The following is a 55,528-nucleotide window of genomic DNA, read 5'->3' on the forward strand; positions in this document are numbered from 1 at the left end:
CTCAAATGCTCTTCATACATTGGCTTTTTAGGGTCATGTCAGTTAAAGCTGGCATAGGCTCTGCCTCATGCCCGTTCTGCAGACTATTATTCTGAGTTGTCATCCCTCTTCTTCCCCTGGGTTTCAAGGAGGATTTTCTAGTTGTGTGTGGCTTTGGGAACTTGAGGAAACTTGCTAACCATGTGCTGAGATCTCCCTGTACTGTAGTCTTATGTGTAAGTTGTGAAACAGAAATGCCTACTTTAATGCCAGGAATGATGGCTCTCGCCAGTAATCCAAGCACTTTGGGAGGTTGAGGTGGAAGGATCACTTGAGTCCAGCCTGGGCAACACAGCGAGACTTCATCTCTACCAAACCAAACAGAACAAAACAAAAATGGCTGGGTTATGGTGGCATGCACCTGTAGTCCCAGCTACTCAGGAGGCTGAGGTAGGAGGATTGCTTGAGCCCAGGAGATTGAGGCTACAGTGAGCTCTGATGGCGCCACTGTACTCCAGCCTGGGAGACAGCATGAAACCCTGTCTTAAAACTATTTCAAGAGGTTTGGTGAGGCTGGAGGCCCCTAATGTATACGATCTTTGTTCTAGTCATCTTTTTATTTGCATTCTGTCTCCAATGTGTAGAATGTAGTAGCATTCAGATATTCCCTCCTTTAAGAAAGAGAATTGGCTGAGAATGGCGTCTCCAATCCCATCTTAAGTGAGCACAGCTTGGAAGACTGTGGCCATTTATGCCCAGCCTTGCACAGTGGAGGCAGTGAGCAGGAGTCCCCAAGACATCCAGGACCAAATGACTGACTGGGGGCGTTAAAGACACTGACCCGGCTCCCTTCTCTGTGGGTGTTGGAAATACTGCTCCAAGGGAATGGGAGTCAAGGTTAAAGGAGCTTCCAAATTGCTGTGAGTTCTTGAAATGTCTGAGATGTGCCCGTTGTACTCGGCCATTTGTTTTGTGTGACTTGCCAGCAGGATTTCATTTTCTGCAGTCACTTCTTCTGCCACACCCTGCTATCCATGAGGAATGCAGTGGCCACATTGCTCCCCAGAACTTTGGGGGATCCTGCCAAAAGGCAGAGCTTCTCCACAGGGTCAGGGCAGAAGAGTACTTACCGCAATTCCTGTGAAGCTTTAAAAATTAGGATACTGGGACTCACTTGAGATGTGTTGAACTAGAATTTGGGGGAGGAGGAGTCCCTGCTATGTTGTTGTTGTCTTTTTAAAGCTCCACAAGAGGTGATAGTGTATATCATGAAGTAAGATAGCCACATATGGGCCAGGCACGGTGGCTCACACCTGTAATCCTAGCACTTTGAGAGGCTGAGGCGGGCAGATTGCCTGAGCTCAGGAGTTTAAGACCAGCTGGGCAACATGGTGAAACCCTGTCTGTACTAAAAATACAAAAAAATTAGTCAGGCATAGTGGCACATGCCTGTAGTCCCAGCTACTCGGGAGGCTGAGGCATGAGAATTGCCTGAACTCGGGAGGCGGAGATTGTAGTGTGCTGAGATTGTACCACTGCACTCCAACCTGGGCAACAGAGTGAGATTCTGTCTCATAAATAAATAAAATTAAGATAGCCACATATGATAAAGAGTTTAAAGGATACATAAAATTAGTTACCAGAAGATCTGAAGAAATTGCCGGCTTAAATTCAGTGATGCATACAAAGAGTGAGTAGTAGTTTTAGAGGAACATATTTCAGAAGCCTCAGATCTTCGAATTTTTTTGCTGTATATTAATGACAATTCTATAATAGTCATTAATATTTGAGATATTTAACTTTTGAAAAATATTTGTGTGCGGAGTAAATTTAAAAACCTCTTTCTTAGCCAAGCAGATGTTTAGGGGAACTTTTTTGAATTCCACTGACCTGTTTAACCAGTTGACACTGGCAAACCAAACATTCTGTTGTGCCATAATTCATATTGTAAAATCATTTTATATTTTTCACTTAAAATTGCATGCGATAGCGTTTTCTATTCTAACATGACAAAGAACAAGAAAAATGACATGGAAGAGGAATTTACTAAATTCAACCAGAGTTTAGGCTTACTGAGAAATCCAGGTGGAAATCTGCTTAAATGGAATTTTACAAGAGATTTGCATATTGAAACCAAGCCTTTCTTCCTGTGGTAACACGTTTCTCAAAGTAACATTGAAATAGCAATTTAAGTGTATTGGCCATAGAGATTTATCAGAAAGGAAATTTATTTAGAAAGTTGTTTCCCCCCACCTTTAGTTTTTGTTTGGCAGAGAATTCACTAATTTTTCTCCTTACCTGGGACCAACTTTAGAAAGTAGATAGGAACTTAATGGCAAAGATCATGTTAAATGGTTTTGTGGTTTTAGACTGCATCTTTCTTTTGCAAACTCCTTTTCTGTGAAAGAAAACCTTGCAACCCATTTCTATTTGACATTTTATTAATTTGGTGGGTTTGAGGGAGAATGGTGAGTTTCAGTTTTGAAGTTAAAGAATTTTACAATTTAGGAGGGACTGACCCTACAGATGGTCTATCTCCTGGTTTCCTTGGCCTCAATGGAAACTGCCCTTGTTGATGTTCCAGATGGCCTCTGATCATTGAACCCTGTTGTCACTTGTTAGTCCTTGACATGACTTTTCCCGTAGTATTGGATTCTACTGATCACTCCTCATCAAAGCTTTCTCTTCTGGGTTCCTATGCACCATTCTTTTCTCTTTTTCTTGAGATAGGGTCTGGCTTTGTCACCCAGGCTGGAGTGCAGCAGCACAATCTCGGCTCACTGCAACCTCTGCCTCCTTGGGCTCAAGCGACGCTCCCACCTCAGCTAGTCAAATAGCTAGGAGTACAGGCATTAGCCACCAGACCTGGCTAATTTTTTTTTTTGTATTTTTTATGGAAACAGGTTTTCATCATGTTACTCAGGCTGGTCTCAAAACTCCTGAGTTCCAGCGATCCACCTGCCTCGGCCTCCCCAAAATGCTGAGATTACAGGCATGAGCCATGGTGCCCGGCCCCTTTGCACCGTACTCAACTGCTTTGTTTTTGCTTCTTTAATTTCCTGTTAGGTCCTGCTGTATCTGCTCTTATGTTCCTGGTTCATCCTTGGTGGTTTTCTTTTAGTCTGCTCAGCCTTTCTGGGGGAGACCTCAATAATTCTGTGGCTTCAGCCACCACCCACACTTCAATGGACCCCCCAGGTCTCTCTGAATTCATCCTCCTCTTAGACAATCTTTTGGACATTTCTGCTTGGATGACTCATAGGTACTTTTAACTCAGGATATCCAAACTGAACTCATTTCCCCCCCAGTTATTGCCTGCTTCCTGCTCCCCACTCCAAACCACTCACCCCATGCTTGTCTGCTTTTCCCATTTTGGTCATTGGCACTACTTTCTACCCTGTCACTCAAGCCAGAAAATTTGTGACTCATCTTTCAGCCCTCCCTCAGCCCCATTTTAAAATTGCTGATTACATTTTATCTTAATTTCCTAAATAAAGAAGGAAAAGGCAAACTTAAGTCATTCCACTGTGAAGGGAAAATATCTTGGGCCCCCAAATCACTAAAGCTAAAAGAAAATTCAAGTTGGGAACTACTTAGGGCAAACCTGCCTCTCATTCTATTCAAAGTAATCCCTCTGCTCACTGAGATAAATGCACATCTGATTGCCTCCTTTGGAAAAGCTAATCAGAAACTCAAAAGAATGCAACCATTGGTCTCCCACCTACCCGTGACCTGGCAGCCCCCTCCCCATTTCCAGTCATCCTGCCTTTCCAGACCGAACCAATGTTCATTTTACATATACTGATTGATGTCTCCTGTCTCCCTGAAATGTATAAAACCAAGCTGTGCTCTGACCACTTTGGGCACATGTCATCAGGACCTCCTGAGGCTGTTTGAAGGGTGTGCATCCTCAACCTTGGCAGAATAAACTTTCTAAATTAACTGAGACCTGTCTCCAATTTTGGGACTTCACTCCACTAACATTTAATTGTAAATGTTTAAAACTTATCACTGGGCCTATATAAACAGGTGTAATAATACAACACATTAGTGACCATTTCTATAATACACATTTCATGCTAGATATAGTCCTACAAACTTGTCATGTTTTATTATTTTTCACAGCTATTCTGAGGTATGTCATCTCTGTTACAAGTGAGGAATCTAGGGTCAGAGAGCTTACATCTAGGCCGAGGGGCACAGGGCCAGGAAAGCATGGTATAGTTGGGATTTAGACCACACGGGCTGGTGTTGGTTGACCTGACCCCAACACCTTTGCTTTTGGTATCATGCCACCTTGTTTTGAGTTGTTTCCATAACGCCACAGCACTGTTGTAGATATCTGGCAAGCAGATTGACTTTGGGTAGCAGTAACTGGTCTTGTTCATATCTGAATCTGTTAACGTATATTTTTTCTTATAATCAGTGGTAAAGACATGACTCTTGATGGTCCATGTCATCTGTGGCTTCATCTAGATACCAGTCCTGGCTCTTCCATGAACTGTCTATTAGCTGGGTTGCCTGAGACAAGGACAGTAGGATCATACTGCTTGCCCTCTCAGAGTTTTTATGAGAAGGAAATGGATTGCTGTACAGGAAAGTGCTTTCAAATTCAGGGCATTTTTGAAAAGTTGTGTTCAATTGTGGGACTTGATCATTTGCTGGCTTACACAAGCCCTCTTTTTTAATAAACGATAATGTGAACATAGAAATTCTCCTGGATTTCTGATGTTGATGCTGATCGTTCTTGCACAGGCAGAAAAGGCAAGAAACAACCTTGTTTTTATAGCACATATAGACCTAAATTTTATTAGTCCTTAGTAAAACTAGTTTAGAACAGGTAAGGATATGATCTACAAAAATCATACAGAACCTTTTTGGGTATAGGCGGGTGAAGGAAAGCAGAGTCTACTGAAGTTGTTTTTTGTAGAGATGGGCTCTTGCTATGTTGCCCAGGCTGGTCTTGAACTCTTGGCCTCAAGTCATTCTCCCACCTTGGCCTCCCAAAGTGCCGGGATTACAGGCATGAGCCACCACAATTGGCCCTGTTTATTCTGTTAAATTGCTCTTGGGAGCATGGATGGACTTTTGTGCTGTACCACAGTGAACTGTAAATTGAGACCTGGCTATTCTGTATTTTGTTTCCTCATAGGTCCCTCCTTTGGCCCTGTTCTGAAAAGGAAATGCTCCTTTTTCTTCATAGGTCTCCCTCTTCCATCATATTTGGTTTTTAAAGTGTGTCTAAGGAGAGGGCCCTTTTAATACATATATAAACCCAATCTACTGTGGAATTTAGAAATTGTGTAACTTTCAAAGTCTTGGGTTTTTTTTTGTTTGTTTGTTTGTTTTTTTTAACGAAATTGCCCTGTAAATTTGGGGACAGTGCTGTGTATTTTGCAGAGTTGTTTTGACTGAACTTGACAGACTATGGAGCACAGTAGGTCCTTGGCAGGTGGTAGCCCTTCCCATCCAAACTTACTTATCAGAGGCCTAAATGTTCAGATTTTAAAAGGGTTACACTGGTTTATGTTAAGATTCAAGAAGAATTTATGTAAGTGTTGAGAAAGGGAGGGAGGAGAGTATATGATAGCAGTGGTTCCTGGGAGTGTGCACCATCAGGGACCGCTTCATCAGCAGCAGGAGAGCTGTACCCCAGACCTAAAGAACCGAATTCCAGGGTGGGGTCCAGCAGCCTGCCTCTTAACAAGTCCCCTGGGTAACTCTGTTACACTTAACTGGCCTAACGTTACAGATTTCAGCCTGAAGTCCACCGGAGGGATAGTGAGGACCTCCCCAGAATGGTGGAAGCAAATGGAGAGGAGCTGGGACTGGTGAGACAGAGCCCTCTTTGGCTGTCTACCAGACAAGGAAGGGAGGCCATGAGAAGGAGGAGGGGCTTTAAGTTTGGTGAACTAAAAAGGATGGTGCTTTATCAGCAGGAACCTGGACCCAGACTAGTGAGTGGGTTTTGGAAGTAGGGAGAGGAAGATGGGTTTAGTTTTGGACATGTTGAGGTATGTGTAGCCAGGGTTGATGACAGCAAGTTGGAAATAAAGTTGTGTAACTGTAGCACAGATAAAGAATGGAGAAACAGATATGTGACTTGCCTACATAGAGGCAGCAGTTGAAGTGAGTATTCTGGCCATTTTTCCAAGGGTGATAGCACAGAGAAACGAGAGCCAAGAATAGACTGATGTGGGATTGGCTGCTTGGGAGTACAGCATTTGTTTCTCTTTCAGAAGAATAAGTGAAAATGCTTAGGAATACATAGTGACATATTTTTTTGTTTAAGAGCCTCACTCTGTTGCCTAGGTGCAAGTGTAGTGGCATGATGAGAGCTCATTGCAGCCTCGAACACCTGGGCTCAGATGATGGTCCCACCTCAGTCCCCCAAAGTGCTGTGACTACAGGCATATGCCACCTCACCCAGCTAATTAAATTTTTTTTTTTTTTTTGGTAGAAACAAAGTCGCACTGCTGGTCTCAAATTCCTGGACTCAAGTGATCCTCCTACCTTGGCCTCCCAAAGTGTTGATTACAGGTGTGAGCCACCACACCCAGCCTGTGATACCGTTTTAAATTAAACCAGGTTATCAGAACAGCATTGCAGTTTTGCCATTTACCTTTAGGCCCCATGCTGTGTAACAGAGACTTGTTCTTGGATGTTATTTTATCTGGAAATCCAAGGCTTAGGGTGCCAAGGCATGGTTTTAGTGCCTGTCTTTCCTCCAGAGGAAGAAGTGGAATGAGGTGTTAAGAGCTAAGGTGTGACCTTAGAGCAGGCTACTGAGATTCTCTAGGTCTCAATTTCCTTATCTGTCGAAAGAGGATAATTATAGTTCCCACCTGGTGGTTGTGAGGACTAAACAGGAGGATGTCTGAAATAAGTATCTCTACTTCTGCCATTGCTTTTGTGGTTGGTTGCTGGATTTGTGAAGTAAAGGCCGTCCGTTTGTATTAATAAATCTTCCATTTGTATTGATTTACAATATCAATGAGAATTATAAAAAGTGATGTCAATTGGAGATGAATGCAGTTTTATTTTTAGTGAATTATCAGTACATTGAAATATGGGCTTTATTAGGTTTGTGAGAAGGCAAAAGAGTTGGCTTGAGAAGTTTTACAGCATAAAAACAAGAATCAGATATTTTAAAAATTATTTTATATCCAGCTTTGTTGCAGACTCACATATTTTGCTGTACCAGGAAGATGTTTTGCTGAGACCATGAAAACTTAGTACATCTGTGCAACATCTTCATTATATCTAGAACAATTTTACATTCACTGTCTCTAATTCAAAGCCATTCAAGAAACATGTGTCTTGTTTTCCACTGGGTTCTAATTGGGCTGTTTTTCCTTAGTGGGAGACATTTGGAACACACACTTACATTTAGGAAATAACTTGGTAACTGGGCTACATGTGCAAGAGTGTATAAAGAATGGTCTTAGTGTGGAAAAAGCAGCTTCTGCAACTCCCTTTTCCTCCCCAAGAAAAGTAAGCTGTGTGTATGTGTGTGTGCATGTGTTTTCTGTGCTGCTTCACAATAGTGAGTTTTGTTCTTTAGGTCTGAGAGATGTTTCATACTGTCTGTGTTAATAGAAGTGGTGACAGAATCAGTGATCAGAGGTTTCATTGCAGAGTTACTAAGAGCTTTAATTGAACCTTTCACTGGGTTTTAGAGGAAAAACATCTGATGTTCATACATGGCACGTAACATACCTTCAAGTATAAGGCTTGAAAACTTCATAGGTTTGATTAGTTTTATGGGATCCCTACAAGTAACATGTCATCTCCACCCATAGGAATTAACTCTAATTCCAAATTTAGTTGAAGTGGTGTTCTCTCTCTCTCTCTCTCTTTCTCTGTATGTGTGTGTGTGTGTTAGCTTGCTGTTGGGTTGGGTTTGAATGCTTTCAGTTTAGTTGAGAACTACCACCCCAGCTCTTCCAGAACTGCACGAGGCTTGCACCATTCTGGGAAGTTTGGCTGCTGCCACAGCTGAAATACTGAGCCAGACTTAGGTTATTTTATTAGTCTAGGAAGAGTATTGCGCTCTTGCAGCTGTTCCTAACCATGAAAACAAAAACCATCTCGGTTACCCAGGATCCATGAGAAATTGGCAATGGCCCAGTTTACGTCCATGTATTTTGGACTCTGAATTATATTTATCTTCCTATGGGCATCCCCTGATTTAGGGCATGCAGCTGGGGAATGACCTGTGACTGTATGAGGCAGTGGGGGCGGGAGAGGCCAAGCCTTGGGTACCACATTCACTAGGAAGCCTGATCCAGTTAACCAAAACACTGCAGTTTCCAGAGTACAAGTACTTTCAGAAAGAGTGAGGAGAGCACCAAGAAAACAGTACAACCAACAGCATGTATTACAAACACCTGTCTCAAATATGAAGTGTGGCGTTTTGTTTTTGTACATGGTCTCTCACAGTAAATTTCTGGAGTCTTTTTCCTGTCATGCCAGGCCTGGTTTTTGTAGATAGTAATTTGGTGGCGATGGACTTTCTTGATAAATAGGGCTTTTACAGACTATCTGAAAATGAATCATGGGACTTGCCTTTAATTGCTAGCAGTGACGTGTATGTGACATACTCCCTCCTGCTAATGTGTGCCAGTCAGTAGGTTACTGTTTAATTTTCTGAATTTTAATGGGATGATGCAGTAAGAAGGCGCTCCCCAGAAGTGGGCCCCTCAATCTTGGACTTCCCAGCTTCCAGAACTGTGAGCCAAACAGAAGTTTATAAACACATTTCTATTGTTTATAAATTACCCTCTCCATGATATTCTGTGACAACAGTACAGTACAAAATGGACTCAGACAAGGGATCTGTAAACTTGGATGGGTGGAGAAAAACTTAACTGTATTTTCACTAACCTCTAGCCAAAATATAGCCATTGCTCCAATCATGAAAGTGGGCGACCAACCACGTAAGATCAACAGGACATGTAACTTTGTCACGTGGAAATTAACTGATTTTTGTATCACGTTGTGGAAATAATTTACAATACATTTATGCCCATCACTACTTTAAAAACTGCAGTAGTTATAAAACCTGCTGCTGTGTCTTCTTTATGCGTTAAGCACGCTTTGGTATATCAGGTTTGCTTTTTAAACATTTTGCTATCTGTGTTTCAATATAATTAGTTTTCTTTGTAATAAGACTTTCTACTTAAAAATCATTCAAAAACACTCTGAAGGTACAGATTGCTAAAGCCATCCATGGCACTTAAAAAGTTATAGATTCATGCCTTGGATATGGCACCCTTGTGTCTTTCTCATCCTTGTTTGAGACTAGATTTGTTAACCTTTTTTTTTTTTTTTAAAGTCTTAACATACTTGGCCTTTGTTTTCTAGCATGACTTGTCTGTGACTTTTATCATCTGGAGCTCTGGTATTCCCCTTTTGGGGCTGTTGGAGTTAATTAAAAAATTAAGCCTTCAAGTCCAACAGAGCTTAAAGGAAAAAAAAAAAGAGAGAGAGAGAAAAAAATAAAGCCATTGTCCATGCCCATATGCCCTTTCTCACAGGCTTCTGTGAGACTGCTTACTGCAACGAAATGTTTATGGCCAAGAATGGTTTCCTTTACAAATTCCAGAGGAGAGCACAGTGATGCATATGCTGATGTCATTGCTTTAGCTATGGGAAGAGATGATGCTGTGTGGTTTGTATGAATTTGATCAGCTCTCCACTGCAGTATCACTGCAGGCGTATCTTGGTTAATTTTGAACTTGATATCCAAGGTTAAAACCTCACTAAATTTATTAGACTGTGTAAAATTGCCCAGAGAAAGACATTGAGATCATTAGGCCGTTTCTCACTGCATCCTGTCACTGTGTAACAAGCTTTATGCAATTTATTCACAAGAAATGAGGTAGTTTTCTGAGTTTTTCTTGAATACCATGGTTGCTGAGTTCTGGGTAAGTGTTAGGAATAGGAGCAGCCTTACTTGTATGACACAAAGGTGTCTGTCTCCCCAAATCCTCCACATTGGCATTCTAGCCAACTCCCAGGGTTCTCCCCCTGGGGGCTAATGAACTCAAGAGCTTGCCCATTTTGGCGTGTGTTCTGTTGCATGGTACCTCCAGGTCACACGTGGACGACATTGTAGTTTGAAATAACTGATTACTCGGGGACTGTACTGTAGAGGTCTCTCAATGGAGGCAGTTTTTTTTTCCAGGATAGATTTGCAGCATGGGATGCTGCTCTAGGAGTGAAGTGTGTGTGAGCATGTGTATGTTTGGCCAAAGCCAATTTATTTTTTCCACCTGTTGAGCAGCTTTGCCTTTGTTTGACTCTCACCACTCCCTGGGGGCTGGTCTCTCTTCTTTTCAACTGAAAGGGGAGGCCTACTAGACTGACTGCATGGTCAGTCTGGGGGTCCAGACTGCCTGGATGCACCCTGAGCTGTGTGACCTTGGGCAGGTCACTAGCTTGTCTGTGCCTCTGTGGAATGGAGATTAACAGTACCTTCCTCAGATGGTGGTTGTGAGGATTTAATGAGTACATGCATGCTAAGTGCTTAGAACAGGGCCAGGCATATGGTTAGTGGTAAATAAGGGTTGCTGGCTGCACATTAGAATCACCTGGTGGAGTTTTAAAACCCTGCATGGGTATTGAGAACTCCAATCCAAATGAAATTAGGGCCTGGGGAGGTTATAACCTTGTTCAGCAAGTCATTGCATGTCACTAATGAGTGGAGGAGTTTTTTTTGATGTCTTATGTTCTGGGCATTAAGTGAAAGATCCATCTGTCAGCTACATGAGCAAGAGATCGTTCTGTGATGAATAGCTGCCTTTCACAGGCATCTTTGAGGCTGTCTGACCCTTCACTTTGAGGCCAGATCTAGTGCAATTTAAAAATTTTAATTTCCTTAGGTTTATAATACCAGATTTCATTCAGCTGGCACTGATTGATTGAGTGCCTTTTAATACTTTTTGAAAATGTCTTCAAGGTCTCTTCTCTTTCTGTAGTAAAAGCTTATCACCCATATAGTGACCTCCTCTGAGGGGTTCCTTTTTCATCTGTGATGATGGTTTATTATGTACTGTGATTACAGTGGTCTTAGGAACAAGAAAGTTTACCCCTTAAAAATTATAATGCCTACAGGTGGAAGAGACCTGAAATGATCCAGTCCAACAGGAAAGGGAACAGTATTCTTGGTGAAATAACAACGTGTCCAGAATCACTTTGTATACATAATGCCTCTACCTGTATTCTGAGAGTTGTAATTGCACATCAGGAAGGTGGGCAGTGTAAGTTGGGGATTGTAGCTCTGTTGTATTGACACGAGTGGGAAACAACAGGAAGGAGAAAGCAAAAAAGAAGAGAATGTAATTCTGAGTGTGGTAGTTGTGGAGCTAACTGCCATAAGGATTGGGACTTGGGTTTCCAGTTACACAAGAAAATACCCTATGGCCCTAGCCACGCCTTCCACAGAGTTATGTGAGAGGAGGAGACCACACTCAGACCATGGTTCATACTCAAACCCCAGGTGGTTCTCCAGGAGCTTTTTAGCTGTGTGGCTACTGGGGCCCTGAGGTGATGCTGGTGTCCATAACTGCTACACTTTCATCCTCGTGCAAAGCATCCCTTTCTTTGAGGCATGTATTCTGTGCTGTCCTCATCACCTCCCTATTCCCCCTACCCCCAAGTTCATTGAGGACTTTGGAGGGAGCTGTTCAGTGCCTGAGATTTCAAGTCAGGCCTGATTCACATCACAGATTTGCCTTTACTAATCCTGTGGGCTTTATCATTGTCCGGAATTGTTCCACATCCAAAATTTAAAAATTGATTAAAAAGAACCAGACTCTTTTCAACTTCCCCATTCATTTATTCTGGCTGTGTTTGTTCTTTGATCTCTTTGAGACACCATACTTTTTCTCTCTGGCTATCCTGCCTCTCAGGGCTTCATCCCCTTCCTGACCAGCCTTGATTCCACAGCACACCACTCTGAGCACTCCTGTACTGGCCCCTGCACTGTGAACTCCTGACCATTGATCAGATCCTGCATTCACTGGACCATTCCTGGATAGTTCTTGGGGCTGAGCATCAGAGGAGGGAATTGCACAGCACAGCTTATTTATTTATTTAATTATTTTAGCCCAAGTGCTATTTATTTAAAAGAGCAAAAAACAGTGGAGGCCTCCTAGGGACAGGATGAAACAAAACAAGCAGTGCAAGTCTGCCTCTAGCTCAGCATAAAAGCTTGTTGCCCCACTGGGCCATCTTGTTGATGGGCATCTTGGAGAAGCAGTCAGGCAGCAGTTTTCTCCAAAGCCTCGAAAGGGCACATGAAAGCCTTCAGATGTGGGAACTCATTCAGGCACTTGGGGTCAAACATGCGGTTCTGATCCAGGACGTCATAGATGGGAAAATCCACAAAGGTGAGCTTTCCCTTGCAAACCGTGAGAATTTCTCCCAGGAACATGGAGAATTGTTTCAGTTGTTCAGGTAGCTGTTCCAAGTACTGAGGTTTCAGGGTTTTTTCTGTGTGTGTTTTTTGTTTTTGAGACAGAGTCTCGTTCTGTCACCCAGGCTGGAGTGCAGTGGTGTGATCTCAGCTCACTGCAACGTCTGCTTCCCGGGTTCAAGCAATTCTCCTGCCTCAGCCTCCCAAGTAGCTGAGACTACAGGCATGTACCACCATGCCCAGCTAACTTTTTGTATTTTTAGTAGAGACGGGGTTTCGCCGTGTTAGTCAGGATGGTCTTGATCCTGACCTTGTGATCCGCGAGAAAAGAGAAGCCTCCCAAAGTTCTGGGATTACAGGCGTGAGCCCAGCCAGGTTTCAGTTTCTCATGGTCAGAGTTGTAACAGTGCTGTATCCGTTGTGTGTGGAAATTGGTTGCTTCGTTCTCTAAAATGTCCACTTAAATCTTTTCAGTCTCACCACACATGTGCTTGCCAGCAGTGTAGCACAAGATGGCATTGCTCTGGGTGACCTTGTTCTTCCCATCCATTAAGTTAGGCAGATTAGGAAAGTCCAGGTCTAGCTTGAATATCACATCCAGCCATTGGCTTCAGTCATAGTCAGGAGTTTCCTGGCACGTGTGCCATTTCTCCTCATAGGACGTATCCGTGAACTACAGGAGCAGGCAGATGTTGTGTGCCAGCCCACAAATATTCCACTAACCCAGAACCATAGATGAGTTGCACGATGTGATTTTGATGATGTTACTTGTGAGCCTTTGAGGATAGGAGCAGTTTCATAATCGGGTGTTGTGGCCTGGTCTGCAGCCTAGTTTGGATGATCAGAGCTGTTTAGCTGTCCGTTTTATTGTTTTTGGTTTTTGTGAGACTCTCCCACTGTTGCCCAGGCTGGTTTCAAAGGCCTGGGCTCAAACGATCCTCCCAAAGTGCTGGGATTACACGTGTGAGCCACCATGCCCAGCCAGCTGTCCTTTTAATCTCTTACTTGCCTTCCTCTCATCTACAGGGCTATCCTACACCTTCACGGCACCTCTTACCTTGTTTTTACCTTGTAGAGAAAATGGAGGCATGAATGTTTTTAGCTTCCTGCTCATGTTTGTCCACATGTTGTCTTCCTCCTCTATCAGATTGCACTTGCCTTTGGGTCCCTTGTGGTTTGGCACAGGGTAGCTACGTATGAATGCTTGTAGAATGAAACGCTGCAATTGCTAACCCAACACTCATTCCTTAATTGGAAAATTAGGTTGTAACTCAATTTCTGCCACTTGCTGGTCCAGGAGAGCCAGGGCAAGTTTCTCCATTGCTCACAGCCTGTAGAAGGATATTAATTTTACTGAAAGTTATTAAAGGATAACAGTCTGTTTTTAGGTGCAATCATTCCCTTTGAGAATTATAGATTAAAATTATGTTTCTCCACAACCATTCATTGACGTTGAAATTGGAAAACAAATACTTTGCTGGGGTGGGGAGCAAGGCAGGGTCTGACCATTCAGAGGCCCACAGCCTAGTGAAGGAAGCAGGTATATAAACAATTAAAATAAGATGAAGAAGGCTTCTAAGATGAGTTGATTCTGTGGTGTGTTTTGAAGTGGGCTTATGAAATTCTTTTGCTTTCTCTAATAGATCTAAACATCTATGTAAATACCTGGATGATATACAGTACTAGTGACAATATTGGAGTTTTGTCTTCTAGTTAGCAGTGTTTTGCTGCTGTCGTAAGGAGGTAAGTCTCAGCTAGGGAGCACACAGGTGACAGGGAACTGAAGACAGCCTGTAAGTGAACAGGAGCTCACTGCAAGACTGAGCTCTGCCTTGCACAGTAGCCATTGGCCTGGGAAACATGATTATTGCTGGAAATGCTGCCCTTTCTCAGCTCTTCCTTTTTTAAAGGAGAATGTATTGATTTCAGATTTTTGGCTACTGTCTTTGCACTTATCCCTTCTGTGTGCCTATTTGAAATACCCAAATAAAACCTACAGCCAGTGCTTCTGAAAGCCTGATATTTGAGCAGATCTTACTATGTTAAATGTGCATTTTTTCATGTATACACCAAATTATTTTGACTATAAAGTTGGGAATTAGTACTTGGTACCAGAATTCTTTTTTTTTTTTTTTTTAATTTATTTATTATTATTATACTGTAAGTTGTAGGGTACATGTGCATAACGTGCAGGTTTGTTACATATGTATACTTGTGCCTTGTTGGTGTGCTGCACCCATCAACTCGTCATTTACATCAGGTATAACTCCCAATGCAATCCCTCCCCCGCCCCCCCTCCCCATGATAGGCCCCGGTGTGTGATGTTCCCCTTCCCGAGTCCAAGTGATCTCATTGTTCAGTTCCCACCTATGAGTGAGAACATGCGGTGTTTGGTTTTCTGTTCTTGTGATAGTTTGCTAAGAATGATGGATTCCAGCTGCATCCATGTCCCTACAAAGGACACAAACTCATCCTTTTTTATGGCTGCAGAGTATTCCATGGTGTATATGTGCCACATTTTCTTAATCCAATCTGTCACTGATGGACATTTGGGTTGATTCCAAGTGTTTGCTATTGTGAATAGTGCTGCAATAAACATACGTGTGCATGTGTCTTTATAGCAGCATAATTTATAATCCTTTGGGTATATCCCCAGTAATGGGATGGCTGGGTCATATGGTACATCTAGTTCTAGATCCTTGAGGAATCGCCATACTGTTTTCCATAATGGTTGAACTAGTTTACAGTCCCACCAACAGTGTAAAAGTGTTCCTATTTCTCCACATCCTCTCCAGCACCTGTTGTTTCCTGACTTTTTAATGATCGCCATTCTAACTGGTGTGAGATGGTATCTCATTGTGGTTTTGATTTGCATTTCTCTGATGGCCAGTGATGATGAGCATTTTTTCATGTGTTTGTTGGCTGTATGAATGTCTTCTTTTGAGAAATGTCTATTCATATCCTTTGCCCACTTTTTGATGGGGTTGTTTGTTTTTTTCTTGTAAATTTGTTTGAGTTTTTTGTAGGTTCTGGATATTAGCCCTTTGTCAGATGAGTAGATTGCAAAAATTTTCTCCCATTCTGTAGGTTGCCTGTTCACTCTGATGGTAGTTTCTTTTGCTGTGCAGAAGCTCTTTAGTTTAATGAGATCCCATTTGTCAATTTTGGCTTTTGCTGCCGTTGCTTTTGGTGTTTTAGACATGAAGTCTTTGCCCATGCCTATGTCCTGAATGGTACTACCTAGGTTTTCCTCTAGGATTTTTATGGTATTAGGTCTAACATTTAAGTCTCTAATCCATCTTGAATTAATTTTCGTATAAGGAGTAAGGAAAGGATCCAGTTTCAGCTTTCTACTGATGGCTAGCCAATTTTCCCAGCACCATTTATTAAATAGGGAATCCTTTCCCCATTTCTTGTTTCTCTCAGGTTTGTCAAAGATCAGATGGCTGTAGATGTGTGGTATTATTTCTGAGGACTCTGTTCTGTTCCATTGGTCTATATCTCTGTTTTGGTACCAGTACCATGCCGTTTTGGTTACTGTAGCCTTGTAGTATAGTTTGAAGTCAGGTAGCGTGATGCCTCCAGCTTTGTTCTTTTGACTTAGGATTGTCTTGGAGATGCGGGCTCTTTTTTGGTTCCATATGAACTTTAAAGCAGTTTTTTCCAATTCTGTGAAGAAACTCATTGGTAGCTTGATGGGGATGGCATTGAATCTATAAATTACCTTGGGCAGTATGGCCATTTTCACGATATTGATTCTTCCTATCCATGAGCATGGTATGTTCTTCCATTTGTTTGTGTCCTCTTTTATTTCACTGAGCAGTGGTTTGTAGTTCTCCTTGAAGAGGTCCTTTACATCCCTTGTAAGTTGGATTCCTAGGTATTTTATTCTCTTTGAAGCAATTGTGAATGGAAGTTCATTCATGATTTGGCTCTCTGTTTGTCTGTTATTGGTGTATAAGAATGCTTGTGATTTTTGCACATTAATTTTGTATCCTGAGACTTTGCTGAAGTTGCTTATCAGCTTAAGGAGATTTTGGGCTGAGACAATGGGGTTTTCTAAATATACAATCATGTCATCTGCAAACAGGGACAATTTGACTTCTTCTTTTCCTAACTGAATACCCTTGATTTCTTTCTCTTGCCTGATTGCCCTAGCCAGAACTTCCAACACTATGTTGAATAGGAGTGGTGAGAGAGGGCATCCCTGTCTTGTGCCAGTTTTCAAAGGGAATTTTTCCAGTTTTTGCCCATTCAGTATGATATTGGCTGTGGGTTTGTCATAAATAGCTCTTATTATTTTGAGGTACGTTCCATCAATACCGAATTTATTGAGCGTTTTTAGCATGAAGGGCTGTTGAATTTTGTCAAAAGCCTTTTCTGCATCTATTGAAATAATCATGTGGTTCTTGTCTTTGGTTCTGTTTATATGCTGGATTATGTTTATTGATTTGCGAATGTTGAACCAGCCTTGCATCCCAGGGATGAAGCCCACTTGATCATGGTGGATAAGCTTTTTGATGTGTTGCTGAATCCGGTTTGCCAGTATTTTATTGAGGATTTTTGCATCGATGTTCATCAGGGATATTGGTCTAAAATTCTCTTTTTTTGTTGTATCTCTGCCAGGCTTTGGTATCAGGATGATGTTGGCCTCATAAAATGAGTTAGGGAGGATTCCCTCTTTTTCTATTGATTGGAATAGTTTCAGAAGGAATGGTACCAACTCCTCCTTGTACCTCTGGTAGAATTCAGCTGTGAATCCATCTGGTCCTGGACTTTTTTTGGTTGGTAGGCTATTAATTGTTGCCTCAATTTCAGAGCCTGCTATTGGTCTATTCAGGGATTCAACTTCTTCCTGGTTTAGTCTTGGAAGAGTGTAAGTGTCCAGGAAATTATTCATTTCTTCTAGATTTTCCAGTTTATTTGCGTAGAGGTGTTTATAGTATTCTCTGATGGTAGTTTGTATTTCTGTGGGGTCGGTGGTGATATACCCTTTATCATTTTTAATTGCGTCGATTTGATTCTTCTCTCTTTTCTTCTTTATTAGTCTTGCTAGTGGTCTATCAATTTTGTTGATCTTTTCAAAAAACCAACTCCTGGATTCATTGATTTTTTGGAGGGTTCTTTGTGTCTCTATCTCCTTCAGTTCTGCTCTGATCTTAGTTATTTCTAGCCTTCTGCTAGCTTTCGAATGTGTTTGCTCTTGCTTCTCTAGTTCTTTTAATTGCGATGTTAGAGTGTCAATTTTAGATCTTTCCTGCTTTCTCTTGTGGGCATTTAGTGCTATAAATTTCCCTCTGCACACTGCTTTAAATGTGTCCCAGAGATTCTGGTATGTTGTATCTTTGTTCTCATTGGTTTCAAAGAACATCTTTATTTCTGCCTTCATTTCGTTATGTACCCAGTAGTCATTCAGGAGCAGGTTGTTCAGTTTCCATGTAGTTGAGCGGTTTTGATTGAGTTTCTTAGTCCTGAGTTCTAGTTTGATTGCACTGTGGACTGAGAGACAGTTTGTTATAATTTCTGTTCTTGTACATTTGCTGAGGAGTGCTTTACTTCCAATTACGTGGTCAATTTTGGAATAAGTACGATGTGGTGCTGAGAAGAATGTATATTCTGTTGATTTGGGGTGGAGAGTTCTATAGATGTCTATTAGGTCTGCTTGCTGCAGAGATGAGTTCAATTCCTGGATATCCTTGTTCACTTTCTGTCTCATTGATCTGTCTAATGTTGACAGTGGAGTGTTGAAGTCTCCCATTATTATTGTATGGGAGTCTAAGTCTCTTTGTAAGTCTATAAGGACTTGCTTTATGAATCTGGGTGCTCCTGTATTGGGTGCATATATATTTAGGATAGTTAGCTCTTCCTGTTGAATTGATCCCTTTACCATTATGTAATGGCCTTCTTTGTCTCTTTTGATCTTTGATGGTTTAAAGTCTGTTTTATCAGAGACTAGTATTGCAACCCCCACTTTTTTTTGTTCTCCATTTGCTTGGTAAATCTTCCTCCATCCCTTTATTTTGAGCCTATGTATGTCTCTGCGTGTGAGATGGGTCTCCTGAATACAGCAGACTGATGGGTCTTGACTCTTTATCCAGTTTGCCAGTCTGTGTCTCTTAATTGGAGCATTTAGTCCATTTACATTTAAGGTTAAGATTGTTATGTGTGAACTTGATCCTGCCATTATGATATTAACTGGTTATTTTGCTCATTAGTTGATGCAGTTTCTTCCTAGCCTCGATGGTCTTTACATTTTGGCATGTTTTTGAGATGGCTGGTACCGGTTGTTCCTTTCCATGTTTAGTACTTCCTTCAGGGTCTCTTGTAAGGCAGGCCTAGTGGTGACAAAATCTCTAAGCATTTGCTTATCTGTAAAGCATTTTATTTCTCCTTCACTTATGAAACTTAGTTTGGCTGGATATGAAATTCTGGGTTTAAAATTCTTTAAGAATGTTGAATATTGGCCCCCACTCTCTTCTGGCTTGTAGAGTTTCTGCCGAGAGATCTGCTGTGAGTCTGATGGGCTTCCCTTTGTGGGTAACCCGACCTTTCTCTCTGGCTGCCCTTAAGATTTTTTCCTTCATTTCAACTTTGGTGAATCTGGCAATTATGTGTCTTGGAGTTGCTCTTCTCGAGGAGTATCTTTGTGGCGTTCTCTGTATTTCCTGGATTTGAATGTTGGCCTGGCCTACTAGGTTGGGGAAGTTCTCCTGGATGATATCCTGAAGAGTGTTTTCCAACTTGGTTCCATTTTCCCCCTCACTTTCAGGCACCCCAATCAGACGTAGATTTGGTCTTTTTACATAATCCCATACTTCTTGCAGGCTTTGTTCATTTCTTTTTCTTCTTTTTTCTTTTGGTTTCTCTTCTCGCTTCATTTCATTCATTTGATCCTCAATCGCTGATACTCTTTCTTCCAGTTGATCGAGTCGGTTACTGAAGCTTGTGCATTTGTCACGTATTTCTCGTGTCATGGTTTTCATCTCTTTCATTTCGTTTAGGACCTTCTCTGCATTAATTACTCTAGCCATCAATTCTTCCACTTTTTTTTCAAGATTTTTAGTTTCTTTGCGCTGGGTACGTAATTCCTCCTTTAGCTCTGAGAAATTTGATGGACTGAAGCCTTCTTCTCTCATCTCGTCAAAGTCATTCTCCGTCCAGCTTTGATCCGTTGCTGGCGATGAGCTGCGCTCCTTTGCCGGGGGAGATGTGCTCTTGTTTTTTGAATTTCCAGCTTTTCTGCCCTGCTTTTTCCCCATCTTTGTGGTTTTATCTGCCTCTGGTCTTTGATGATGGTGATGTACTGATGGGGTTTTGGTGTAGGTGTCCTTCCTGTTTGATAGTTTTCCTTCTAACAGTCAGGACCCTCAGCTGTAGGTCTGTTGGAGATTGCTTGAGGTCCACTCCAGACCCTGTTTGCCTGGGTATCAGCAGAGGCTGCAGAAGATAGAATATTTCTGAACAGCAAGTGTACCTGTCTGATTCTTGCTTTGGAAGCTTCCTCTCAGGGGTGTACTCCACCCTGTGAGGTGTGGGGTGTCAGACTGCCCCTAGTGGGGGATGTCTCCCAGTTAGGCTACTCAGGGGTCAGGGACCGGCAGGCAGTCTGTCCTTCTCCAGATCTCAACCTCCGTGTTGGGAGATCCACTGCTCTCTTCAAAGCTGTCAGACAGAGTCGTTTGCGTCTGCAGAGGTGTCTGCTGCTTTGTTATTATTTTCATGCCCTGCCCCAGGGTGGAGTCTACAGAAACAGGCAGGTTTTCAACCAGGCTGCTGTAGGCTCCACCCAGTTCGAGCTTCCCAGCAGCTTTGTTTCATAAGCCTCAGCAATGGCGAGCTCCCCAGCCTGCGCTGCTGCCTTGCCCGTGGATCCTGAACTGCTGTGATAGCAATGAGGGAGGCTCCGTGGGTGTGGGACCCTCCCGGCCAGGTGTGGGATATGATCTCCTGGTGTGCCTGTTTGCTCAAAGCACAGTATTGGGGTGGGAGTTACCCGATTCTCCAGGTGTTGTGTGTCTCAGTTCCCCTGGCTAGGAAAAGGGATTCCCTTCCCCCTTGCGCTTCTCAGGTGAGGCAATGCCTCGCCCTGCTTCAGCTCTCGCTGGTCGGGCTGCAGCAGCTGACCAGTACCGATCGTCCGGCACTCCCCAGTGAGATGAACCCAGTACCTCAGTTGAAAATGCCGAAATCACCGGTCTTCTGTGTCGCTGGCGCTGGGAGTTGAAGACTGGAGCTGCTCCTATTCGGCCATCTTGCTCCGCCCCCCCCCCCCCCCAATTCTTAAATTATTAGTCCAAACTCCTTGTTGGAAGAGAATTGCTGTTGATTTTGATTTCCCTTCCATAACAACCCTGCCACTCATTTAAAGACTTTTTTTTTGAAGTGTTTGTTGTGTGTAATGTATATTGGTAGATGCCATGGGGGATTTGTGGAGTTCAACATTTTTCACCATAATTTTGATCTATCATCATATTAGAACAAGGCAGGGTGTAGAATTAGAGAAAAGATATCTTTTGACCATTGTAGCCTGAGAAGGCTTTATGGAGGAGATGGCGTTAGAATTTGGATTGAACAATTCCCTTTACAGGTATATAAAGATGGCTCTTGTACTTAGAAGGAAGCAACTTCTTTCATCTTTTCCTCCAAAAGTGAAATTTTCTTTCTACCAAGTACTTATCAAAGTACTAATTTTCTGGCAACTTGAAATACTGGCTAAGGTAAGGTGTTTTTGTTGTTTGTTTTGTAGAAACTCTTCCCAAAACAACCTGTATGAATGTATAGAATATTTTAAATATAGGTTGAAGGTGATTTCATGACAATAGTTTCCACTTAATTTTAGTGCATCAGAACTTAAGCATTTGATTTCCAATTTCATGCCCAGAACTCTTCTAAATTCATATTACTTGTGACTGTAAATTTACTATGCTTCTTAATAACTCATACTTAAATCTGAAGTATTTTTGCTTAGGACAAAACTATAAAGAAAATAATAGTAGAATAGGGGTTCAATTTGTAGAATGGGTTGTTGAATAAAGAATGAATGGCTGGATCTATGTGTCTTGGAGAATAAATTATAGTTTAATGTCATGTTTTCCAGCTCTGCAAATTAAGAAAAATCAGGCTGGGTGCAGTACCTCATGCCTATAATCCCTGTGTTTTGGGAGGCCAAAGTAAGAGAATCACTTCAGCCCAGAAGTTTAGAGACCAGCCTGGGCAACCTAATGAGACCTCCATCTCTATTAAAAAAATAATAAGCTGGGCCTGATGGTACATGCCTGTAGTCCCAGCTACTCCAGAGGCTGAGCCGGGAAGATAGCCTGAGCCTGAGAGGACAAGACTGCAGTGAATTGTCACTGTCATGGTGCCACTGCATTCCAGCCTGGGCAACAGAGTGAGACTCTCTCTTTAAAAGAAGAAATATGTAAAAAAAAAAAAAGAAGAACCAAAGGCCAATTCTTTACTTATCAGAATTACTTACGGGTTGTTCTAACCATCCCCCGACCCTGACACACTTTTCTGGATGAAACATCTGGATCCTGGAGAAGTTCCATTAGTTGTTCCCAGTGATATTGGCAAGGTCTCTGTCAATTCCTAGGATTTCTCTATTACAGTGGGGAGGTGTGAGAGAAATCCTGGAATGTCAAAAACTTATCAAGGGCTGGCTTTTCCCAGCCTCCTAGGATCTCCTAGGAATGATGAGACATGGCTCTTGCTTTCAGGAAATTTCTGTGTACAGGGTTTTCCATGAGTTTCTAGCTAACAGCTAGTGCCCTGTCTAGCAGACCTCTGTGTGTGTGTGTGGTCTCTTATACTTTGTTTTCTCTTATTTGCTTTAGTCTGTATTATCTTGTAGGCTGCTTCAGACTCCCTGCTACCACTACTACTTTCTCGTGGTAAACTGTATGTTGCTAATATGAAGAACAGTTCTAAAGGTGTCATATAGAAGGCATGACTGTTAGGTGAGTCAGACTAACTAGGTTTTAAGAACTTTTTAAGCTCCTAACACTGAGGATGTTTTTGATGCTTCTTTGAAGCAAAGAAGGAAAATTTCTTAATTATATGTACCTTAGTTTACAGAGTTTCACATGTAAATGTTGCTACTCTGGCTTTATTATTTTTGACAAAAGCAGCATCTTCAGATAATTTTGCTTTGAGGCCAGGTGGATAGTTTGATGGGAGAAGCTCCTTCCATTAGAGCGTGCACAGAGTGTGTGTGTTTAGGTATTTGGGGTAACTGGACTGAGGTTTTAAGGTTAATTCAGATGTGGATATGAAGAGATATTGCTAAATGCAGCATTTGCCTCCTAATATCTCATTGTCTGATGTCACATGGATTTAACTGAATTTTCTTGCATTCCTTGCAAGTGTGAATATATAGGAATGTTCTTTGTCAATTATAAACTGCTATAAATGTTGGTTAATTGCTTGATTTGGAGGAAATTGTTCATCTGTGTTCATTGCAGCCTGTCAACAAATACTGAGAACAGGGTGGGTGCGAAGCCTGTGTTCTGGCTTCTGTTTGAATCTGTTAAAGAATAAACATAGTCCCTGCCCTCAGCTCCCAGATTCCACTTGAAATTGTGTCAATAGGCAGTATGGCACTCCAGAAGAGAAACATTTTGTTGCTAGTACTCTTCTGTGATCTCAGACAAGGTGGTCATGGCTCTGATATTGCCATTGTGATTACAGGCTGAAATAGATTTTGTCTTGTTTTGGAATCATCTTACTGTTTTGTCTAGGGTGCTTTTTGTTACATTTTATATGCCAACACAACATGCTGTGCAGAATTCAAATACATGATGTAGAGAGGTTGTGCCTGTCCCCAAAAACTGGGTGTGCTGAAGGAGGAATAATGGAAGTAAAAGTAAACTTTTGATAGTCAGTCTAACTTCTGGGGGGCTTGAAAGAAGAATCTGTGACATTTGGGAAACTTACATGTTAAATGATAGTAGAAATTTAGGTGACTTCAGACCATTGGCCTTCTCAGAGTAATGTTATCTATTCATCTTTTCTTCTCAATGAACATTACAGGAAATTTACTTCTGTTAGTCATTTTTAGTTGTGGTGACCTTTAGTTGTAGTAACCTAGAGGCTGGTCTTTCCTTTTGTTGGGGCTCAGGACAGGATACCTCCCAATATGGCACCTTGGCATATAAGAGAAACTGCAGAAGAAAGGAGGTCCCTCTGACCTCCCGTTGCCTTTTTCCCCTGAAGCATGGTCATCAGGGAATTCTCTGACCTATCTCACCTGACAGTGAGTTGTAAGACTCTCATTCCAGAGAGGTCCTGCCCTGTACCCAGAGGACAGGAAGAATCTGGACAAGCAGGCCTTGCTGAGGGCCCCCACCCCAATTATTAGGCCTCATTCCCTTTTTGTTCAATCATGCTTCTGCTTCTATGTGGCTGTTCATTCTTCATTGTACTTAAGCCTAAAAATTCAGTTTCCTGAGTCTCTGGATCCTCATTTCCGAAGGCTCCTGTGTGATGCAAAACTTTGGTTGAGTAAATTTGTTTTGCCTTTCTCTTATTAATCTGTCTTTTTGTTATAGGGGTGTCAGCCATGAACCTTGCCATGGGTGAGGAAAAGACACCTTTTCTCCCGTACACTCTTCCTCAAAAGTATGTAATGGAAAGAAATGACATCTGACGTTCTTCACATTTTCAAAGACTTATTCTTAAGTATTTAGGTCTAACAGTACATTTGTTCTACTTGTTGTCATAGAGGCTAAGGTTTTATGGGGCAGAACTTGAGGGATTGTTTGGTCAGTATTTGAGTTATATCTGTGCCTTTGGTCTATAATATAAAGTAGGCCGGGTACAGCAGTTCACACCTGTAATCCCAGCACTTTCGGAGGCCAAGGCAGGCAGATCACCTGAAATCAGGAGTTCGAGACCAGCCTGGCCAACATGGTGAAACCCTGTCTCTACTAAAAACATAAAAATTAGCTGGGCATGCTAGTAGGTACTTGTAATCACAGGTACTCAGGAGGCTGAGGCAAGAAAATCACTTGAACCCAGGAGGTGGAGGTTGTAGTGAGCTGAAGCTGTGCCACAGCACTCCAGTCTAGGCAATAAAGTGAGAGACTGTCTCAAAACAAAACACACACACACACACACACACACACACACACATATATAGTAAAAAAGAACAGTATTTCTTATGTTTTATCCTGTGATACTTGTCCATAGGTACTTCCTTACCACACAGTATGTTGGGCTTGTCATTTAATCTGCTGAGTCTGAATTACTGTGTCAGAAAGGCTGGTTTGCATTTCTATTTGGTTCACGTCCATGATGGCTCAGTGTTCACCCTTTTAGGGGAAAAATGACAGTAGTTGAAGTTGCTACTGGAAGGGAAGTGTGATGATGCAGAAGAGGAGAGCCTGCTGGCTGCCTACACAGGTGGGTTTCACGGTGCCATTTCCATTGAGGAATTTACCACTGTCTTCCCTTTGGTCCTCAGAAACTCAGTATTCTCCATGTCTTAAATTGATGGTACTGGACAAAGTGACTCCCTTTAATAAAGCAAAGTTCATGAGAGCTTTTGTTGAAAGCTGGAGTACTGATTTGTTAATTTATTCTCAGAATTGTGTCAGCAAGCCAGACAGTTGTGTGAACTGGACCAGCACACTCTCTCCCCACTGTTTGCAGACTAAGAAAGGAGCGAAATTACGAGGTGCTTCTCAGTGTGAACAGAACCAGAACAAGAAGTAGTTGTATCATACCAATGTGTGACAGCACCCAGCTGCAACAGCCCAATGTGTCCATTTCCAGAATTGAATGTAGGGATATGTGTTTATAAGTGTACAGATACTGTCTGGCATGCCAGATAGTCTTCTCTGGAGTGTACTATTGTCATTGGCCTCTATGGCCTATTCCTATAAATGCTATTTCTGACCATCCCCCTTTCGGTGGGCATAGCCTGCATGTCCATTGGTGACTATTAAGTTCCAGTTATAGGTTTATAACTGGCCAGAGATGATTGAGACTTCCAGGTGACTTTGTATAGCTCCACTCTGATCTGTGTTAATTTCAGAATTTAACTTGTTGGGAAGACTTACATTTTTCCTTTCCAGTCTAGGGGAGGGGAGGATGGTTCCTTATTTTTGCACTCGGGTATAGTCAGTTCAAGTTGCTCTAGGTCACAGTTTGAATAGCTTTTTTAAGAATATAAAATTTAAGCTATTTCCCTAGAGTTGCTATTTATGGAGGAAAACAGGAACTGGAAGAAGTATTATAGCAGATATTTGATAGCCTCTTTCACTTAAGACCACTGATGTGGAAGGTACATCTATCCTGAAAATAGGTGAGTGCCCCAAAATAGGAAAACAGGGTGTCTGGGATGAGATACCAAAGTCAGTGTCACCTAGTCCTTGCCCCATGGGATGCCTATTCTAAGTGGCATGGTAGGTCTACTCTAACTGGTGATGACCTGGGTGATTAATCAGGAGCAGCTCATGGATGTGGTGGGACCTGAGCTTGGTCAGTGATCCAGGTAAACATACGGCTCTGGAAGAGTTCACCAAGGCTTGGTGCAAGGGACCTTGGACGAGCTTTGGTGGCATGGCTCCGTCAGTATTTTTCTCATATTTTTTAGGTAGTTTTTTCTAAATTATAAACCCCAAAGTTGGTTGGTTGAAGAATATGTCTGTGTTTACCAGGTATCTATTTATTATTAACTGTTACTGCCATTTTTTTAATACTACAGTATTTTTCATTGTTTCTCTGAAGTGTGCTTGTTAACAGAAGTTTGTATCTTCCATCGGTTCCTTGTGGAAACTATTGCTCCCTTCCAACTTTAGTGTTTGCCCTTTAGGTGAAACCTAAACTTTTTCACCAGGGTTTATTCAAGCAGCATTTTCAAAAACAGAATTAGGCTCTAAGCCATGCCCCTTCAGTATGTAAAACTTGTGTGTAAGATGATTTTACTCCGATAACCTTCAGTATGGCTTTTTCCAGATTCTGCCTAAGATACTATCTTTCTAGTATCACTCAGTTCTGTTTGATTGTTGTTGCCCAAAGCTTTCATTGATGTGTGAGGAGAGACCGGCCTGGTGGAGGGGAGGAAGGTGGTACTGCTGGGCTGCTGCAGATTTGGATTCTGGCCCTGCTGTTAATTAGCTGCGTGACCCCTGGCAAGCCAGCCTCCCTGGGTCTCTGTTTCTTCATCAGTAAAACAAAAGGCTTGGGAAAACAAATACAGGCTTGGACCAAATGATAAGAAAGGTCACCCTGCCTGCTTACGTTGTGTGATTCTGTGAATGGCAACACATTGGGGTTCCTTACTCTTCTCAACGGGTCCCACAAAACTTCTGCTTACCCTGGGGGCTGAGAGGTGGTGTGTTACACTGAGGCCATTTGAGGCATTTGTGCTAACGAGGCAAATTTGGGAGCCCTCCTACATAGGAGTTTCTCCCTTCTTGCCTCCCTTTCTCTGCTCCCCTCCCCTTCCCCATCCTCATTACTCCTCTCCCCACCCCTTTTCTTGCCTGTTCCAGAGACCTGCTTGCCTTCTGCTTCCCTCTCTCAGTGCATTAATAAAGGTGTGGTGGGTAACACAACCCACTAAGATTGGTTACCATCTGGGGTTGTTCAGCCATCTCATCTGAGTTAGTAGTTGGGAGAGAGAGCTTAAAGGATCCTGGCTTCATGATGAAATAATGGTCCTTTTGTCTGTCGCTTGCTGTAGAGATGGTTTCATGTTTCATCTTAGGCCTGGGTCATTGTGGTGTTTTTACAAGCTCAGTACAACCCTGCTTAAAGATACAGCCTTTTCTTTAAAGGATTTGGCCGTAGTGCCACAGGCCTGTTCTACTTACTTCCCTTCCCCATCCCAAAGTTATAACTATGTATAGTAAAAACCCACTGTAGTGTGTGCTGTTTAATTGGGTTCTCTGATCAGGGTTAAAATGTGTTCCCACTGTATTTATTTTGCAAATGTTTGTAAGATATGCCTCATTTCATAACCTTCCAAAATGTTTTCCTTGTGATTATATAATTAGTAACACCTGTAAAACATTGCCTTTAACCATGTAGCTTCTTTCATTTTCTTTTTGATTCCATGTTCTCGTGCCACCTTTTGATGAACTGGGATTGGGAAACTGTGCCAAATATCTTGCAGTACTGTACCCAGGTTTAGCCTCATAACCTTAATTAGATGTGGAATGCTGAGAATGCACTATTGTATTTTTTTTTTTTTTTAGCTTTTCTAACAACAGTGAACTTCTAATCACTTCATTAAAAGTTATAGAACATTCCTTGTGTCTTCAGCATTCAGTTTCCCGCCATAGTTTATTCATAGAAAATTAATGTAAGATTTAAGGTACTAAGGTACCTTAATATTAAGTGGTCTGTTTGTTTGAATGCAAGTTACCTCTTTTTATCAATACCCAAGTTATATTCCAACTTTCAACGTTTAATTCCTCTTCTCTCTGTTCCTTTTCTCTTTAGAAACAAGTGTTGAAAATGTTAAAGGCAGTGCTGAAGAAGAGCCGAGAGGGAGGAAAAGGAGGCAAGAAGGAAGCAGGTTTGTGTGCAAGAATGAGCCCAGCCATGGACCGCGGGCAGCAAGCTGCTCCTCACCCCAGGCTGGATGGATTTGTTGCTTTGGCAGTGGGTCAGAGAGGGTTACCTGGGTTAGAACAAACAGTGTGCTGGAGGCTATGAGAAATGAAATGGGTCAGACATGGTGGCCCACAGCTGTAATCCTAGCATTTTGAGAGGCCAAGGCAGGAGGATTGCTTGAGGCCAGGAGTTCCAAGACCAGTCTGGGCAACATAACGAGACACTTGCCTCTACAAAAAAGCTTGAAAAAATTATCTGAGTATGGTGGCACATGTGTGTAAATCATAGCTACTTGGGAGGCTCTGGCAGGAGGATCTCTTGAGCCCAGGAGTTCAAGGCTGCAGTGAGCTATGATAATGCCACTGTACTCCAGCCTGGGCAACAGAGCCAGACCCTGTCTCTTAAAAAAGAAAAAGGACAGAAAACATAATTTTGAGCTTTCTTACGAGAAATGACTTTGAGAATTGAGTTTGGGTTATAACCAAATCCTTTCCCAGAGACTTGAAAGGTTCATAGTTTCAGTAGGTCATTCAGATCTGGAGGGAGTCAAAGTTAAAGACATTGAGGGATAGCAGGTGTGTTCAGGAATTTGGTTTCTAGAAATCCCATTCCCTTTCCCACGTGATTACATTTTATATGTTTGACCAACTGCTGGCTGACTGGTCCTCATCTTTTGGAGTATCAAATTTTACTCCTAACAGGTGGAGCCCCACTTAATGCCAGACTGCTTGTTTTCATTATAATGAGAACTACTTAATTTGGCTTGAATTTCATTTTCGTTTGTAGAGTTCTGGTGCATATTGTCATTGTGACTCTTAATAACATTACATTTCATGTACTAACCTATTCTAGGGTTATTTTGGTGAACACTGAGTGGTACACCCTTTTTCTCTTGCTAGAAAAAGTATATATTGTCTACCTGTATTGCACAATAAAAATATGTTAGCATGAATTGACTTGCCTGAAGTGTTACATTTCACTCGGTAAACCCATGTTAATCCAGTCTCCTTGGAGAATGACTGGTTTTCTGAGTTACTATGTCAAATAATGTTTCAATTTTAATTTCTGTTTTAAGAAGTATGCTTATTAATGAAGCATCACAAAATTATGGTTAATTCTTTAATTCAAAAGATCTTGCAATGCCTTGTGATAATATTAATGTCTGTTGTTTCCATGCTTATATAAGAGAGTAAGTGGATTTCTAAAGTTTTTGATTATATAGAACCTAGACAAAATCTCTATTTATTGCTAATTATCCCTTAAACCAAGTCTGCAAAATGACAAACTCACCTTAAAAGTAGAGCCTTTATTGCAAGGCTGCTGTTAAAGCTTCTCATCAATGCCTGGGTGAGCAGACACTAAAGAAAAGGAAAAACCAGTTTTTAATGACCTAAACAGGAGACCATAGTTAACCTTAGAAAATCAACCCCTGGCTTTGAATAATTAATTAGAATTGTTACTGTGGAGAAATTTCAGTTGACAGAATATCCATCCAGTGGGGGACATTTATTCTCTGCTGGGTCAAGGCCAAAAGGTCTTGTTAGTTTTCTGAAAGCTGTTTAAAAATAATAACAACGAAAAGCTTTTTCAGTTTTGGCTCATCTGTCACCAATCATAGGAACTTTGTTATTTCCTTCATTAGAAGCCTTTGTAATTTCCAGCATCAAGTTAGATCCTAAGCTGTCTATTGGGTTGGAACTGCCAACCAGTGGGTTATTTTTCTCAGGACCAGGGTCCCCAAGCCTAAACTCCCCAGTCGGTAACAGTTCCTCAAAACAGGCCTACCATCCTCTTTGACCAGTGCCATCCTTAGAAGAAATAACAATATATTAATAATCTTCAGCACCCGTGCCTTTCAGACACACCAGACAGGAACACAGTTTGCATTTGAAACTTTTCCAGTTTCAGAGCGTGTGATTTTGGGTTTATTTCTCCCCTTGGTCTTTAAAAGCAACTATTGCTTTTTCTGAGTCATTTCTTCTTAATAATTTCCACACTACGTATGGCTTTTTCACTAATATAAACCAACTTGAAAGAGCAATGGGAACGTTTCCCATAAAACATCTGCATGGTATGTGCCTTTTTGCTCTTAACTAGAACCTGGTTGTATCAGGCTAGCAACAAAGCAGATGGAGTTTTAAATCCTGATGAAGTTATGTCACAGGATTGTTGGGGGAAATACTTGGAATTTGACCACTCGTATGTTAGTCCATGCCAGTCCTCATCATATAAGTAAATCATAGCTAAGTTTTTCTATAAATTAAAGCTGGCTAATCTACCAAGACTGCTCTGAAACTTAGGTAATAATATCTCCTGCAGTATGGAAAAATTTTGCTGTGCTGTTTCCAATTAAAACCAATCTTTGTTGCAAAGACAGAAGAAAATTCATTCCCATGTACTTGAACTCATAATCATAGAAATTTAGGAGACATGTCTAAAAACTTGAGTTCAGCTTTTCATGTCCTTTGTAGGTTGTTTTTTCAGGCAATCTTTTACTACACTTTTACGTTAAACCTATTTTGAGAATTTGGAAAATGCAGTAACTGTGATAAACTCAATATCCTTCAATGGAAACCAAATATTTTTCAGAAACATTGAACAGTTGTCATTCCCTCATTTATCCCTAAAAAGAAGTTACCACATCTTTTTAGGGATAGCTATAGGTAAAACTTTAGCAGGTCTTGAATTCAAACTATATATATATAGACACATATATAGATATTTGCAATATTATGTTTGTTGGTTTTTATTCTTTCGAGACAGCCTCACTGTGTTTCTCAGGCTGGAGTGCAGTTGCACACCATCTCCACTCACTGCAACCTCCGCCTCCTGGGTTCAAGCAGTTCTCCTGCCGCAGCCTCCCGAGTAGCTGGGATTATAGGCACGTGCCACCATACCTGGCTAATTGTTGTATTTTTGGTAGAGATGGGGTTTCAGCATGTTGGTCAGGCTGGTCTTGAACTCCTGACCTCAAGTGATCCACTCGCCTCGGCCTCGCAAAGTGCTAGGATTACAGCCATTAGCCACTGCGCCTGGCGGATATTTGCAATATTATGTACGGTGAAACTTAAACTATTGAAAATCATCAAGTAAACTCAAAATAATTAGCAGAATTCTTCTCTTTTTTATGATCACGCATTTTTACCTAGGAGATGCTTATAGCTGGGCAAAAAAGGTGTTTTCAGAAGGCTATAGAGGCACACAGGAGAATGTAATTTTTAAAACTTTACCATGGTTTTTTAGAAAGCATATTCACTTTGTTCCTGCTGTTCCATCAGTGCAAATGAGCACTATGTTTTTCTCGACCTTGAGTTTGGCATAAGGGAGCAAAAATCGGTATTAAACCATAATATAGGGAGAAGGCCAGATGAGGGCATCTTATTTTTTTTCCTCTCCCTGCTTTATGTTAGGACCTTGATCTAAAATAAGCAAACGAGGCGCCGTGTTTATTTTTGAAGCTCTCCAGAGAGGCCTACAACCTTTACCACATGTTTCTTAATTTTAAGTGACCTTTACTATCAGAAAACATTCATGTTACTACTATTAAACAGTTACTTAGTTTTAAAAATTAAATAATTACTAGACTGTTAAGATTAAGAGTATTGTGATATTAAATCTGGACCTAGTAGGAGTTTACAGTGGATATAAGAGCCACACTGGAAGTTAGTATTTTTCTGTACAGCAACACTGTTTGGAAAATGAATAGGAAAGAAATCCCATTTTAAAACAGAAAAAAAACTTTATCAACCTAAGAAGAAATGTGCAAGGTTTTTTTTTTGTTTGTTTGTTTTGTTTTGTTTTTTGAGACAGGTTTTTGCAGTGTCACCCAGGCTGGAGTGCAGTGGCACGATCTCGGCTCACTGCATCCTTGACCTCCCAGGCTCAGGACATCCTCCCACCTCAGCCTCCTGAGTAGCCACCACGTGACCTTGCCTGGCTAATTTTTGTGGGATTTTGTTGTTGTTGTTGTTGTTTTTTAATAGAGATGGGGTTTCCACCGTGTTGCCCAGGCTGGTTTCAAACTCCTGGGCCTATGCATCCACCTTGGCCTCCCAAAGTGTTGGGATTACAAGCCGTGAACCACTGTGACCGGCTGTGCAAGCCTCACATTAAAGAAAATAAAACTTCACTGAAGGACTTAAAGGAAGACCTGAATAAGTAGAAAGAAATACTGTTTTTCTGAATAAGCTGATGCATTATTTTAAACCACCTAGCTCTTCCATAATTATGTAGACATTCCATTTAATCCCTAATGAAATCTCCAATTTTTAAAGAAGACTTTTTTTTTTTTTGAGTGGTTTTAGGTTCACAGCCAAAATTGGAGGGAGATTCAGAGATTTGCTCCCACACATGCATAGCTTCCACCATTACCAACATTCTCCCCCAGAGTTGTACATTTGTTACAACTGATGAACCTACATTGACACATTGTTATCACCCAAAGTCCATAGTTTACATCAGGTTCACTCTTGATATTGTATATTCCGTGGGTTTGAACAAATGTATAATGACATATCTACCATTGTTGTATCACAGAGTAGTTTCATGGCTCTAAAAATCCTGTGTGTTTTTTTTAAAACACTATAAAATTGGCCGGGTGGGTGGCTCACGCCTATAATCCCAGCACTTTGGGAGGCCGAGGCAGATGGATCACGAGGTCAGGAGATTGAGACCATCCTGGCTAACACGGTGAAACCCCATCTCTACTAAAAATACAAAAAATTAGCCAGGCGTGGTGGCGGGTGCCTGTAGTCCCAGCTACTCAGAGGAGGCTGAGGCAGGAGAATGGCGTGAACCTGAGAGGCCGCGCTTGCAGTGAGCCAAGATTGCACCACTGCACTCCAGCCTGGGAGACAGAGCGAGACTCCGTCTTAAAAAACAAAAAACAAACAACAACAACAAAACACTATAAAATTGATTCCAAAATCCATCTGGAAGAGAAAGTACTTAAAGGAAAACTAAGGACAATTTGAAAATGTGAGGCAGGTGCATGTAAATGGCTGAACCAGATTCACATGCCTTGGTTCTAGCTGCATGAGAGCCTGGAAGAGTGTGTTTGGACAGCTTCTTGGCTAAGATTTATACAAGGTGGACTTTACCTTCCACCACCATATGCATTGTGGAGGATTCTTCAGTCACAGACGTTGGGCAGGTTCCCTCCCCTTCAAAAACTAAGGAAGCACTAATTACAGTTCATTATGGTAGCTGTTACTACCACATAGCGAGTAAATGACTCAGCTAATATTTTTTTTCTACTGGTCTCCAAGAAATGAAACCTAATTTGATCTAACATCTATGATGTACTTAAAGCTCACAGTTGGTAGTGTTTCTGTTTTTTCTTTAAACCCTGGAGATTTTGTCCTTACTCTGGAAGCATTAGGTGGTCAAGGCCTCTTGCCCTCTCTAGGGAAGGCTGGTCCCTGTCTACCTCTGTTCCTTCTCCTGCCTTCCACTAGTCTTCAATCTGTAGTGTTTTGCCCGCTCTAATTCTACTTGTTCAGTATTGGTGAGGAAGTAGGTTCAAGCTGAGGCAGAACAGCAAAGTTCAATGAACTTTTAATTGCAGTACTGCCTCAATTAAAATAGAGACTGATTAAGGAATAGTTCCTTAATGTGCCAAAATAATAACTGTTTATATTAGTCTTTTCTTTTCAGTTAAATTATTTGTGCTCTTTTATTTTCCCCAGTAGGGGGGCTTAGTTTGAAGCAACTTATTAAAAAAAAAAAATTGACCTTTACCTTTCTTTCATTAAAACCCAGGTGGTTGGCTAAATACACTTGTAATGATGTTAATTAAGGCATTGGATAGTCTCTAAGCCTGTGTGTGTACTGAATTAATCTATTAACTTTGCTTCTAATTCTTCACTTTGAATTTCAAGTAGAAGGAAGCTGTTTGCCTCTAAAGTTTAAAAGCCATTGATGTTGATTGTTAAACTTGGTATTTTAAGCCATTCCAGGCTGCAGCCTGGCTTTCAGTGGTACCTTCTAAACATGCCTCAATACAAATGATGCTTTGTTTCATCTGGAAAATACGAAGCTGCTTTTGATTATTCTGTGCTGCCATTGCCCGTTTTCTGTGGTTGTGGACTGTTTAGGAATTTAGTGCAGTGACTCTCTTGCTGAGCTATGGATATTTGGTATCTTCTTGTTAACATTCTCCAAAAGTGTTTCCCAAGCAACAAAACAAGCAGAAATAATTCAGTATAAAGGTATTGTATTATTTACTGGGGCATTTAAACAAATTCTGCAAAATGTTAGAACATGATTTAGGCATAGAATGGGACTGGTCTGTGTTTTTTGTTTTGTTTTTTGTTTTTTGAGACCAAGTCTCGGCTCTGTTGCCTGGGCTGGAGTGCAGTGGTGCCATCTTGGATCATTGCAACCTCAGTCTCCTAGGCTCAAGCGATTTTCTTGCCTCAGCCTCCCAAGTAGCTGGGATTACAGGCATGTGCCACCACACTCAGCTAATTTTCTTATTTTAGTAGAGGTGGGGTTTTGCCATGTTGGCCAGGTTGGTCTCAAAATCCTAACCTCAGGTGATCCGCCCACCTCAGCCTCCCAGAGGGCTGGGATTATAGGTGTGAGCCACTGCGCCCAGCCTGATTTTTAATAGGAGTAGGAATGCTGGTTGTTCTCTCTGGTTTGATAGGTTCCTTCATCAGATTTTCTTTGTTGTCCCTCATGTATGTCACAAAGTCAAGAAAAAGCATGGACTTTGAAATTAGAGGACACAGACTCACGTCGCAGCTCAATCACCTATTTAACTTGAATTTGGACAGATTTTCTTAACCTTGATTAAACTACCTTATAGTTATATTGTCAGGGTTGAATAAGAATACCCTTTTGCAAAAGTGTTTTAACTTGACATTTGGCCTCTGCTAGATATCCAGTACATCTTTTCTTTCTTGAGAAAACTGTGATACCTTAAAGAACTAACAAAACCCTTTAAAAAAATAAAACTTGTTTTCTGTTATGGAGAAGACAGGACTGCTCTCAGGTGAAGAATGATGTTCTAGAAGCTTCTTTCCATGACTTCCTATTCCCAAATATTCTGGCATCTCCTCTGGATACTAAAGGCTCTTTCTCCCAGCTTCAGCCTTTCCCCCATAACAAAACTGGGGGAACTCTGAGTCATTTGTCTGCCCTGTGGTGGTTTATGCTTTCAAAATAATGTATTTTACCTTTTAACCTCTATGAAGTACTTGCATTTTATGGCTTTCTCTTTATACAGTTAAACTGAAAGGCTTTTCTCCTTGCTAAAGGGATTTTGGGAGTTGGCAGGCAGTTTTGAGAATAGATTTCTAAGTACAGTTTATAAAATGTTATCTCAACACATCCTTTGTGAATGAAGGTCTTTATATATGGAGGGCCCTCATCCCCCAACCTCTTCATAGCTTTTCCATGTGTTTTAGGTAAATATAAAGGATGCAAGAGTTAGAGGAAGAAGGGAACAGATATCTACCGTTTATCATTAGGCACCTACACGTAAGGCCCAAGCTGGTTTCATGCTGAACTGACTGTTTTCCTTTTGGGGGGCATACTTGGAGAAAGCTCTGAACCCCAGGGGAAAGGGAAGTTAGTCACCCTGGACTAATAAGTCCTTTTTTTGGCATAAGATCTCCAGCAAGGCACCACCTATCTGAATCATCATAAAGCATGTGATAATACTCTCAAACAATGCTTCTTTACTCGAGCTGCTTTTTGTATGTTTGTGTATAAATGCCACAGGAAGCTTGATTACTAGTAGGCAAATGAGCAATTCAGAGTTCATTTTTAAATTATCAAATCTAATTTTATTTCACAAATTTTTATTAAAACTCCTCTGTAAAACACAAAGGTCTTATTTTGTACAGACTTAGTTTTCAGAAAGCTCCATGTATATGTAACTTAATTCCCATAAAAAGCTTCATCTTTGCTTTTCCGTGTTTTCTATTTGCACTTCCTAGAAGGAGAATTCTAAGGTTTTATTTCTATCCTACAGGAATGTAAAAAACTTGATTTCATATAATCTACTGGCAAGTGTAGTTCCTGAGTGGGGAGATGGGCTACAAAGGATTCTGAAGCAGACTGACTTTTATTTCAAGGATGATGATTCAAACTGAGTATTCCTCATAAGTCTTAAGGGGATGGTGCGTTCACCAATCAGTTGCCTTGCAGTTGATGAGGGTGGCCATCGGGTGACCAGCTGGGTAGCACTAGCTCTGCATCAGCATCAAATTGAGAAACCTTATTCACATCTAGAATCAGAATTAGAAAGCAGGATCTGTGTGTCTTCTCTCTCCCACTCCCCTCTGTCCTTTTAGGGGCAGGCTAGTTATAACTCATCCGCCATGAAAATACCGTTGTGGACCCTGAGTTCTTGTCCTATGTTCTGGTGACCACAGTGCAGTGGGTAAAGGTAAAACAAGGAACTGAGCAGCTTGTTTTAATTCTTCACACTCTTAAAGTTTGTCAGGGACTTGCCGATTTTAAAGGGAGTGTGGAGCCTCCAGCTGCTAGATTTGTACATCGTGATGATCTTTATGCCCTGGGATGTCATCAGGAATGATGATGTCTCTGATGTGAGACATGCATGGAGGTGGCTGTAGTGGTTTGAGATCTTGTCTGGAGTTTTTGTAGATCATAAAACTGACTGATAGCAGAGGCTAAGAGCCTGGAGGTAGACTCCAGGTTAAGCATGGAAGAGAGCCACCTGCACACAGCTGTCTTCCTGACGATTGTGTTTTTATTTCACTTACCAGAATTCAGGAATTTATGTTAATGCATTGTTTCTTTGTGAGGGCTTGCTCTTCACTCCCCACCAAGCAAATTTTCTATATGACTTATCTAGAAAGCTTCTTTCCGAGTACCAGATGTTAAAAGTATTTTGATTTTTGATAGTACATCTTCGTGTTGTCTTAGTATGCTTGAGCTGCCATAACAAAGCACCATTGACGGGGCGGCTTTAACAACAGAAACTGATTTCCCCTCGCCGTGCTGCAGGCTTGAAAGTTTGAGATTAGGGTGCCAGCATGCTTGGGTGCTTGTAGGGGCTGCCCTCTCCGTGTTCTCACATGGTAGAGACAGGGACAGCAAGTTTTCTGGTATCTCTTCTTATAAGAGTGCTGATCTCATCATGTGCTCACGTAACCCAACCATCTAGTCTGATCTCATCCAACCTAGTTGTCTTCCAAAGGCCCCAACTCCAAATACCATCACATTGGGGGCTAGAGCTTCAACATAGGAATTTTGGGAACACAATTCATCTATAGCACTTTAATGTTCTTACTATAAACATGATACCCTGGAGAATTGATCATGAAACACACCATTATTTTATCTACTAAGGAAGAATAAAACTCAATCAATTAGAATGTTTATTATACTTAAGATGTTCTTTAAACTACTAGATAAGTAAAAATGAGAATAAATACCAGTATTTGAATCCCTGCCCAATATTTATATGCTCAAAGTACAAAATAAGAAAAATAGGCTGGACCCAGTGGTTCATGCCTGTAATCCGAACACTTTGGGAGGCTGAGGCGGGAGGATTGCTTGAGCCTAGGCATTCAAGACCAGCCTGGGCAACATAGTGAGACCTTGTCTATTAAAAAACAAACAGACAAACAAACAAACTGGCCAGGTGTTGTGGAACATGCCTATAGTCTCAGCTACTCAGGAGGCTAACGTGGGAGAATTGCTTGAGCCTGGAAGGTGGAGGTTGCAGTGAGCTGTGATCATGCCACCACACTCCAGCCCAGGTGACAGAGTAGTAAGACCTTATCTCCACAAAAAAAAAAGAAAATAGAAAACACTCATAATACTTATAAGCAAATAACCCAAGATATTTTGTATTTTTTGCTTTATCTTTTTTAAATAACATGTCATTCGTTTGTTTAAAAAAAATGCCTAAGATTTTATTGTACCAATGTACCATGATTTTATTCAGGCCCAATTTGTTTCCATATTTTTTTTTCATTTACAAAACCCTCTGGAAAATACATACCTTTGTATGAATTAAACTATTTTAGAATATGTTTTCAAGCATGGAATTAATAGGGAAAGAAAATGAACTTTTTATAAGCTGTTAGTGCCTCTTGCCACATTGTTTTCTAGAAAGCTCCTGTTGGTTGCCGCCTGTGTAAGCAGTATGTGAATGTGCCTGCTTGCACAATTCCTATTACTGGGGGGTATTTGTAAGTTTTAGTAATCTTTGCCACTTTTATAGGTTAAAACTTGTACTTCATTGTTTTTAATTAGCATTTCTTTGAGATTGGTAGACCTCTTTCAGTATTTATTGCTCTGTTGCATTTCTTCTTCAATGATTGTCTTTTTCATGCCTTTGTACTTGTTTTTTTCTGTTGGGATTGTGAGGGGCTTATTCTTGTTCTTCCCTTTTCCTAATGTGGCCGTTGTGTATAGTAATGCAAATTTTCTATATGACTTATCTAGAAAGCTTATTGGGGAATTTTTACTGAAGTGGCTGATGGTGAAACTGCCTGTGTTCTATAGGTAAAAGTTTCTCTGTGCATTGTTAACATTTCATGTTTGTGCTGAGGCTAGAGATCCACTAGTCTGATTGACTTACATTCAGGAATTTATAAAGAAACCAAAATAAAAGCATAAAAGCAACTCCAGTGAGTCATCAAGTTGTCCACAGTACTTGATAACATTCTGTCTCTGTGCACAGCCAAAGATGTCAAAGTTGCTCCTCTACCCAGATGTGCTGGAAGCCTGACTCCTGGTGAGTTCCCAACAGTAGAGGGGAATAGTTCCAGCAACATTTCCTTAATAAATTGCTGTATTCATAAGTGCAAACTTTTATCCATGGCTGCATGTTCTTAGTTATTATGTGTAGAGATTCTTTTTCAAACTATGATAGAGTAATGACATTTTGAAGTTTTAGATCTAGGAGGATCTTAGAAATTGAGTTCAATTTCTTGTTTGAGGAAGACCTGGAAAAAGAGGCATTGAGCAACTACCCAAAGTCATATAGCTAGTTAAAACAAAGATGGACCCAAAGTGTAGTGTTTGACTGTACATTAGTGGTTTATGCTGTGTCTCCAGCTGGCCTCCTTTATTATCTCTCGCACTGAGTAAGCATAAAAGAAAACATATCTCTATGTTATATCTCTATATCTCTGTCCCTGAGATAGAAGATAGAACATTTTCTTTATAATTTCTTCCTTCAGGGACGTTCATTTTGTTTTTTTTTTTTTTCCCTTTAGATTTTTTTTCTTTTCCTAGAAGGATTATTTTTAAGATTCTTACATGGTCTTAATCTAGACTGAGTCACTGAGTAATATCTACATTTCTTTTTAAAATTTGTTTATTTTTAGGGACAGGATCTTGTTTTGTCACCCAGGCTAAAGTGCAGTGGTATGATCATAGCTCACCGTAGCCTCTAACTTCTGGGCTTACGCAATCCTCCCACCTCAGGCTCTCTAGTTGCTGGATTAAGGCGTGCAGCTCTACACCTGGCTAACTTTTAAATTTTTTGTAGAGGTAGGGTCTCAATATTTTAAAGCAAAGTTTTCCTCGGTATCCTTGAGACTGTCCTAATTCCATCCTATTCTAAAATCACTTGTTTTTGTAAAGCCATTCAAACTCCATAAATGTAGTAGTGTACACAATTAAGAAAACAAAAGCTATGCGATGGTATTAAAACAGACACTATTCCTATTTCTTCTCTGCTTCTCTTTTCACTCCCCAAAGGCAATTAATGTTAAGTTTTTTAGATGATCATTCTAGGTATTTTCTGTGCTTCTGTGCACATATGTGCATATGGACACACATCAATACATACATAGATCCTTAAGAAACCCCACAAGGACTTTATAATACATTTTATTCTGTAAACTACTAGGGTGATTGCATTTTTATACATTTTTTTCATATTGGCACATATCGATACATAGCCTTCTAAAAAGTGGCCCAGTGTTACATTGGGTAGTTGTAATTTATTTCATTCTTCTGTTAATGGACACTTTAAGTTATAGTTTTTGGTTTTTATTACAAGTCAGTTCTGGAGTGAATCTCCTTGTACATAACTGCCTGTGCTTTCATAAGAATTGTTGTAAGAAATTCTGTTGGGTAACAGGTTTGTTCATTTATAATTTTTCTAGGTTTTGTCAAATCGTCCCTTGAAAAGGTTGGTAAGTTTGCAATTCCACCAGTAATACAAGAGAATGCTTGTTTATTCAAATCCTTACCAATGTAGGTTATGATCCAACGATTTCATCTTTGCTAGCATGAGAGGCAAAAATTGTGTCTGTTTTTAATTATGCAGTTCTTTAGAATGAATTCAAACACATTTTTATATGTTTATGGGCTATTTGAAACCATACTGCCTGGGTTTGTATCCTGGCTCCACAGTTTATCAGCTGTGTGAACTTGGGCAAATTACTTAACCTTTCTGTGCCCTGTGATTCACTTGTGAGGATTAAATGAATTGCTATTTATAAAGGGCTCAAGCCCATGCTTGGCATATAGTGTATGTTATGTCAGTATTTTTCAAAAATAAAAATTTAAATTTCTTACTCTGTCCTACCTGTTTACCTATTTTTCTCTTGGGTTCAATAGTTGTTCTAATATTTTGGTAAGTCGTTAATCATTGATAGCTTGCTAGCTAAAGTTCTAAGCAAGGCAAATGTGTGTCTTGTTTAATTTTGAATTATAAAGCCTAAAAAGATACATGTGAGTCATCCTTATTTTTTGTAGGATTAAGTGAAGGATTTTGTATCAATTCTGTAAATTCACTGTTGAAAACTAAGAGGTTACAAAGCAATATTTCATGGAGGTCAGCTCTCTTTATTTCCTTGATTTGTGTGTGAGTTTTGATTCTACTAATCTGATTAAACCTCTTAGAGCTACATCCTTAGCTCCAAGATTCTGAAGATTAGAGATTCTGGAGGATTTTTTCCCCCTCCATCCATTAAATTGTTACCATGGTTATTGGACTCCTCCAACAGTACCTCTAATCCTTCTGATTTATGGAAGCAGCATCTTAAGGGTGAATAACTCTGCGGGTTTGGTTTCAAAAAACTTAAGTAACATAAGAGTCTGTTTGAATATGCCTACTAGTTTTCTTCGAATAATTTTTCCTGAACCTGTTTTCTTGCCTACAAAATGAAGGTAGTATCTCTGTATCATTAAGTAATTATGAGGGTTAAATCTTGTTTTAAAAAACTTCAGGCATGATAATGTTGAAGATGTAGGGTTTTATTTTTTATTTTTTGTATTTTTTTTTAAATCTGTGGTATACCTGCCTTTGGGAAATGCCCATTAAGCAAGGACAATAAAATATACTTGTAGAGATATTTAAATTTATATTGGGAGTTCTTGATACTCAGATATTCTGGGGAGGGATGAAGTAGTGCTCAAGGTATTAGAAACCAGGAGGTGAATCTCAGTTCAGCAAAAAGTGAATCTTGGCCGGGCGCGGTGGCTCAAGCCTGTAATCCCAGCACTCTGGGAGGCCGAGGCGGGCGGATCACGAGGTCAGGAGATTGAGACCATCCTGGCTAACACGGTGAAACCTCGTCTCTACTAAAAAAAAATACAAAAAAAACTAGCCGGGCGAGGTGGCGGGCGCCTGTAGTCCCAACTATTCGGGAGGCTGAGGCAGGAGAATGGCGTAAACCCGGGAGGCCAAGCTTGCAGTGAGCTGAGATCCGGCCACTGCACTCCAGCCCGGGTGACAGAGCGAGACTCCGTCTCAAAAAAAAAAAAAAAAAAAAAAAAAAGTGAATCTTTTGGAGAAAATATGATAGCACTATGAGAAGTTGTTGTTTTTTAAAGAGATGGGGTCTCGCTATATTGCCCAGGCTGATCTTGAATTCCTTAGCTCAAGCGATCCTCCTGCCTTAGCATCCCTAGTACTTGGGATTGTAGGTGTGAGCAACCTCGCTTGGCTGGAAAGTGTGTGCATCTTTTTTTTTTTTTGAGTGTTTGCTGTGTATCAGACAGTGTGCTATATGTTTATAAACAGTTACATCAGCAATAGCTTATTCATAGAGTTCAAAGAACTAGCTTAAGACTACATAGTTACTGAGTATCAGAGCCAGGATTTGAACCTAGTTTTGTCTCCAAAGCCTGTGTTTTGGACAGTATAGCAGCCAGGCTGCTTGGGTTCACCTGCATCTATACAGTAGGGATAATAACAGTATCTATGTCCTCTCCATTGTGAAGATTAAATAAATTACAGTGCTTTGTCGACAAGGGCTGTCCCAAATCAATAGAAAGGGAAAGGTTGGGAGAAGTTAGGGGAAGGTTGAGGGAACCCAGCACAGACTCAGACAGTGTCACTTGGGGTCAAGCCAGTGCCCGCAATAACAGCTTATCATGCTCATTAATTTGGGATTTCAAAACACAAATGAGAACTCACACCTACCCACCCCCAAGTGCATGTATTCATCATGTAAAAAGTAAGTTCCCTTTGAAAATATCCTTTTTTGCCCCTATTTTTGTTTGTTTAGACAAATATCTGATTTATAAGAAGTGCATGGGAGGGGTTTTAGTAGTTTAATGAATTTTTAATTGAGAAAGGGTAGTTTGGTAGTCTACTTGAAAATGTTTGTGGGAAATTCCCTAAAAACATAGGATTTTGGTGATCTTAGCTTCTGTGTTCCTACTGCCACCCAGAGAAGGGGCAGGGCTCTGCAACCCCCAGGACAGATGAGCACCCCATGCCTATACCTCCCTCCCCTGGCTAAGTCCCAGGGCATCTGGGCCTTGCTGGAGACTGGGCTAGCTCTGAAGGCTCAGAGAGCTTGGGGAGGGTGTTACACCACCTCTAGTATTTTGGGAGACAGGGAAAGTGAACAGACTTCCCCTTCCCATACTCCTCAGGGTGGTTTCCCTACCAGCCAGGCTTACTACTTCTAGAAGAGAGCAGAGTGTCAGGGAGTGAGACTGCATTTCTGGGCTTAGAAGTAAAGGATGTGAGACTTGTTCAGTATTTGCCATCAGCACAGGGAAAATGAGGAGAGAGTCTGGCTCCAGGACCTGGAGGCTTCTGCCTCGTACGGTCAGAAGGTGGATAGATCTTCCCTCCCTGGCATGGCTTGAACTCTTAAGAGTCTGTGGTGCTCCATCTCTATTGATAACCCCAGCTCAGTAACTATACCTGGTATATTTCCTATGTGAAATCAGTACCTTGAACGCAGAGCATTCTGAATAAAGTTGGAGAAAGAATAGCTTTGCTTTGCAAAGATTGATGACAGACTGGTTCCCCATAGGCCTAGGCTACCCATCACCCCTTTTTCCAGAGTGAGGGCCTGGAATTAAGACAGTTCCTCCTCTGCCCCTGGAGCCTGAGATTTGCTTTGGCTCCTTGAGGTGGAAGAGGCTGAGAGTGCAGCTGCCCAGAGCAGCCCTGTGTGTACAGCCCGGCTCCTCTTGGGTTTCTGATGCCTTCTGTGGCACTGTGCCCTATCCCTCAGCCAGCCAGGCGGCCTCCCAACTCCTGACCAGCAGGTAAGTTTTGGAGTGGTTGTTTGGTATGGTGTTGCGATTAGGGCAGCACATGGTGGCCAAGGTGGCAAGCTAAGTTTCACAGGCTCACTCCACTTTGGGCTCCCTGTGGGAATAGTAGGCCAGGCCCAGCAAGCCATATCCCACCACATCCTCCTCTCAGGAGGAGGGGCCAGCTGTCAGTTGAGCCAGCAGCTGGTCCATAGCATGACTTTATAACTGTGTAAAGCCAGGCATTGCCCATGAGCAGAGCTGGAACCAGAGCTTCAGTCAGTGAGAGAGAGGACTACCTTCAGGAGAAGGCAAGGAAGAAAACTGGCTGCTATCTTTATAGTTCCACCATCATAACCAAGTGTCCACATTCAAAATGTATAGCATCCATGCCTCATGTGATAGTGGTTTCTGGCCCAAAGTGAGACTGTCCTTTCAATTAGAGAAGGGTACAGAGGTATTCCAGGTGGGAAGGCCAGAAATGCTGGCTGCTCAGCCTTTGGGACCACCTGTTCTTGTCCCACTGCTGTCTAGTGGGGGCCAAAGTAAAGGCTGGCTGGTGGGTGTCTGTGGATTGAGGATGTGGCAGGGACTGGTGCTCCTTCCTCCCTCTTGCCGAAGATGGGGTCTACCCTCTGTGCATGTCACCACCAGCAGTCATAGCTTCCCAAATGGAAATGTGACAGGAAAAAAGTTTAGAAAAGAAAATGGGCAACTGTATTGTGTTGGGGAGAAGTTGATGGGAGATGAGAAAACAGTTTGGATTTTGTGTATGGGGGTATAGTTATCTGTAACTTTGCTTACGTGTTTTTTTTTTTTCCTTTTGTATTTTAAAGTAAGTGACAGGCTTTGGCTTGGAAAACCCTAGAGAGATTGGAGGGGTGGGGCAGAAACCTGAGGCTGCTGCCCCTTTATCTGCCTTCACAGTACTGTCCCCTTCCCTCAGCTCCTCCCTGACCCCATGGGCCAGACCTCAGACCTTCCAGCTAACCGCTTCCCATGAGCCAGTACTCTGATGTTAGCCTGTAACCAAAGGAGCTGGGGATCCAGGCCCAGTGACCAGCCCTTCTCAGCCCACTTGATCAGGGTGTTCCCCATCTGCAGGCAGGAGGCAACACCCTATATGCTACCATCAGACCCTTCCAGAGTCCACCTGCCACCCAGCCCTGCCCAGCCCAGCCCAACCATACCCTGCTCTGCCCCATCTGGGGGTGCCCTGCTCAGAGATGGGCCAGCAGGGCTATACCCAGCCTCCCTGGTAAACAGCGACTAAAGAAACCTCTGGGGTCCTGTTTTCTGGTCGTGTGATGCCAGGGGTGCACACAGGCCCCTTGGTGTCTGAACAGAAGGGCATGGGAGAGAGGGCCACACCCCTGCTCTGCTGGTGTAGCGGGCAGCTGCCCACTCCCACCCGACCCTGTACTGAGGGCTCCTGAGTCAGCAGACTAAGTATTTTATAAATTATATCTAAAATACAGATTTTAAACTTGTCAAAAAAAGAATTATGGTGCTTACAACAGTGCCTGAACCACAGTAAGCATCTTATAAATGTTTGCTTTTATTACAATTTAAGTAATTTCTATACCATTTTGGCTTGCTTTTCTGCTCCTTTACACTCTCCTTTTGACTTTAGTAAGTGGTGGCATCTAGGATATTCTTGTTTCCTAGCTCACTTGTCTGTGTGGCAAACATGACCCTCGCCTTTCCATCTGGAGCAGATGGAGGAAAAAGCCACGGTAAGAGGCAGGTCCTTAGCGGAGTGCTGTAGGGACAGTTGCTATAAACAGGCTTGGGGGGATATGTGTTCACTAGGAGACAGAAGAGGGCAGGGATATGAGGCCTGAATGCAGGGACCTAAAATCAGAAACCTCTGTGTCTGCAAAGATGTATGCACATCCAAAGAATCAGTGTTCACCTGTGGCTTTACAGGAATGGGCTCTACTGTAATTGTGTAGTGCGGCGATTCCTAAACCTGGCTGGTTCACCTAGGCCCTTGTGACTCAAATTCCCATAAGACCTACTGAATTTAGTGCTGGGGTCCAAGCATCTATTTTTATTTTTATTTTTATTCTTTCTTTATTTAAGACAGAGTCTTGATTTGTCGCCCAGACTGGGTTGCATTGACACAATCTTGGTTGACTGCAGCCTCCACCACCCAGGTTCAAATGATTCTCCTGCTTCAGCCTCCTGAGTAGCTGGGACTACAGGTACCCACCATATGTCTGGCTAATCTTTGTATTTTTAGTAGAGATGGGGTTTCACCGTGTTGGTTCAAGACCACCAGGCTGGTCTTGAACTCCTGGCCTCAAGTGATCTGCCTGCCTTGGCCTCCCAAAGTGCTGGGATTACAGGCATAAGCCACCACACCTGGCCTATTTTTTTTTTTTAATAATGATTTTTGAATTGTTAGCTATGTTTGGGAGCCACTGATATGCTGTTTGTTCCTGTGTCTCCACAGGGCCTGCCCCCACCAGCCATGTTGTATGTGACTTTAAAAACTCTTAGAAGATCCCTCATTATCTAGTAAACTCTGTTCTTGGCAGTGCTATAAAGATAAACTTGGAATACAAATATACAAGCAGATGAGTGAAAGGGTTCCATTAGAGAAATAACAAAGGAAGAGTATTTGATCAAAGTAATTTGTCAGTGTATTTTGTTTGGTTCTTATACTTATGTTGATTTCCTTGTCAACATTTGCTTATTTTCATACTGATACTTGCAAGTTAGATACACAAAAAGTAATAGCTATTGAATATAATTTTGATGCTTAATTTACATGCCAATTTATAGAAATTGTTAGAGGGCTCTTTTCCCAGAGTAATACTCAAAAAATGAATGAAGTAAGTAATTCACATTCCATTTTATATTTGAGAATTCATGATTAGAACGGAATGTTAATATGGTTAGCTGTAGTCAGACAATATTGACATTGTTGCTAAGATATTTTACGAGACGTGTCACTGAGACTGCTGTTTGGAAAACTGAGCAGTGAATTTTTTTTTTTTTGGTGCTGATGGTGGAATAGGGATAAAGTATACAAAATACACAAGATACATACAAATAAGATATAGAAAAATGCAGTCACCAGCTGGGCGCGGTGGCTTATGCCTGTAATCCCAACACTTTGGGAGGCCGAGGTGGACGGATCATGAGGTCAGGAAATCGAGACCATCCTGGCCAACATGGTGAAACCCCATCTTCACTAAAAATACAAAAATTAGCTGGAGGTGGTGGTGGGTGCCTGTAATCCCAGCCACTTGGGAGACTGAGGCAGGAGAATTGCTTGGACCTGGAAAGTGGAGGGTGCAGTGAACTGACATTTTGCCACTGCACTGTAGCCTGGGTGACAGAGCAAGACTCCATCTCAAAAAAAAAAAAAAAAAAAATGCAGTCATTTCATTTTCTTCTTCACTCCTAGCTCCCCCACGATACAGACCTGGGAAAGACCTTGTTATATAGCCACATGTACGTGGTGGATTTAGTCTGCTTTTTTTCTAGAATGTGAGCTGAGTTGGTAGTATTTTTGAACATGTTTTTGTGGAGAAGAAACTTTAAATACTGCCTAGAAACTTTGAGGCATTTTTTCCCCCATAATGATCCCGTTTTCCTTGTAAGGAGTTGAAATAAGATAAATGGTAGCAGCTCCCTTTTATTCTCTCCCTTCTCTTGTAATGAGGCCTTTTGGCAGACAGCTTTGCTGAAGGGACTGCCAGAGTTTGGATTTGAGTAGTTAGTGAGGGGGTGGTGTACTGGTTACAGTATTGTTCTAAAAGTCTTTTTCCCTTCCACTTATTTTTCCACCCCCAAAATGTCATCATGTCCAATGTGACAGAATGTTCCTGACAGTTATCACTCAGGGAAACATGACTTGCTAAATTATCTAAGGCTAAGTCAGACTTTCTTAAGCACCAAGCAATGCTCCATGCTCAGTATACACCTTGGTTAGGGAATATGCTATCTGGGACAGCCCAGTGTGGTACTGTGGTTAAGAGTTCTGACTCTGGAGCCAAACTGGGTGCAATTCTGGATCTGCCACTTTCAGGGTAGGGGATCCTAGGCCCCTTAGCCCTCCTCCAAGCCTTGGTTTCCTCATCTGCAGCAAGGGGGCAATGACAGTGTCATTTCAAATGGAATGGGGTGAATAATTAAGTTAATGTATTGCTGTGGTTTGTTCCCACCAAAACCTCATGAATGGCTTGATGCTGTTCTCCTGCTACAAGCCAGAGTTTTGCTCTGGGAAGACTGGGTGAGTCCTCATGGGAATGGGTTAGTTCCAGAGAGAGTAGGTTGTAACAAAGCCAGGATACTTCTTAGGTTTTCCCCTCTTTGCTCATGTCCACTTCCCCTTTGACTGTCTCTGCCGTGTTGTGATGCATGGGGAAGCCATGGCCTTGCCCTTGAACTTCTCAGCCTGCAGAATGATGAGCTAAGAACTCTCTTTTCTTTATTAATTGCCTAGTCTCAGGTATTCTCTTACAGCAACTCAAAATGGACGGATACATAGATGTAAAGTGCTTAACAAGATGTCTGGCACACAAAGGAAGGGCTTAAGAACTGCCAGCTTAATCATCGTTATTAGGGCAAGTATACACAATGGGCATTGTATTAGTCCATTTTGCATTGCTATAAAGGAATACCTGAGGCTGGGTGATTTATAAAGAAAGGGGGTTATTTTGTCTCACAGTTCTGCAGGCTGTAGTGCCAGCGTCTGCTTTGGTGAGGCCTCAGGAAGCCTTTATTCCTGGTTAGAAAGCCTTTATTCCTGGTAGAAAGCCAAGGGAGGAGGTACCAGGCTCTTTTTAATAAACAGATCTCGGCCGGGTGTGGTGGCTCAAGCCTGTAATCCCAGCACTTTGGGAGGCTGAGGCAGGCAGATCACAAGGTTAGGAGATCAAGAGCCTCCTGGCTAACAAGGTGAAACCCCGTGTCTACTAAAAATACAAAAACTGAGCCGGGCATAGTGGCGGGCGCCTGTAGTCCCAGCTACTCAGGAGGCTGAGGCAGGAGAACGGCATGAACCTGGGAGGTGGAGCTTGCAGTGAGCCAAGATCGTGCCACTGCACTCCAGCCTGGGCAACAGAGCGAGATTCAGTCTTAAAAAAAAAAAAATCAGATCTCTAGTGAACTTATAGAGTGAGAACTCACTCATTACTGCTGGGAGGGTACCGAGCCATTCATAAGGGAGTCACCCCCATGACCCAACACCTCCCACTAGGCCCCACCTAGTGGGGATTACATTTCCACATGAGATTTTGTAGGGACAGATGTTCAAACTCTATCAGGCATACACAACCTAGGTAAAGCAGAACTCAATATAAATCCTGTCGTGTTACTCAGGAATGAAACAGTATGTGAAGTTCGAGGATAAGTGGCCTCTGGCAGTAATCTCGGGGCTTGGTATTTGGGATGGAGAATGGCTTTAGCAGTACGGTATCCTGTGGTTAGTTGTCCCTGGGTTGGCCTCATTGCACAGCTCCAGGGCACTGTTAACATAGATGTGACATGTTCTGCATGGTGGTCCACTACTGTTGTCATTTCTCATGTTACCTTCAAGAAAGTGCTGTGAAAAAAAATGTGGAGTTCTCTGTTATTATAAATTAAGAGGGTGTATTTGGATTGTTTTGAGAAAGTTTAATGTTAAAGCATTAACTGGTTGAGATTGCAGATAGCAGGGACAGTGAGGCTCCTTTTAAGTGCTTTGAAGCACCTAGGGTGAGGCACTGGATCTTGGACCCTGCAGTATCTGTAGGGTGAAGCCGGTCCAGAACTTCATTGTGAGAACAATCAATAGGAAAGACCATCTGACATTAGAGAGACCTGGATATGGGCAGTTGGAGCTACATGGACAAGGGCAAGTGTGTGGCAGGCGGATGGAGCAACAACAGTGGGCATAGCTCGAGGTGCCTGAATAGGGGAAAAGTGAGACCTTCCTGGAAGAGGACTCATGAGAGCAGGAGCCTCAAGAACTTGACAGGTGTCCAGTGTGGCAGCTTACAGGGGAACCTCTGGAAATAAAAGAGATGGATATAAATTTGAGTTTCAAATGTTCGCTGGAAAATAAAGTGTATTTTATTTTATAAAACATGTCAGAATATATGTCAAACTGAAAATGTAAAAGGAAGGGGAAAGAACCGTTCATACATCCACTCCCTTCAAAATAACCCATCATCTTACTGACTTCCTTCTAACTTTTGGGTCGTGTATCTTACTTATTTTTCCGTTGTTATCAGACAGCATACAAAAGATTGTGTATGCTAGCTTAAATGTTTTTTCTACATGTTTTTGAAAATGTTCATATGGTAAACTGATTTTTTTTCTTTTTAAATTTCAGTTCCTTGGCAATGAAAGCAGTCATTGTGGTGTTCTGTGCTACTCTGCTTGTTTAGAGGGGTGGGTGGGGGTAAAGAGAGCTTTCCTTGCCCAGCGTCCCAATCATGTGAAAAATGTAAGCTATTGTTAGCAAGTTCTGGCAGGCAGCATCAGTTATTGCTTTAAGGGTCTCCAGATAAAGTAAGAGACTCTTTCTGCACTGTGGGGTGAAGGATGTGGTTCAAAAAGCCCATTTCCTGAATGAGAAGGCTGTGGAAGAGGGGCAGTTGAGTGAAGTGCTGGAAGGCCAGGGTTGTGTTATAGAGTTTCTTGTATTTTTTAAAAACCATAATGTCCCCACTGTTGAGTAGTGGATTCTGTTTTTTTCTCTGAAGGAACTTGTTTCTTTCAGAAGGATAAATGGGTTGTACATTTTCTGAGCTTTTGAGTATCCGAGAATGTTTTCTGATTGATATGTATAATAGCCTAGTACAGTTTTACAAGATTTGGCCATGCTTTTTTCCTCCCTCAAGTTTTGTAGATTTTGCCTTTCTGTTTTTCTGGTTGTGTGTGGTTTTTTTTTTTTTTTTTTTTTGTCGTTTTTTTGTTTGTTTATTTTGAGACAGGGTCTCCTTTTGTTGCCCAGGCTGCAGTACAGTGGCACAATCATGGTTCATTTCAGCCTCAACCTCCTGGGCTCAAGCGATCCTCCTATCTTTGCCTCCCATAGGGTTGGGATTACAGGTGTGAGCCACCACACCTGGTCAATGTTGCTTTTTTGATTTCTGGCTTTCCATGTTGGAGGGGAGGGGTCAAGGGTTGTGGGTGAAACTATGTTCCCCAGAAAGTTACTTTGAAGTCCCAATCCTTGATATCTGTTAAAGTGATCCTGTTTGGAAATGTGCTCTTTGCAGATGTCAGGAAGTTCGGATGAAGTCATGCTAGGTTAGGGTGGGTCCTAACCTAGTATGACTGTTGTCCTTAGGAGAGACAGACACAGAGGGAGAATGTGATGTGATGACGTAGGCAGAGATTTGAGGCATGGATCTATAATCCAAGGAATGTCAAGGATTGCTGACCACACCGGAAAGGAAGAGAACGGCATGAACTAGATTCTCCCTGAGAACCTTCCGAGAGATCATGGCCTTGCCTAACACCTTGATGTTGGACTTGGAGCCTCCAGAAATGTGAGAAAGTAGACTTCTGTTGTTTAGGCCACACCGTTTGTGGAACTTTGTTACGGCAGCCCCAGGAAACTAACAAGAGTTCTGAGTGCAGTCGGGCTCTGGTGCCTTTCAGAGGCTCCGAGGTTTTGTTTGTATCCTAGTAAAACGCCTTTTTAATGTTTACCTAGAAGTCTGTGATAATTTTTCTTAGGCTTTTAGAAAAATTACTTTATCCTGTGCTTATTTCTTCCCAGAAAGGTTTTTGTTTCCCATATCTGTAATATTTACCCACATTGTTAAATTTTAGCCCCTTCCCTCTACTTCTTGGGGAAACCTTCCCGAGCTTATTCTCTTTATCATGGACTGTTTTCTATAGTGTCAGTTCTCCTTGACTGCCTGAAATGTGGATCACGATTTCATTATTGCTTTTTAAATTTCCTGGTTTTCTTTCCTTATCTTTAATAGTCTATAGTATAGATATGTGGTATAGAATGCCTTAGTCTATAGTATAGCTCAAGCTTGTCCAACCCACGGCCTGTGGGCCACATGAGGCCCAGGACGGCTTTGAATGTGGCCCAACAAAACTTTGTAAACTTTCTTAAAACATGATGAGACTTTATTTGTAACTTTTTTTTTTTTTTTTTTTAAGCTCATCAGCTATCATTAGTGTATCTTACGCGTGGCCCAAGACAGTTCTTCCAGTGTGGCCCGAGGAAGCCAAAAGACTAGACACCCCCAGTATGGACTGTCATCAGGAAAGAAACACTCTATGAAGGGTCTAGAGGCCAGGCCATCCTATATTCTATTGATGGTGCCAAGCAGTTCACAGAGTTTTGTTCTCAGTCATCTTTGAGTGTTCAAGAAGATGTTCTCTTTCCTTTCACTGATAAGCTATGTTTTCTCAGTCACATCATTGATTATTTTGGGTGGTGGTTGGGGGAGGCTTATCAAAAGAGAAAAGATGCAATCAGCTGGGTTTTACTGATCTGGATCTGTTGTTCCGGCTGGTGGGCATGGGGTGGAGATATAGAGGCCGACTCCGGGGTCAGGGGTTTGCCATCTTCCCCGCTCCACGGTGGGCTGGGCTCTAATGTTTTATAGACTGGAGTGTGGTTAGGCCACCAATTGTTTGTTCCAACAACAAAGGATCCTCTTTTGTCATCTTTAAAATTACCGGGAATTCTTCCCTTTTCTGGCAGTCTCTTCCTTTTGGTATGGTTTTTTTTTGTTTGTTTTTTGTTTTTGCACTCGTGAGTTTTCTTACTTTGTACTTAGACATTTTACTAGGGTATTGGGAGAGGCCTTACCAGGACTGCTAACCAGATGCAGTTTTAAAAAGAAACAGGAATTCATGCGTTTATCGCCTGCACCCCACCTCCACCCCTCCCCGCTCCTTGAGTGGCTGTTCCCCCTCTTCTCTTTACTTCTCAATTCCTTGGTCCTGTCCTGCCTCATTTCCTTCCTTTTTAGCATCTGCTTTCTTCCTTGTTCTCCCATTACACTCCACCCCTCATGTCTCTCTTTCCCTCTTCCCTCCCCAGCAGACTAGATGTTTTCCTAGGGCTTTGGATTATCCATATCCCATGTGAGTGGGCATCTGCAAGTGTGCCCACACCCTGCCACCGACAGCAGAGATGACCACAACCTGGAAGATAAACAGAAGGGTGGGAAGAGAAGAAATGCCAGCCGACCCAGAGCCCATCAATGACAGGAGTGTGGCAAGCTCAGCACTGCTGGCATCCAACCTTTGGAGCAGGGCACTGGCACTCTTCTTCCTGCCATGCCTGTGTCCACTGTGGTCAGCTGCAAACAAGCTTGCCTCCGAGCAGTGCCTACACACATGTCACTTCGAGCACATGCTTTGTGGAATAGAGCTTCATTTCACCCTACTTGCCAAGTTAGGCCTTAGTAGGTGGCCCATTTATCCTAAAGATCTTAAAATCGACACATGGCTCAATCCTTGGGAATGTACATTTAAATATTTACAGGAAATGTGCACAGAGGAAAAAATATAAACCATCTAAACGTGTATATCTTACACCCATGCTTCAGTTGATCAGTTCCCATTCGAACGATGTTCGAACATAGTAGCCACTGCTACTGGTTGGATGTGTATCCTCCTTGAGACCCTCCATGCATGTACAAGTGTCCATGTTTGTATAGATGTAAACGTATTGTGTGTGCATACACACATGCATAGATACACATATATATACACATATACCCTCAAGTAATGTACATTTGGAATGGATACTTTTATTTTAATAATCTGCATTACTTAGTACAGTAGGCCCTGTAGTTTATTTTCCCTTTCTTGCAACCTCTTTGTCTTGGGAAGTAGCATAAGTGTTCCAGATCTTTTTGACACCTTCTTGCTTCTGTGGCTCTCGGTCCTGGCTGCACAGTAAAATCACTTGGTGAGCTTTAAGGACCATCACCTGTGCCATTTTCCCAACCAGTTAAAACAGCCTCGCTCAGCAGGGATTGGGGGTCTCTCTATGTGGAGGGCGTTGGGAACTGCTGCTCTAATCAGGTGTAGCATCAGTCGACCTGGCAGAGCCACGGAATTCAAGCTACAGTGTGTTCCCCAGGACTGGTGGACCTGGACAAGTCTGTGCTGACAAGGAAATGTAGAATCACAAATTCCATGCAGATTGAAAATGAACCCTGCCAGGTTGCCTTCCACCACAGCTAGCTCGCAACTTCACCCCTCATCGGACTAGGCAGAATGACCGGACCCAGCGCCGCTGTGCCGCAGAAGCAGCAGGCCCAAATGCTGCAAGAGTTAATAAATGTCCAGTACCCATGGAGAGGAGAGGAAACTAGGGTGCTTGATGACTAAACACTTATCCTGGATCCACTTCGCTTGTATGGTGACAGCATGAGGTGTGACTGAGAGAAGATTAATGATCACTGGGCCTGGGTACCTCCCAAAAGGAGTGCTGTGGAGCTAATTAACCAGCCGGCATGAAAAGTGAAAATAGATGAGGGAACAGGGTGCTTTGTTTTGTTTTGTTTTCCCTCTGTGGTGGCCCAGTACTGTGCGTAGACCTACATATACTATTTTTGGTTTTCCTTCTTAAGTATGCAAAATGACATAATGTTGAAAGCCTCTCTCAGTAGCCTTCTCCAGGGGGATCAATACTGAGACAGTGGACTCTGGATCCCACTGCCTGGGTTCAGACTCAGCTCTGACATATGCCAGAGTGGCCTTGGACAAGATACTTGATCCTTTCTGTGCCTCAGTTTCCTCATCTGAGAAGGGGGCTAATAGCAATGCCTAATTTGTGGGGTGGCTGTGAAGATTAAGTGAAATAATGTATATAAAGCACCCAGAACCCTGTCCTGGCATCTAATACATCTAAAAAAAATAAGCATTTATTTTAAATTGCACCCCTCTGGGAGTTTGGGGGTGGGAGTTTTTCTGAGGTCATTTATTTTTAAAGCACAGAAACTCTTGCATGCTGGTATATCTTAAAAGGAAAACTTTGACAATTAGAGAGGAAATGCCAGTCTGTTTACTCATCTGTTTCAGGATAAAGCACATTTGTACGTTTGGTTCTATAATCATTGAGTATTAAGAATAAAACCATGTGGACAGTATTGACTGATCTCTGTTTAGATCCCACTTGGTGGATTTTTGAAGACAAGTATACGCTGTCCTATTGGCTAGGTTTCTTGTACCCTAGGGGTTAGCTGCTTTCTTGCCTCTTAGTGGTATTGTTTGAGAATTAATCATGATTGTCTGAATAAGGTTTTTGAAAATTGTTTTCTTGGATGCATTTATTTTGAAAATGCTCTGCCTGTAATTAGGAGATTCTATAAGACATAAAATGGCTTAAAGTGCTTTTAGTTGTAGCCTTCTGAAGGGTTCAAAAATGATACTGGATCTTGTGGAAGAAATCTTTCTGTTTTCTATAAATATAGCGGTGTGTGTGTGTCTCTGTGTGTGTGTATTTAGTTATGTGGTTATAAAACCTTACGGTGGAAAATGTTTAAGAAATATTGCACTCTTAAGGTGGAGACTGCACAAAAGATGCCCTAACACATTTAATGCCCTAGTTAAATGCATTGCTCAAGTCTCGTTTTCTGGAGCTGGATAAACAGAACATCTGTCTTTTTCTATTCTAAGCTTCTATCGCCCCACCCCACCCCAGTCACTTCAGTGGCACAATAAATGGAAATCTTATTTCCTGCCTCTGCAGACCTATTTACCTGAGTGTCTAAGTGCACCCTTGCCTTTCTCAGCCCTTCCCTTCCTGAAATATGCTTTTACTTTCATCTCCTTGCCTTCACTGCCCTCATTTTTTAAAGCTGTCTCTAATCCTGCACTCCATGTACTTTAATCTGTGATGTTGGACGTTGCCATTCTGCATAGCTGCCTTTCAACATTCATCTCCCAGATTCATATTTTCTTCCATTTTCGAATTGAAATCCCTTTTCACAGCCTGTAATGGTAAACACTTTTTAAAATAAACAACTATTATGAAAAGCCATTTCTGCCAATTTATAACGCCTTATTGGATGGCTTTATTCCCTTTGATAATTTTGTTATCTTTGCAAACTAGGACTTTAACTTATTTGTATGCATATATATTTTTATTTATTATGAACAGATTTTTATTTATTATGAACAGAGAGGTTC

The 55,528-nt window shown here is 41.8% G+C and overlaps 1 pseudogene; it reads right to left on the reverse strand.

The window, feature by feature from the left end:
* Nucleotides 1-12,183: 12,183 nt before the first annotated feature.
* On the reverse strand, nt 12,184-13,526 carry LOC101012412 (annotated as a pseudogene).
* Between the last annotated feature and the right edge of the window lie 42,002 nt (nt 13,527-55,528).

The sequence above is a fragment of the Papio anubis genome, chromosome 10, assembly GCF_008728515.1.
Source record: "Papio anubis isolate 15944 chromosome 10, Panubis1.0, whole genome shotgun sequence".
Lineage (NCBI taxonomy): Eukaryota > Metazoa > Chordata > Mammalia > Primates > Cercopithecidae > Papio > Papio anubis.